The 72,089-nt window shown below is 36.4% G+C and overlaps 1 protein-coding gene across 1 annotated transcript; it reads right to left on the bottom strand.

Moving 5' to 3' along the window:
• Positions 1-13,320: 13,320 nt before the first annotated feature.
• On the bottom strand, positions 13,321-69,937 carry TNKS2 (tankyrase 2). Its single transcript, XM_072971599.1, has 27 exons — positions 69,366-69,937; positions 55,810-56,034; positions 53,227-53,322; positions 51,651-51,687; positions 51,396-51,471; positions 50,939-51,033; positions 48,885-48,951; positions 46,558-46,744; positions 45,380-45,501; positions 42,966-43,057; positions 42,804-42,882; positions 39,911-40,082; positions 39,134-39,213; positions 35,904-36,049; positions 35,160-35,325; positions 34,387-34,606; positions 31,901-32,010; positions 31,041-31,229; positions 29,504-29,756; positions 28,576-28,658; positions 27,389-27,509; positions 24,565-24,662; positions 23,679-23,753; positions 21,211-21,316; positions 19,199-19,385; positions 16,541-16,697; positions 13,321-15,692 (listed from the first exon to the last, which is right to left on the bottom strand). Exons 1-27 carry the CDS (start codon positions 69,562-69,564, stop codon positions 15,630-15,632), a joined length of 3,501 nt encoding a protein of 1,166 aa, XP_072827700.1. The 5' UTR covers positions 69,565-69,937; the 3' UTR covers positions 13,321-15,629.
• Between the last annotated feature and the right edge of the window lie 2,152 nt (positions 69,938-72,089).

Here is a 72,089-nt window from a genome sequence, read left to right as displayed (position 1 = left end):
GGCACATGTTTGAAACCTTGTCAGTACCCATCAGTAGGAGAAGGGTAAAACAGATTGTGGCACATCCACAAAATGAAATACCACGCATTGTGAAGAAGCCGAGGATGCTCTCGATGTGCTTATAATCCGGAGAGATCCATAAGATACATTGTTGAGTGAAAAACAGAAGATGCAGTATTGTGTGTATGATATGAATTTTAAAGGTAGGGTCAAAAATATATATCCATATATACATTCATATTTGCATTAAAATCTCTGGTAGGGTACTCGAGAGACAAATAATAGCATTTATCCAATGTGGGAGAATTGGATGACTGGGGATAGAAGAGACTTTCTTTATTGAATATCTTTTTTTGCATTTTAGTGTTTTTGAATCATGTAAATATAATACTGACTCAAAAATTAAATAATTAATATTTTAAAACATATATAGATATAAATTACACTTTGGCCTCCCATCCCTCTTTCTTTATACCAGGCATGGCCAATATGGTTTTGTTTCAGGGCCAGAAAAAAACAAATCACTGTTTTAAAGAAGCCAGCCCATGGACCTCCCTTCATCCTTTCAAACAGTGACTTACAGAAAATCCAAAGCAGCATCTCGTCCCTCTAGCTCCCTAGCCTTCGGAACGGCTCCATGCTGGCTGTTTATTCCCCCTTTCTTCTATGTACCCCCCTTAATCAATTCTCATCACTCTTCCTTGGGCCGCCCCTCTGAACATGACTGTAGCCTCCAGAGCTCTGATTTATAGCACAACTTCGTGCTTGGAATTATAGACAAGCAGAAGCATGGCTCTGAACATGAGCATCCCAACAGCTCCCTAGGCCTGGCCAACTCCCGTCTCTATGGCAAGCTCGTAACTGGCCCATATCTCACTTTCCTCAAATGATTGACATCCCTGGGCCCTTCAAGGGGTGAGTAATTGCCTTTTACACTGAATCAGTCTTCTCACACTCAAGGCCAGCTGAGCCTGCCTCCAACGCTTTCTAAACCCTCTGCTACCCTGGTCACCCATCACGTGCTTATCCTCACCTGCTTCCTCCAGTTACCTCCCACCTGGCCTCAAACTGGTTCTCAGAGCCTTCAGCACCCTCCATGGAAGCCAGTGATGGGGTCTAAATAGGCTGTCACTCAGGTCTTGAATCAATGAACTCCCAAGGATATCACTGCATTCATTTAAAACATACGTCCATGTCCTTGGGCGGGTTGCTGGAAGACAGTCATGAACAAGACTGACGTGGTCCCTGTCTACGTGCAGCCAGCAGCCCAGCTGGAAAGGCAATTGAACAAGGGATCAAATATTGCGGCTCTCAACTCTGGCTGCACATTAGAATTTCTTGGGATTAAAAAAAAAAAAAAGCCAATACTCTAAGTCCCCTCTTGACCCATTGAATCAGAATCTCTGGAAGTAAGGCCCATGCAGCAGTTTTTAGAATCCTCAGGTGATTCTACTGGCAACCAGCGCTGAGAACCCCTCTCTAACACAAGGGAGTTACATAACCTCCTACTTTATAAGACAATCTAAATGATTCCTAGATGACAGTCCTTAATTGAATCCTAAAATTTGAATTTATTTTCTATAGATATAAGGTTAGGAATGAGGGCACTGTTTTGAAAACCCATTTTTATATCACCAATAACACAAACAACAACTTAATCCTGAAAATAAATGACAAAAAGCCCAAATACATGCTTTAAAAAATAGCCAGTGGCAGTCATACAATAGTATAACATGCCACAGAGTGATCAGGGCTTACGCATGAGACAGGGTGGAGTACCTCGATGGTAAGAGTCCTGGGGAATCAAGAAAGTTATTTTCCAACCTTAACTTACAGGGTTTTCTCATAACATCTCTTGGCTCCACTCCATTCCTTAGAGGGTTCCAGTGGGATTTCGACTACAGAGGTAAACTTCTATCACTCAGTTATCCCTAACCTCTATGATTGGGGGCCTGAGTATGTGCTGCTGTGATGATGGAACCCTTCAGTCAGCAGGCCTCAGAGGACAGAGCTTACTCCTTCCACACCCTCTCTGGCGGGCAGCTCTGAAGACTTCAGAAGGCAGCTGAAGAACTGTGAATGAGGATTTTCCTTTAAACTTTACTTGGGGCAATGGGGGCTAATGCTTTTAATTTATTATTTCTGTTAGGACCAAAAGAAAAAATAACAACACATGGGAAATAGTGTCAGAACAATGAAATACACACAGCTTACAAATATTTAACCCCTACTTTCCTGGTCTATAAAATGGGCATCATTATAGACAAAGTAACATGTTTGCTATGACAACTAATGCTTATTTAGGTAAAAGGTCTGATATATACCACCACACAATGGATGATATTTATTATTATTTCTTTTACTCTCTGAAAAGGAGGGCTAGGAAATGCTGTTTTATGATTTACAGATTTACAAATTAATCTCCAGATGGGTCCCACCAATATGCACTCCCACCAACAGTACATGAGAGTACCCATTTTTAGCACCTCTATCACAGAGCATCATTCTTTTTTTTTAATTCTAATTTTTTGGGGGTTGAGGGGAGGTAATTAGGTTTATTTCATTTATTTTTAATGGAGGTACTGGGATTGAACCCAGGATGTCGTGTATGCTAACCTATATCCTCTACCACTGAGCTATCCCCTCCCCACCATTCTTTAAAAAAAAAAAAGCCAATTTGATAGATAAAATTGAAATTAAGTTTTAGCTTTTGTTCATTTTATTAATTCTAATGTTGAAATTTTTCCACTATATTTCTGATCTATGTTGTTTTTCTTTTTTTTTAATTTCTCTATTTTTATGTATCAGAATTTAAAACCACACCTCAATCTTTTGATGTATAAATCTTTCTTTTGCTTTTATGCTTCCTCATCTTCAGTTCATAAAAATATTCACCTTTGTCATCTTCTAGCTCTATTAAACTTTTTTTTGACTTAGATCCATATGGAATTTTTTTCAAAATATGATTTCAAAATGAAGGATTTACCTTAATTTTAATTTTTCCTTCAACAGTTAATCACTTCCATTAGGACCTCTTTTATAATTCATTCTTTCCCTATTGATTTGAAATACTATTTTTATTGTTTCAATAATTTTCATTCTTCTTACAATAATCACACATATTTTAATTATTATATATAGTCTTATGTTTTAGCATCAGTTGGTGCAAATTCAGGGGAAGAGTCTAAACACTGCCTCTTGTTTGTGTGTCACACACTTGTTCATGCACATTGTCCCCTGAAGTAAAACACGTTACTTTGGGTAATGCAACCTAAGTTGAAACACTTTATATGATAGAACACTATGCAGTCATTTAAAAGATTTTCCAAAAAGAGCTATTTAGTAACATGGGGAAATGCTTTGTATATAATATGAAAAGATTATAATTCAGGTTAACCAATATGATCTGGCTTTGTTAAAACAAAACCAACAAATTACCTGTCAATATGCGGAGAAAACAGATTGTAAATAAATACACTAAAATGTTAACAGTAAGCTATTTGTAAGTAATGGGATGATGGATGAGTTTTACTTAGATGTATTTTTCAGTCTTTCCCAAATTTTCTACAATGATTGTGCTTTACTGTTACAATCAGAACAATCAGTAATTACTACTACTTAAATGAATGTTTTAAGGCCCGTCTCCAGTGCTTGTCAGGGCGGTTGGAGGAGTCAATCCCACCCCAGAGAAAAGACTGGCTCTTTCTCTCCAGAGGCAGTCATGGGCGGGTATCCAGCCCTGAAAGGGTGTGCATTTACTAGTTCAGTTCAGTCCCTTTGATTGAGGGATGCTGCCATCAGAGCATGTTAAAAGCCAAATAATATCATCTGGAATCTCACGGTGACCCTTTGTGTTGCCAGCTGGGAGAGGGCTGTGGGTGTCACCTCCTACTCACCCTCTCCAAACCCCACCCAGGAGGGCTGGGAAGACACAAAGATGGTGTGCTACACCAGGGCGGTATGCAAATACCAGCATGTCTCCGACCTGCTAATCCTATCAGGAATGCTTAGGGTGTTAATTTGACCATCTTTCACAGCTCATAAATCTACTTAGGGGCAAAGCTGAGCTGCCAGACGCCATCAAGCAAAACTCCTTCTGAGGTTGGCAGTTTGAGTAAAGCAGCCGGGATCATGCCTCAATAAAGTCCAAAAAAGAGCTTTGTATGTGGGGGACTGGAAAGCAGCTTCTCACATTTGGATACAATGGAACCAAACAGTGGATGTCTGATTATCTGGACTGGTGGTCTCCCCTATGCCCTGCCTGCCCATTGAGCCATGGATCCTTATTCATTCACAATTCTTTGCACGCAGATGGATCTATCCTGTTCCCAAACAACTGCCTGCACAGACTCCTGTCAGATTAGCTTGTTTAATCCCTGTCTATAAATACAAATGGACTATATTCCCTTCCACTGGAATCTGCATCTTTTTATATTAAAATCTACTAAACTTCAGCCAGGTTATTTCTGCCTAGATTCATCCTTCCTTTATTCAGTGGTCAGAACAGAAACATTCTTCTCTTTCTGGTACAGAACACTCCCCTGGAAGAGTTCCCATTATTCTCTCTTGACAAAAATGTGGGGTGGAAACTATCAAAAGAAATCAGTTTCAACCTCTAAATTACAGCTTCATCCAGAATCCATCTGTTCTTCCAGCCAGTCAGTTTAAAATTCAGCTGATTAGAAAGTCTAAGTAAAAACATCCTTTCCAGCATCTATTTCAAGAGGGGAGGCACTGAGGCAGGCACAGTTAGATTTTTAACTTCCTTCTCGGTCCAAGTCTATCCAAGGGCATGGAGGCAGTTTTCTGCCATTAGGGTCAGAAAGCTCCTCTGACTGATTCTGCATGCCGACAGGGGTGGGAAGGAGTGCTGGCTCCGGGAAAGGCACATGGCAGTGACCACCCATCATGAGACAGAACCTATCAGGAAAGTCGGAGAGACCTACCCATCCTGCATCTCCAAAAGGTACAGGCAACCAGTGACATTCCCACAGAGCCTTGATGAAAGACTACTGTCTCCCCGGGGCTGATTTACTGCTCGCCAAGAGCACAGCACACTCAGGAGGGTTGAGGAACACAGGTGAAAGGGAATGGGAAAAAGACTTACCAGCCTTGGTTTTTGGCAAGTTTCTTTAGCTCTGGAGCTCCAGTTCCCTTCATGTGGGATTATCTGGTTTATGAATTTATATATGACTATTGTGACTACTGATGTAACTGACAGTGAATTGATAACTAATTGTGGTTAAGACGCTATTACTGATGGTGAGTTTTAAAAGTGATGATTATTGGTATTACTGTTATTGCTGGTAGCGGATTTGATACATAACTATGTTCTTGTTGCTGTTGCTGTTGCTGCTGGTAATGGCACTACTAGCCATTTCTCCATACATGGTGAGGAGACTAAAAGAACAAAGATCATATAAGTCTATTCATTCACTCAACAATTGCTTATGGAGCACTATCTATATGCCAGGCACTGTTCTAGGCACTGGGGCTACATCAGTGGAATCTATCCTTGTGAAATTTACCTTTTAGTGCAGGGAGACTGAGAATAAATACGTTAAGCAAATTATAGGAATTGAGAATTTTAGTTTAATAGGGAAAAATAGAAGATTGGGAGTGAGTTGTGGGAGTTGGGGTAGGATTCAATGGAATATAAAGTAAGGTGGTTCTGGAGAACCTCCCTGAGAAGGTGACATCTGAATAACCAGGAAGGAAGGTGAGGAGTAAGTCATGGGGAATGCTGGGAAAAGCATTCTGGCTGCAGGAGCAGCCCCTGCAAAGGCCCTGAAGGTCGGGGCATGGCCGTGTTACAAGGCTGGAGTGGCCAGGGGGAGAGGGGCAAGTGTTATCACAGGAGAGCTGAGGCAGGTCACCTAGGGTCAAGCCGGGCATTTTACGAATTTCAGCTTTTTACTCTAAGTGAAACGTGGAGTCCTGCAGGGTTTGGAGCAAAAGATGTGACATAGGTGACTTATGCTTCAACACGATCACTGGCTCCTGAGTTGAAAGTAGACTAAGGGATCTGGGGGTGGGATTGGGGAGCGGGTGGTAGTGGACCAGGGTGGCCAAGTGGGTTGATGTAGGCTGTGAGGGAAACAGGATGCTGACTTCCAAGGTTTTTGTCTTGAACATCTGAAAACATAGAGAGGCCTTCCACTACGAAGAGGAAGACTGAAGGCAGAGCAGATCTGGGGGACTTCTCAGTTCAGCTTTGGTCACACTTTTGCAGACTTACAGATTAAAAGAACTTTTTGATATTATCTAACTCAAATCTTGTCATTTAACAAATTATATTTTTAAGTGAGTGCACAGAGCACAAGAGATTAAATATAATAAATACAGAATGGAAAGTTAGCTTTCATTCCACCCCTATGTCTCGTACCACCCAGATCTCATCGTTACCACTTCCTTGAATCCACCTCGCCAAGATAACCTGTGCGCAAATGAGCCTGTATGTTGGTGTTTCCTCTCTATTTTTTTACAATGTATAGTTGTTACTACTATACACACAGTTCTGAATCTTTTTTTTTTTCTAGTCAATAATCCATCTTGATCAGTACCTGTAGGACTCGCTCATTCTCTTCCTGACTCCAGACTAACTGGTGTATAATTTAACCCATCCCCAACTGGAGAGATGCGCTATTTATAACTCTGTTTTCCCAAATAGTGCTGTAATGTATTTCCTTATCACAAGTCCTTTTACTCTAAGGGTATACCCATTTAAAATTTGGACAAGTATTGCTCAGTTTTCCTTCTAGAGGGTGTTTCTCAATGATGTGAGAGGTATCTCTTCCACAAGGGCTAAGTAGCTGTTGCACCAGTGGGACTGTCCTGGGTGTTAAGTATCAGCACTTCCGTACCCACTGTTAACTAGCTGCTGCCCCAAATCTGCTGAGTGCTCTTCTCTGATACCTCAGAGTTTGAGTTCCCCCACAACCTCCCACAATCCAGCCTCTAAAGTATTAACACCAGGCACAATACGGAGGCTTCAGAATCTGATCTCACTGACCAGTTCTTGGGTGTTAAATATTTTGAGTATCACTCTTTCACCTTTACTAACAGGAGAGATGGAAAATGGTATCACAGTATATAGTTAAGTGGCATTTTTCTTCTTTAAGTGCCATTTTAATTTATTTTCTGTATATTGCTCATTTTCTTTGGGTTGTTGGTATTTCTTGATTTTTGAGGAGCTTTTAATATTAAAAAAATTCCTTGTTCATGGGTTGCAAATATTTGTTAGTTTGCCATTTATCTTTTAATTTTATTTGCAGACACAAAATTTTTGTGAAGTTGGATTTATCAATCTCTCTGTTCATAGCTTTTGGGTTTTGTTTATAATTAGAGAGGCCTTTGCTATAGCATTAATTGGTAACATCACTATGCTTTTCTTCTTGTAATTTTGTAGGTTTTTTTTTAACATTTTTTATTGATTTATAATCATTTTACAATGTTGTGTCAAATTCCAGTGTTCAGCACAATTTTTCAGTCATTCATGGACATATACACACTCATTGTCACATTTTTTTTCTCTGTGATTTATCATAACATTTTGTGTATATTTCCCTGTGCTATACAGTGTAATCTTGTTTATCTATTCTACAATTTTGAAATCCCAGTCTATGTAATTTTGTAGTTTTATTTTCTATCATTACATGACTCAACTGAAATATTTTTGATGTGTGAAACAAGGGTTCAACTTTATTTTGTCCAGATGTCTCTTCAGTTGTTGCAAGACCATTATCTCTCCCCCAGTTTCCTAGTATCCTACCTTTACCATACACTGTGGATTTGAGACCATTTCTGGACTATTTCATTCCAGTGATTAGCTTATTGCCAGTATTACTGTTTTAGTAATAGCTTAAAACATATTTTTAATATGTGATATGGCTAGCAGCCCTTCAGTATCCTTCTTTCCCAGATACTTTTTATAAGAATCCTTGTACATCTGTTTTTCCACAGTAGCTTTAGAATAAGTTTAGTTTCCCACCCCTTCCCTCAAAGGGCAAATTCATATACTTAATTAGGGAGAACTGAAATCACTATAAGAGTGAACTTTTCTGTCCAAGAATAGCATATGACATTTGATTTGTGCCACTTATTTTGTATCTATGTAACATTAAATATTTATTGTTTACTCAGATTATATTGTTGTTATAAATAGGATCATTTCTTTCATTACATCTTACAACTACTTTTTATGCGTAAATAGGAAGTCTATTTTTAAAATTAATTTTGTACCTATTCAACTTACTGAACTTTTTTGAGTTTTTCAGTTGAGTTTGAGTTTTTCAGATAATATAAATTGTAAGCAAAAATAAGTTTACATTCTCCTTTAACATTGTAACTTTTTTTTTTTTCCTTCTTGACTAACAGCATTAGCTAGTACTTCTGGAAAAATGTTGAACAGTGATAATGGACAATCTTATCTGACTCTTGATTTAAATGCTTCTAGTGTTTCTACATGAGTCTAGCTTCTGGCTATATTAAAACTGATTTATATAATACATATTAGGAGGTATAATACTTCTATTTTTATTTGCCAAATGCTTTTTCATCATCTAGGGGGATTATTATCTAATTTTTGCCCTGTGAGCTATTGATAGGGTGAATTACAGTATTTTCTAATGGTGAACCATCCTTGCTTTTTTGGTATGAACTCTTAACTGGTCATTATGTATTATTTTTACCACTCTATTGAGGTGTAGTTTACATACCTTATAATTCACTCATTTTATGTATATAGTTAACTTTCATAAATCTGTAACATACATGTTCAAAATCCACTTTAGTTTGTTTCTGTCACCTGAAGTTCCCTCACATGCAGATTTACAGTTAATCCCTATTTCCCATGGGTAGTATTCTGCTGGATTTTGTTTGCAATTATTTTAAAGGTGTGTGCATTAATATCCTTTTTTTGTACTACCTTGTTGAAATTTGGTATTAATTCTATGCTCTACCTTTCTTTCTTCTTTTGCATTTGGTTTTAGATTTCTTTCTTCCTGGGGCTAGTTTTGGTCATTTATGTTTTACTAGAATATCACCCTAGGTCTCATATACATTTCTTATTTGCATGGAGTTGAGCAAAAATGTCTTCAAAATTTTTAAAAATATTCTCTGTATTTGTGGTTAACCCCTCCAATAAAAATTATATACTGTGGATTTATGATTTCCTTGAATCCACTTCATTCCCTTGAAGAATTAGTTTTTGCATTTATTTCTTCTATTCAATTGTTTTCTTGAGTATTCATTAGTTCCTGCTTTTATTTTTACTAAGCCCTTCCCTTGATTTACTTTCAGTTCTATTAGTGACCTCTTATTTAATTTTTATTTTGTTGTTTCTTATTCTAAGTATTTAAGGTATCAAAATATTTTAAACACTGCTTTCAGTGTCACATATTTTGATAGTGTTCTTTTTATCCTATTTAGTTAACTATTCTGCAATTTCAGCTTTACTTTCCTAGTTGAACCAAGGAAACGTCTGAAGCACCCAGATATTTATGGTTTTTTGTTTGCTACCTTTGTTGCTAATTTCCAGTTTTGATGAATTGTTATCAGAGGATGTTGTCTGTGTTATTTCTAGTTTTTGGAATTTATTAAAGTTTTCTTTATGATCAAGTGCATGGACAATTTTTGTGACTGTCCCACAAGCACTTGGGGAATAAGGTGATATACATGTATGAGTCCTTCTTTCTGCATAATCTGTAATGCTACCTCTGGTGTATATAAAAATCCCATTTACACTCTATTCATCAGTTGGTCAGGTGAACCTATCCCTGAACCAATAATAGTACACTTAGTTCCTGGAGTATTGATGCTATTCTTGACGTCTGGTCCTCCTGCCTTTTTTTTTCCGTTCAGCAATGTCGAGCCTATTCTTAGCCCTTACAGATATTTCCTAGTCACTCTAGATTCTTTCACCTCTTTTAGGAGAAAAAAGTACGTGAGTCACCTATTATTCCCGTTTCTGCTGAAGTGTTGTTATTCATTTTTATACCTTTTTTCCACCTTTACAGTTCTATTTCTATTCATTTAGTGATTATTCCTAAAATTTTAGTGTGCATAGTTAACAAGCTCTGAAGTTTATCAACATGTTAGTTTCTATCTTCTATATTGTCAAGCAGTACTTTAAATTCCACCTTGCTTTTAAAATCTCAAATCTATTACTTCTACAGTATTTTTATAGACAATGGTTAATTACAGTTTTATTTAACTTGATAACATAGTCCTGCTAAAAAATTCAAAAAGAATAAAAGAACGTACAGTAAAAAGTCTCTTTAACACCTCTGTCCCCCTGGCACCCAGATGTCCTCCCGAGTTTGTGTATCCTGGAGTTATTTTACGTATAAAGGAGCAAATGTGTATTGTACTTTTTGCTATTTTATACAAACAGTAGCAAATTATACGTATCGGTCAACTCCCTGCTTTTTTTCACTTATTGTATCTTGAAGATAATTCCTTATCAGTTAATACTTACTTACTCTCTTTTTATACATGAGTATGATTTCAGTCTGTTCACCAATTTCTTTGTTCACCATGCTTCTTTGCAGTCCACACCTTCCTTCTGGATTTAACTGCTTCTTTCCTGAAGAACAATCCTATATGGGTTCTTCCAGCAAAATCTGAAAGTGTTTTTCATCCTCTCTTGAATGCTAATTTCTCTCTATAGAATTCAAGGCTAACAACAAGTTTTTTTTTTCAAGCACTTGACAAGTGATTTTACTGTCTTCTGACCTATACTGCTGGCACTGAAAAGCCTGCTACCAGTGTAATTATTCCTTTGCAGGCAATGTCTTTTTTTAGTTGCTTTTAACTTTTTCTCTTGTCTTTTGCAATTGTACTGTATGTGTAGAAGCAGACTTGTTATTACTCTCTCTCCTAGATATCTGTTATGCTTCTTCAATGTGAGGATTCATGTCTCCTTTATAATTCTGGAAAAATCTTCAAAGCTCTTATGTCCCCTATTCTCTGTGTTGGATCTTCTTCCTTCTATTCTCTGTCTCTTAGCCCTTTCCTGTTTTCCATTCCTTCCTGTTATAATCTGGGTATTTTTCTAATTAATGTTCTAGTTCATCAAGTCTCTCTTCAAATATGCCAAATCTGTGGTTTAATCTGTCCACTGACCTTTAAATTTCATTAATTATACATTTTTTAGTTCCAAAACATTTAGCTTTTCAGATCTACTTTGCCTTTTTCACACTGTCATCTTTTCTAATGGTTTTTATGTTTTCCTCTCCCACAATCATTTTAAACATTCTTATTCCATAGTTATTCTACATTAAATTTGTAGTGGGGGGGCAGTCCTCCAAGGCTGTGTCTGCTGACTTGTGCTTACAATGGATTGCTCTGGACTTTTGATCACGAGTCCATTTGAGAGGTGCTTGTTTCTTCTGTCCTGTGGAAATGATGCAGCTTGGGTTGTGGGTATGTCTTCCTCCCCCAACCAGGCTGTTGTAATGTCTGTGTGCTTTCTCAGTCATTCCCAAACAGATCCTCAGGCACCTAGGGACTTATATACTTCACATTTTGAGCTTCTTAAGATTTCATCTGAACAAAGGGATCAGCGGCTAATAAATTTTGCTGCTTTAAAATTCTATGTTCTGTATCTCCATGACAAGCAAGAAAACCCAACCCCTGGTCCTGGGGATTCAGAGAAATAATATAGTTACAATAAGCAGTTTCTGGCAAGTATAGCACTTAGTGGCACATACAGAAAATCATTTAGCTCAATAACCCTATGAAATAAGTACTGTAAGGCTTATAAAGGTTATGTAATTTGTTCAAGGTTGTAAAGTTGCTGAGGGGTAGGGTAAAATTCAAATCCAGATCCAAGTGACCCTAGAGCCCAATCACTTAATCACTATTCACTCCACAAAAATTTACTGAGCAAATTATTATGTGTCAGTATGTGCGAAGTGACGGGTCTAGTGGTAAACAAACACATGGTTTTCTTCTACCTTTCCAAATTATCTGTGAGGCACTAATTTAAAAAAAATTTCTCTTTATTTCCAATTTGTTGCAGACCAATATTTTAAAGAAATTAAAAACTTTGCATTGATGTCAAACTGCTATAACAGTTCCCTCTCAATTTTTGTTTTCCTCTCTCCATGGGCTGGTAACAGTTTGTAGACCAACCCCACCTGCAGGCCACTTTTGTGCAGCACTGGTCTAGAGCGTATTACTGGCAGACCATCTGGGGGCAGATTTGTGTGATGGTGATGACAAGTGTGAGTGGATTAACAAAGTGGAGAAGACACCTCTGATAATGGTGGCCTGTATGTGGAGAGCAAGAACCTTCTAAGAGGGCAAAATTTAAGTATTTTAGGTCACAGTCTTCCTCAGCTGGTAAGCATGAAAAGGAGGAGGTGGGTGGAGATTCAGGAGATGGTGAAAAGGCCACATTACAGTCTAACTTCATAAAAAGCTGACAGTTCTCCCTGTGAAGGATGTATACTACTACTTGCTTCCTCTGTTACTCTAGTTCTCTAATAGGATAGGGCAGTAGGTAAAGGGCCAATCAGGAATACTAATCACAAAAACTTAGGCACATTTATTTGCAAGTGTTCTTTCCTCATCACCCTGCAAACAACTGGATCACATCATACAATGGCATGCATGCTTAGGAACTAGCAAGTGAACACTCTAATGTTATCCCAACTGAAACAGTAAGATAAAGCTGCTGAAAAATATTTCAAAGTCAAATGACTTATGGGTTATTTGCACCAATATTCTCCTCTTATGGAAAGCAGGGAACTGATCATAGACACTTAGCATATTGAAATCTAAAGGGGGGAGGGTATAGCTCAGTGGTAGACCCAGGTTCAATCCCCAGTACCTCCACCAAAATTAATAAATAAATAGATGGACCCAATTACCTCCCCCCAAGACAAAAAAAAAAAAAAAAGAAATCTAAAATACATACCTTACTGTATTTTCTTTTAAGAGTATTAATACCACTAAATTTAAGATTTGTAAACTTCTAAAGAGATTTCCTATATGACACAAAAGACAAAAAGTATATTCTTCTTTGTAAGTTAAAAAGATAGATTTCCCAGGAATGCGCTTTAAGGTTTGCCAAAACTTGTGTTGGATGGACAAAATACCTAAAAGCATCTTATAGCTACTTTTACCTTAAAGCATCCGAGCAGGTATGGTCAATGACATTCAGTATTTCGAATTTTAAACTGCAGTCTCTATCACTATTAGACTCAGAACTACATTGTTTTCCTACAATTGTGGTTTATTGTAATCTTAATCCATTTTCTCAAGGACCATTCAACACATTTATATTATTCCAGTAATTACCATGCTACCCAGAAAAACAAGTGAACAGTTTATTAAGAAGTAAATGAGGGTATGGAATGTGATACAGTACAAGTAAGACACTCAAGATGGATATAATAGTACTACTCACACAAAAAGTTAAATCTCTTCAAAAAAAGTTACAAGACAAAAGAAAAAGCAATTCCATCATTATAAAGTAAGATATTTCATGCAAAAACTTCAAAGAAATCCCCAGCCCCCCAACCCCCCAAGCTCCTAACAAACAAAAAGCTATCCGAAATATTGTCATGCTAACGTATTACCCACAATATAATCATTCATAGAAAAACAACACACTAATTAAGCAATGGATTAGATGAAACAACACAGGCTGCAATATTGTAAACTCATAGACCATGACGACTTTACATGACAAGCAATTCCAGATTCACTCATAGGGTGAGAAATATGGGCTAAATGTTGAGAGATAAGGTATGCAAATATAAACTCCATTAATTCATTTCATTATCTTCTAATTAAAAAATCTGGAAGCTTCCAGAACCTGAAAAATTATATAAAATTTGGCATTCTCCATTTATGTTCCAATAAATGACTTTAGGATCACATTTGCAATTATTAGAGAGCTATATAAAAAGCACTTCATGGTCAGGAATTGACCTCTTAAATAATGATCACAATTTATATCATAGAAACAACTGCAGATATGCATTTGCTGTGATTAACTCTTACTCAAGACAAGAAACATGATTTTCTAGCACTTTATGTACAAGTTACTGCAAAGGCCCAGTTAATTTAGAGACCAAATAAAATGTAAAACAAACCTGAACTGGTACAGAGAGTGAAAGGGAACATCCTCATTAACAAAGACTTAAGAGGGTAATAACAATCTTGGACAGCCTTCTGAGGGAACCAGAGTCAATAAATAGACTGCCAAGCTGCAATTCATGTCTCTGTACCAAGATGCTTTAGCATGCTTCATAGAAAAGATAGCTTTACGCTAAAAAATAGGAATGGCATTTTATGGGATAGCATTCCCCTCCAACAGCTGCCAAACAAGCCCGGTCACCAGGTGGTGCATAAACAAAGTGTATTTCCAATTGGGAGTAACATTATGATGAGGCAACCCAGGAGCAGAAGCACCCATCTCACTGCACCTGCCCATTCAGGAGGTCAGGAGAGAACTGGGACACCTGCATCACACGGTTGTGGGCTAAGCTTATCTATGGTGTATAGACTGGCTGCCAGTATAACAGTAAGACCAGAGGAAAAGAACAGGGAGAAAATACTTAGGAGAAAAAACTACCTACTCCCATTTGCTACTTTTATTTCCCCTTTAGATTTCAGGTAATTAGAACATACTGGAAAAATTTCAAGATTACCCTTTCCATCTCTGAAATTCAACTTCCTATTTAAATTTCATGAAAAGAACATTTTAATTGTTCAGTGGCAGAAGTTAGCCTCTCTAAAATATAGAAGTACTTGCTCTAATTTTCACAAAAGGACATGAGAAAATTTTCCAATGTGAAAACTTGAGTTTGAGGCCAATAAAGAAGTGTCTTTAATAATCCGGACCATCATAGTTAATTAGAGCTCTTTGGAATGTGCGTTATACGTACAAAGTTATCACAAATTATAAATTCCCAGAGTATTCAGGAACCAAGTTCTTAAATGGGAAAGATGTCTTATGAGAGATAAATGCTTTCATCAGCAAATAAAATCTGATAAATCAATCTTTCCCAACTGACAAAGTCTCTGCTAACAACTCAACATAGCCTCTGGAATCAAATGTAAAAGATCACTCAATCATGATGATGCAACAAGATGAAGTACAGATGAGCAGTCCATATGAAAAACATCTGTAAACCGCTGCAGTTCTAAAACAGTAGATTTATATTACAAAGCAATGTAAATAAATATTGGGCTAGTACAAAAGCTCTTATTTACAGTTTTACAAATGAAACTGTATTCAGTGTAAATGCTGTGTTTTAAAGAACACAGTACTATATTAGTAAAATGAGTTCTGTTGAGGGGAATTACAGTTTCTGTTAGAATCAATGCATAATGTATAAAAGATTCAAGTTAACTCTGTTTATAATTTAGTACAGACAAACCCAGTTTAACCTGGAATGGTATCTGTTAAAGTGCTGAAAAACAGGAAATATTTAGAAAACACTGTACATTATTAAAGCTTTATCAAGTCAGAATGTTAAAACTCTTTCACATTTTTTTGTCCTTTTGCCACAAGCTTGTGGACCAGATGATTTTTCTCAGGAGTAAAACTTACAAGGCCACCAGCTGCTTAGATGATTTTAGGTTCGGTGGTGTTAGTTTCCTAAAACAACTATTTATCCATCAACCATACCTTCAGGTCTTACAATCTGGTAAGTAATTAAATATTCAGGATAAGCCTGGAAGAGAAAGATTAATTCAAATACTGGTAAACAAATTTTTTTGAAAGGAGATCTCTTACAAGGATTCCTAATCTTCTAAATTAGTGCTGTGGCTCAGTATTGTCAAAGGGCATTTTCTGCAAACAACCTTACCTTGACTCCAATCCTTTAGATTCTGAACAGCAGGTCAAGGATGAGTACTAAGCACGTGTTTGTCTGCTTTTAGTAAATGAGCTGAGTCTGATACATATCCCCAGTTCAGAAACTGCTCTAGAGATGCTTCTGACTGGATCTGTCACTAACAGCAGGAGGGAATTACATATTTCTTTGCTACAGAGAGGTTAGCTATTAAGTTATATAGGATTCTGATTAATTATACTTTACAGAAGCTAAAAAAAAAAAGATCCAGTATAACTGACAAAATCTGAATAAAGTCTGTAGGTTAGATATAATATTATATTAACAGTATTTTCCTGATTTTGACAATTTTAAGAGAATGCCCTTATTTTTAAGAAATACACATTGACGTATTTAAAGGTAGAGAAACATGCCTATAACTTACTTCCAAGCAGTTCAGAATAAAAAATATGTGTACACATACACATATGCACGGGGCGGGGGGGGAGAATGATAAAGGAGACCAAGAGAGAGAATGCTTAAATGTTAACATTTGCAAGACATCGGTAAAGTGTATAAGGGAATTCTCTTCACAATTTTTGCAACTTTTCTGTAAGTCTGAAATAATTTCCAAATAAAAGCTAAAAACAAATCCAGTTTTTAAGGTCATATGCATTGCCAGTTTAAAAGACTAGTAAGAGGTATGGCTCTAAAGCATTTTTGAAGATGAACAAGTAAAACTGAATTACCTGTTCTCCTCTGTAGATAACATATTCCGCTAATGCTAGGCCATTTACACTGGGTCTACCAGTGACTGAGTGATGTCCTGGAGGAGAATGTGCCATTTTCATTGCACTGAACTGCAGGAAAGACTTTCCTAAGGTTACCCGGCAAAAGAGCAGCTGCCTGTAACATGTAAAAAGGAAGACAAAGCAGTACATGACAATCTTCTTCATGTACATACAATGTATAAGATTTTTAAATGCATTTCTACATAAATGCTTATAATTGTTTTTATCATTTCACCCTTAAAAAACTTTGTAAGAATGTCTTCTACTATTCTCACTAATGAAAGAATTTGTCACTTTAATTAATCCCTATTTTAACTATAAAATAATATCTTACAGAGATGTAATAATCTCACAGAGATGCAGGCTCTGCCATCCTGTTTGTATCCCAGCAAAAGCACAAATCACAGCCCAAGTGGGAGGGAGGAGGAAGTTTAAGGGGCTTCCATGAAGTGCCTTACAAAGATGGACATTTATCCAAGTAAGTCCTGTTAATTCCACTGTCAAAATATGTCTGAAATCCATTCTCTTAATTCTACTGTCATCATTAAGTCCACATCACCAAAATTTTCACCTGGACTAGAACAATGGCTTTTAAACTTGTCTTTCTGTTTCTATTCTAACTCCTGTTAAACTATTTTCCATCCAAGCAACCAGCGATTTAGGGAAAAACAACAAAACTCAAAAACCATAAATGAGATCACGTTACTTTTCTGTTTAAAACCTTTTAGAGGCTGCTCACTGTGCCTAGAAGAAAATCCAAATTCCTTACAATGGCTCCAAATCCCTGAATTGTACTTTGTGTTCATTATGCCCAGGCATATTAGTTTTTTCCTTCTCAAAGGCCAAACTTTCTTACCCCATGGCCACCATACGTACTATTTCCTCTACCATCCGGAATGGTATGTATTCTACCACTCTTCAACCGATTAACATTCATTTTTCAGGTTTCAGCTAAAAGGTTACTTCTTCAAATAGGTCTTCCCTCACCAGAGGTTTAAGTATTACTCCCCCATTCCCCACAGGCTTATGATTGGTCAATGAATTTTTTACAAAAATTACCTGATTGTTTCTATAGGTAACAGGAGATCTGGTGGACTGATGATTCTGTCTCCAAAGACAGGCTATATAATTTTTATTCTAAATATGTCTTCCAGAAACTTTCTTTGCATGGCTAATAGACTCTCCATTATAGTCACAATCAGTCCCATGATAACCCAGCATAGAGAAATCTTAAGTTAATAAAACTTATTTCCAGATAACCAAGCATTATGTTCCAATGACAGTGCGAAGTGGTACTAGAACACTACTTACTACTAATAATCAGAACAATTTAACCTCCAAAGAATATATGACAAGTGAAAACAGCAGTGTTCAATTTACAGAATCTTAAAAACTTACAAGCCCCCTAACCAGCCCAACTTATGATCTAAAATAGAAGTGGGCAGGAGGTCACACCTAGCAAGGCTGACTTTATAGACACCTATGTGAGTCTAAATTAAGGGGGAAAACAATAAGCACAAAATATAAACAGTCTGTTTCCCTTCAGGACTACAGTCCTTCACCTTGGCAACCTTTCAAATTCAGCTGGGAAGCTTTTAAAAATCCCAGTGCCCACACTACACCCCAGACCGATTAAATGAGTATCTCTGAGGGTGGGACACAGGCATGAATAGTTTTTAAAGCTTCCCAGGTAATTCCAATGTGCTGCCCAAACTGAGAACTACTGCCCTAGGGCTTCTAGGTAAGTGATTAGAAGCTTCAGCAGGACCTGGGAACTCAGTAGAAATTCAAGTTCTAGGGCCCCAGCCCAGACCTACCAAAGTCAACAACTCATGGGGCATGGCCTAGGAATTTGTTTTAACAAGCTCTACAGGTGGTTGTGAGCTTGCTAATGTTAGACAGCTACTGTTCTAGGTCTTTATAAGTAGTGCTCTAACTACAAAATAAATCTCAGTAATTGATCTTGCTTATTTTTCCAATGGCAAAAGGTAATTTATTTGCCTAGGAGCATTTTATCAATTAGGGCCAAGTTATCTGAATGATTTTAACAACTGAGTTAGACCAGGGTAACTAAAAGTAGGGGCAAAAAGTATAAAGTAGTTCTTTGATAATATGGTGCCTTCTGAAGGGACTGATGTATTTTATTGTAACTTTTCAAGTAATGATATGACAAACTGAGGATTAAGATCATACCACGGTGGGAGAGAGACTCCCTCGTGCATTGCCATGAAATGATTAGGTGTAGCAAGTAATACCATCTTAGTATCTGAATATTAGACTTTCAGAGGCCAGAGTCCTATAATATTCAAGAGCCACAATAAAATCTCTTTCATGCTCACTGATATTTTCTACTTCATATTCTTTAAAGCACCATGTGCTCTAATGATTAAATGAGTTGAATAGATCGAGTGCTTCTAACTGTTCTTGGCCCATACAGATCATTAAATAAATATTAGATATTATTATAACTGGTGAGAGGGCCAAAAGCAACATGAAACATGCCTAGCTTGGATTCGTAAAGTTGTCCGAGATAATGCCTTGCCTTGAAAATGTCAAGTATAAAGCCAGTTCTTATCTGATTCTTATAAAAGTAAATGAGAATAAGTGATTTCTTACCTGTGGCAAATGTAACAAGACCTGTCTTTGTGAACTGGACACCCAGTGCCTCCTCCAATTCCATATACATACTGATTGCTTTTGGAAGAGTTTTCAGCAAAATAGATCCCAGCTCCAAACATGCCACCTATGTAGGCATGCCTTTCATCAAAGCCTTTGTGGATAATTGCATTCACAAAGGGAGACCCTAAAATACATATAAAATTTTATCTTAGGAGAAAAACAACAAAAACTAAAGTCTCTTAAAGTGAAATTATTCAACATACATACACCACCACCACAATAAAGCAGAATCAAAACAGAAGGATATAACAAGTTAACTGTCAGCCGGCTCACTACTTGAGAATAAATTAGTTATTTTAGAAGAGTTCCTAGAATCAATGAATTTTCTAATAGGGTGGTGGTGCAGATGCCAAAATAAGAACACATACAGATTCAACTAGAAAAATGAACAGAACACCTAAAATATCAATGCTAGCTTTATCAAATTCCAGGTTCCAAATTCATACAAATCCAGAACCAAGACTCTCATAATTCACCTTGTATGGCAAAGCTGAATGCAATTAGGCCACGCAGTGACATCCACACCTGTGTGCTTTCTCTAGATGTCAAAAGTGGCCAAGTGATCTTTCCATGTTCATTCTTTTCTTTATACCTCTTCTCTCCTATCCGTCCACTTCTCTGCCTTTTATCACTTGCTAATACCAGATTCCGTCTGTAAATGTAGTGTGTCCTTTCATTTTTTACATATTAACTTCTTTCTCCTCCTTCCTCACATGTGTGCCAAGATGGAGCTTAGCCAAAGAGGAAGAGGTACTGAGCACAGGAACCAGGCCAGGGAATGGGGTGAGAGTGGGGGCTGGGAAAAGCAAATATAACACAGCTAACTGATTCATCAAGATCAGTCAGTGTCCCTGTTCATAAAGGGACAAGAAAATACACTGAATTCCACTTTACAGAAATACTGAAGAACAGAATAACTTATTTGAATTAATTTGGAAAAACCAAGTCCATTTCTATTTTAAACTAGAAAAAAGTCATTCATTACGACCATCAAGTCGATACATAAATATGCTCTGTGCCAAGAGAATACCATGATGATTTTAGGGTTTTGGAAGAAGTACCATTTAGATATTACATACCAGTTCAGTCTGCTATAGCCATTCTTCCAGGGGACTGTGAAATTTAAATGCTGTGTTTTATAGAACTTTACCAGTCTCTAAAAGTTTTCTGCAATCTAAGCCAAATGAAGAAACAGGCTGAAGCTATAACAGATAATGTTTTTGAAGACTTGATAAACACTATTAATATCTACACTCATTTTTGCTATAAACTTAAAAGATCAATCAACCCTGCCAAACTGCAACATAAACAGGAAATTTCAAGAATGACAAGTAATGGTGCTCTCAGTTCAACAGAAGTTCTCAGAAAACTCCATAGATTCAATGACAGTGGCTTTTAACTGAAGTTAAATGTAGCCTTGACATTTAGAATCAAAGTCAGAACAGGATGTATATATTCTTCTGAGGTGAATTTCAGATCTTATTTTTAATTTTAATTCAATCAACCAGTTAAAAATAAAACACCATTTTTCAGAATGATCATAATAAAATCTAGTCTATAAGGGAAAATATTAATAGTCAATAGTCTCATTTCTATACTCTTCCCATTAAGATAATTCTACTTATAAACTGTCCATTGTAAAATATGCGATTTCGAAAGTGGTTGGGGGGGAGGGTACAGTTCAGTGGCAGAGTGCATGCCTAGCATGTGTAAGGTCCTGGGTTCAATTCCCAGTACCTCCATTAAAAATAAATAAGTAAATCTAAATTACTTCCCCCCTGTTGAAAAAAGAGGTTGAAAATATAAATGTAAATGTAAAAATTTACAGAAATAATGTTTATTTTTTTAAAATGACATGAGGAACATACAAATACATTATTATCTCATACCTGACCAAAAACTCGAATGTGGAGGAGGATGGTGGTAGGGGAGGGAGAGAGGAATCTTACCGTGAAATAGCATTCTTTCGTTTGCGTGGTTGTGGTTTTCTTCAGAAACTTCTTTTCTCCTGTGAGTATATCTTTCCCACAGTTTCTTGTTACAAACTTTCTGAATCTAAGAAATCAGAAAAATAAAATCTTTAGGTCATAATAATTACTTAGCTACTTGTTAATCTTCACCAAGAATGGGCTACACATATGGCCAGAAGAGAGGCAAAACTTTTCTCTGAAATATAAATTATATGTTATTTTTAGTCAACTAAAAAACTGTGTCCTAACCATAAAGATGAAAATATAATTACATTTTGGAAATAAAAAGCTACAAAGGGGAAAAAAGCTACATATGGCCATATATAAAGGTCAAGAGCACTGTTTTGTTTTTAATTGAAGTACAGCTGATTTACATGTTGTGTTAGTTTCTGGTGTAGAGTACAGTGATTCAGTTATACGTATATATTCTTTTTCATTTTAGGTTATTACATGTTACTGAATATAGTTCCCTGTGCTCTAAGAGTACTGACAGAATAGGATGTTATTGCTTATCTAAGAGTACTGTTAATTGATTAAAACATTTCTCACTGTTTTAGAATTATTACTAAAACATCTCCAAATCAGACATGCTGAGTTCTGTAGAGAAGTATTAGACAGACAATGGTATCTTTCCCACCCTTCTGCTTTATCTGGCTCAAAGTACCATCGTTATCTGTTTTTAATTAAAAATATCTGAAATAACCACCCCCTCACCCCCACCATTCCCACCTACTACTAACTTCCTCGACCCTTTCCTATCCTTCCATTCCTAAGATTTTTGTCTGGAGGAGAGTTAAAGATGGATTTGGTTTCATTAGGAGTATTTCCAGGATCAAAACTCACAATCCTACTGTTGTTTCTTAGCTGTATGTAAAGTGCTTCAGCCCCCTCCTGGTCCTACAACACATCTGGGAGCTGGTGGTTTCAGTCTTGGTTCAAATTAACTCAGAATACTACCACAGACACAACCAAGGAACATAACTAGCATAAAGAGCTCTCATGAGTGTTAAAAAAAAAAAGTTTTATCATTGAAAAAATTTTCATTAAATACTGCATTAAAACATTTTATAAAGGAAGAAAACAGCGTTATCTTTCCCAAATTCAATACTGTGGATATCAAATACATTTCCTCTCTCCTGCCCTCACCCTTAACAAACCTCTACACATTGTTTGTTACTGCCTACAAAGTTGCTTGACTGAAATTTGCCTGTAGTAGGCATAATTATTTATCTTATTAAAAATTATTACATATATGTCCATGAATAGAAATCTCAAGATGTCCTCTTATATCATACTATGATATGACCTAATAAAATACAACTCCCAGAAGAATGACCCTATACCTGAATAATGTGTGCTTGTTTTACCTCTTATTTCTGGGGGGAGGGTACATAGCTCAAGCGGTAAAGCACATGCTTAGCATGCATTGAGGTCCTGGGTTCAATCCCTAGTACCTCCTCTATACACAAATAAATATAAATATATAAACCTAATTACCTCCCCCTTCTCCACCAAACAAAACAAAACAAAACAAAGTAAATCTTATTTCTAATAGTATGAACATAGCAATCTTGACAAACAGATTTAGAATTCAATAACTCTAAAATATGACATCTATTATTATAATCATAACAGTGTATTATTGTGAAAGAGTAATACAACATGGCTGAAAGATTTGACATTGTTAACTTTTGAGTTTAAAATTTAGGTATTAGAAAGGTATTTGCCACATTATAATTCTAACTGTAAGTCTTATATTTACAATTATTAAGAGTTTATCAATGTAGTTAATACAAAATCATTATACATCTCAAGTAGAATATGCAGTTTTGTTTGCTATATAGCTCAGAAAAACAAGCAAAGCTGGAAAAATTCCTGAGAAGAGTAACTGATACCAATAAGAGACAGGACTTCCTTTAAAACATTTTTAAAGACTGCTTTTGGAAAAGATAGAAGGTATAGAGGGAGCAATAAAATTACAAAAAATGGTATATATGGGGAATCACAGACACCTGGAGTAACCACAATTAGGAAAAATTAAAAAAACAAGCAAACCATAAATAGTTACAGTGTAACTATAAAGACCGAAGTCCTCCCATGAGCCACAAAAAAATTCAACTTGGTTACAATAGCAGTTTATATATTAATAATAGTGTATATATATTTAAAGCCCTAAACCTACAGGATTTTTCTTTACCCCAAGATAAAGCATAATCCTTAAACTTAAATATGCTCAACAGAAGATGAATTAGTGGTTATGAAAACAGTACAGGGATCTGAGGATCTTAACCTTCCAAAGACATATTCTTTCCCAAAATATCCCCTGGGGCCACATGAAAGACTTATTGGGATGGGCAGATCATTATATTCTTATGAAAGAATATAATCATGGCTTTAGGCTTTGAAAACTATGTTCTCAGCAAACTTTATTTTCATCAGCTTATTACCTTGAGAATATTGTATCTGTTGAAGATTCCACCTGCATGACCTCCGTCTCTGTGCTCTCGGACTGTACTTTGCATCTGATGAGAAAATATTTCAAATATATGTACATTAGCTTTTATATCTTTTCTGATTATTGTTCTTGATGCATATGATTCTACTTTTGAGAATACAAAATGGGTTTCTAATATTTCTGCTGTTTAAGGAATGAGTTTTGTAAGTTCACAAGTACTATTTTCTAAAGATAGCTATTAGCTAGTACAATCTGAAAATGTATATAGGTGAAAATTATATAATGCAAACTAAAGGAAGAAAAAGAAACAAACAGATGCATGGGTGAGCCAAACATACTAAAAAAACCCTAATGACTTATTTGTTCCCATTTGTTTTGTTCTAATAAAGCACAATTTGTATTTCACTGAGTTGGAGTTTCTTGAGCTTTAGAACTAAATCTCACTCCCCTTTGTATCTCTGTGCTCAACTCACAAACATAGGGTATAGCGTTCTTCAGAGTGTAAGGCACTATTCAAAGATTTTAGTGAATCCAAGAGTTTCGTGAAAAGAAAGCTAGAAAAAAATTTCCTAGATAAGTAGCACCACATATTCTGGGTTTTATCTAAGATACTGGGCTTTGCTATTGCCTTCCTGAAGAGGAGAATATTAGCCATCTTTTCTCCAACAGAATTTTGTGTTAGTATTAATTGTAGTGCTGAACCAAATTATTAGAATTAAAGTTTACAAAGATAGTGTACCTAAAATGCTGATTTCAGAAGTTTTCCAGGTGGTAAAGAGTTAGGAACAATTAAAAACTGCTACATGTTCTAGTAGATCTGGAAACTTTCTAGAAATTTGGTTATTGAACCAACATTTATTTAAGGTATATGAACATACCTCTTCCTCCACAGACTGAAATTCTTTATCATCAGGAGACAGATCTATGAGAATAGTTCCACTTCCAGAGGTGTTCAAAGTTAAGTATGGGTTAAGACCTATCAAATGAAATTTGAAGGTAAATAAATTTTTTTTTGCCAAAAAAAACCAATTGACATTAGCCCAAAATAAACACCTGATTTATTGGATGCTTACTACCATTTAAAAAAACTTTTTATTTTGGAATAATTCAGATTTACAGGAAGGCTGAGAGCACAGAGGGTTCCTGTGTACCCTTCACTCAACTTCCTAATGTTACTATCAGGAACATTAATGTTCCTTTAATGTTCCCATTTTATACACCCATAGTACACCTGTCAAAATTAATTATAGACTTTATTTGGATTTCACCAGTTTTCCCCATTAATGTCCTTTTTCTTTTCCAGGATGCAAACAAGAATACCACACTGTATTCAGATTACTAATTTTTGACCTAAGTCCTAAGGTTTTTGTGAGAATAGTTCACAAAATCTTCCTGGTCTTTATCTTTTATTTGTCAATGTTTTCTTCTTCAAATTATTTCCTTTACTAACTAGGCAGCCCTTTCAAGCATTTAGTTTCTTTACTTTTTGTAAAAATGAGGAAGAATCATGACAGAAACCTGCATGGTCTCAGGTAATTTTAAATCATCCTAGAATGAGAAGGCATAAAGTTTACTAACTATGGAATGCTTATTATAACCCATTAATAGAGTTTTTAATTTAGCAATAAATTTGTCATGTCTTCTGAATGTCAACAGTCATGGAAATCATACTTATTTTTGTATCTTTACTCTCATAAAAGCTTTTAAAATGGAATCTTATACAGAATTTTCTAATTTCTTTGTTCTGTCTGTAACACAACTCTCCTTTAATCTCTGTAAAATCTCCAAAGTGCCACCGTTTTCCCAGGTAGGGCTCAAGTCCTTTACTACTGGGTAAATGCATGGTGTTTTGCCTATGGAGATTAAAAGCACTGCTCTGGTCTGAATAATACGACTACCACCAATATGCCAAACTCTCATAAAACCTTTTAGGTTTGGCTGAATTACAAAATCTATAGGAAGTATGGAGACCATACAGAAGAGAATATTTTACAGAATAAAGACTGTGACAAATGTCTGACTAAGGCATCTTTGGGCAGCCCCAAGAAGACATCAGTGCTGAAAGATCAGGACAAGTAACCTACTGACTTGATACACAGAATGACAGCTAAGGCTGTTAAGTCAGCTAGATGAGAGACTGTCAGAAGCTTGCCACTGGTTCCAGTTTACATACTGAGTACAATATAGGTATAGAATACTGGCTTCAAACGGAGATGAGGAATGTGGTAACTTTATGGAGGAAAGTGACCCTGATGTGTTAGGTCAGACACAGTCATTCCGTGTTGTAACATTTCTCTTCCATGTAAGAATGAAAGTTACTACCCAATCGTAGCTGGATGTTACCAGCATGACCAGAGGACCAGAGGTGGTATGGAGATATGTACCTCTGACACTTGGAGGCAGTGTATCAGTCTCCCTCACTGTTTCCTGAGCCTTTCAACACAGACTTAACTGCTATCCTACCAGATCTGCAGTGTTTCCTAGTAGTCATGATGGCAGTCCACAACAGAGGAATTTAGTTCCACTTTATACTAACATTCCAGGGAGCCATAAGGTGTCCCTCCTCTTCACCTTATAAAATTTTGTCTTCTATACTGAAATTTTGTCTTCTATACTAGAAATATCCAAGACTATCTCCCATGTTAAACATTTTTCCCTGGTTCCTACCAGGCAAAGAAAGAGCATTTACTTTTAATCAGTTCTATTCCAGAGTTCTAGTTTAAAGCATTCCTTAGCTTCAATCACCTAATTTACAAAGCTCTCTCTTTTTTTTCTTCAAGGGATGGACCTTATCCCGGCTAGCATACACTCTTCCCTAAAACTTCCCTCATTTTTGCTAATGGAGGTTTATTTTTAACCCCAGTTGTATGGCCAGGTCTTCAAATTATAGGATGCTTCTGACCCCAGGATACATCATTCCCTCAGTTTAACAATGAACTTAAAGTAGTTTTGAAACCTAAAACAATTCATCTTTTATAACAAGGACCTGATATACAGGAAGTGTTAACATCTGCTGAACAAACGCAATTTGTATTTTCCTTAAGTATCAACATTCAGGACAAATGAAAATACTATTCAACTTTATTTCACTGTTTCCTCAGTTACAACATTATTGTTTCCCAATATTTTAACTGCAAGTGTTTAGAATGTAACTATGTACAACCAAAGAGATTCACAATATTATTATATGGAAGGCCTGACCACCTAGTCATTACCCATTGTATTACCACATGAGATACCCAAATTCCAGACCTCTCAGAACAACACAATTTTAGAACTGTAACTTCAGAATGGAAATAACAGAAAAAACTTCAGATTTAAAGCAACACTCAGATTTCTGAATGGCCCAGAAACTTCACTTAGGTCCACAGAGTTTAACAGTAGCAGATTTAAGATCTGATCTCAGGTTTCCCAAATCCCAGTTAATACTCTTGGTGGGGAGGGTATAGCTCAGTGATAGACTATGTGCTTAGAATGCACAATGTCCTGGGTTCAATCCCCAGTACCTCCATTTAAAAATAAACAAATAAACCTAACTACCTTCCCCACAAGACAAAAACAAATAAATAAATGGCTCCCCAGTTAGTGTGCTTCTTATTAAGTGGACTCTCTTACAGATTTTAAAATTATCATTTAGTAAGTTGAGGGCTGCCTTTATACAAACTGTTAAAATGATGACAGGAATGATTTAAAATGAAATACCTTGTTGTCCAGAAATAAGTCTCTCAACTCCTTTAATTAGTTTGTGTCTATGTCCATAAGCATTGATTCCAATCTCCTTCAGTTCCTTGTGCCCCATCTCAACTAATACATCCAAAGTGATCTTACAAAAGAGGATGAAACTGTTTAGAAGACTTGTTTGGAAGACATTCACATATTGGTGTTCTCACAATGTATTAGATCTATACATTTATTGCAAATTATTTTGAACAGATTAGAAACAAAAGCACATCAGTTGTTAAACTGAAACTGAAAAGTTGCAGCTAATTAAACAAAGCTGAGTCACGAACTACCAAAAATATCGTTATTTTCATTTAGCATAAGGACCCAAGAAAAACTAAACTGCAAGACAAAAATGCATCCTCAAATTAACCACATTTAGGCACACTATTTTATCTCTTCCACCATCACTCTGCATTCAACCTATTTGTACGTCTTAATGTAATGCTCCTACAGACTCTGGACTATGCTGACTGATACTTCAGCATCATTGTTCAAACTAACCCTTTTACGTCCCACTGTGTGAAACTGAAGACACTTTTAAAAAATCTGTTTTATTTACAAGTCTTCCATGAAGCTTTCCCTGAATAGTCCACCTTGTAGTAACCCTTCCTTTCTTTGAATTTTTACTGTCTATGCCAAAAACTTAACTCTTCACATGTTCCTATCGTATCTCCATAACTAGACCCAAAGTTTCTTAGGGGTAAAAGTCTAGAGTAATTATATTTTCTGAACTCAAAATATCAGTAACTATATTCTGACAGAACGCTTTAAATTCGGACTGGTCTAGAAAAGCTCAAATATATAGTTGGTGTATACCTCTCCATAATGGCTGGAGAAGTGTCAGGCTTAGAATGGGTCGTGATTGACACAATAGAACTGAACAAGCTGAGTTCAAGGTTAACTTACTTTTAAGAACTGGATAGGCTAAACTTATTCAAGAAAGCTATTTTACTGTTACTATATGAGAATCAATTTTTATGTGCTAATAAACTGAATGGATACTCCAAGATTAAACCAAATCAGAAGAGAGATTGATTTCCAATCTCAAAAAAAATCCTTCTCACCTGACAACAGGTTGAATGGTTCAGAGTATTTCAAGCATGTCCCACTTATTCCCTTGAGGTTCTAAAAAATATCAAACCAAGCAAAACAATTCATGTATTTACCTGTTCTCTCTCAAATATATCCATTAAGTGTTCAAGCCCAAGATTCCTTACAAATTGAGTTATGCTAAAATCTACTCCTGGAACTGGAAAATAAAAAAATCAGAACATATAAAATTTCATGTCAGAATAATGTACATCAACATTATAATAGCAAAGTTTTATGATATTGCTATGTGCATGAAGATTGTAAAGATGAAGCAAAATATTAATAGCCATTGGGTTACAATATTAAGTATAACATTAAAAATTGTAAAGAGAAAGCTATAAAATTTCCACATCATTAGAAGAAAGGGTTAAACAATGGGGCACTCTCATGTTACAAAGAAATCTTTTTTTTAATTTTATTTTTAACTGTATCTTTAAAATAAGTTCCCATTCAGCTTAAACTAATACAGTTCTGTCAATTATATCTAATTGAAAAAAAAAGTTTCCCTACCTTTGAGGATATAAACTACTTTACAAAAAAACTATGAAAACAAGGTCCACATGTTGCATAGAGTGAGATGGATTTTGACAGGTAAAAGGTAAAGAAAACAGTTCTATAGACTGTAGGTATGTGTGTCTTTTTCTTTTTTAAAGTGATATTCAAAATTAGGTATTTTGATGTAGGGTTGAAAGTATTTCATAATTCCGTAATAATACACTGGAAGAGGTAAACAAAGGCATAATTACTCAAGTAAAAGCACTTCTATACCTTCCAAAAAGCATATTTATATCTAAAAAGTAGGTTAGCAGCAGAACACTCATGAAGTCTCAACTTGGAGAAAGTTTCATTAGGAATTCTAATAATAATGTAAAGAAAACAATAAAAGGTATGTTAACTAATCTGATACTAACAGTTGTAGTTAAGGTCAAAAAAAAAAAAAAAAGACCTTAGCAATCCAAACGACAAGTGGCTACGTTAAGTTATTTTGGCTGAATGTCTCACCTTCCTTTTTCTCCAAACTGGATGCACCCTCTGATCCACTTGAACTAACAACTGAGGACAGTTCAGAAAAACTGGCAGATAAGTTGTCAAGACTGCTGGCTGCAGAAAGGCTTGATGGGCTGGATGGACCTGAAGACAGAGCATCTGTGGTGGGTCCTGGGCTTCTCACACCATTGAGCACTTGAGGTTTATAACACGAAGGCAGAGCAGAAGGGGGCATGGCTGCTGTCAGGAGAGCGCTGACATCATCTGCCTACGGCACAAGTCAGAGAGAGAGAAAACCTGCAGTAAGCAAGTTTTAAAATTCTGCTAAACTCCATAGAACACATTTAAAAATATGACAAAAACCCAGCAGATATGAACTAGAATTAGACACTCACAGTTGGTATATAACATTTTAAAATAATATTAGCATAATTTATTGGGCACTATTTATGTATCTGATACCATGCCAAGGACTTTAAGTACATCACCTCATTTAATTCTCATATCAACCCAGATCTTTTTTATCCCCATTTATAGATTAGGTAGTTGAAGCTTAGAGGTTACGCAATTTGCAAGACTGTACAATTATAAGTGGTAGAGCTGGAATTCTAAGGCAAGTCTGTTTGATTCTAAAGCCCACGCATGTTCTCTAGAGCACTGTTTCAATGCCACTTAATTATAGCTAGTGGACTAACATATGGGCAGATTAAATTAGAAAATTTCACTTCTAAGTTAGTTTGGAACTGGAAGGACATTTCCCTGAAGAAATGTTACAAATATGGTGGGGTTGTCAGCCTGCTAAGAAAATTCTATTCAACTCTCAATGCAGCTGAACTGAATCAGGTTCTCAATGTAACCTGCAACACTGGAATCTCTCTCGGTAGAAAGCAGTCTGCAGGACAGACTCCTTTTCCTTCCCACCTTGAGAAGAACCTCTTCTCCCTTTCCCTCCACTGCTCTGGGTCACCGTCCTTAGTGGCAGAGGCAAGAGAGGCACCTGTGTCACAGGTGGAGAGAAGGAGGCCACAATGGAGACAACTACAGGAGTTTCCTTGAGAGAGGAAGGAAAAAAGGACTTCCCAGGGAAAACTGGAGGAACAAACTTGTTCCGAGAATAGTTTTGGTGGGGTAAGCAATAACATTTTGGGGATGAGGCAGTGTTGGGAGGGAAGAAAATCTCTATAGCAGAAGACTTTGTAGCTGCACCCTGAGGGTAATGTTCCCAGCTCAGTAAGTTCATAAGGCCCATGGACCTGTACCATCTTCTGTTCTGTGTGCTGTAACAGCATTCATTGAAGGCCTTGCCTGTTTTGTTTCCCAAATAATGTAAGTAGCTATACCTTATACTTCTTTTTCCCATTTTTAAAGCACTCAGCATACAATAACTGATTGATAATTCTATTTACTTTTTATATTACCTAAGTGGTCCTAAATTTAAATTGGGCTAAAAATCAGATTTTGCCACATTCACCATGAAGACATTTTATATATACCAAGTAAATTTTACAAAGTAAAGAAAGCAGTGAGATTTTTCAAAGAGCCCATCACTTACTGAAACTAAATCTAAAGGTGTTTGTCCTTCCTGATTTTTAAGAGTAGGATCAGCTCCATGGGCCAACAATAAAGCACAAAGCTGTGTCCGTCCCTTTTGGGCTGCTTCGTGCAAAGGAGTGAAAGCCCATTTGTCCGTAGCATTGACACATGCATTATACTTTATTAGCAAAGCTGCTACATCTACGTGCTGTGAAAGAAAAAACTCCTGTTACAGTCTGAAATATTACTTCATCACACTTTAGTTCTTAAAAAGAAAATAGCTATATACCTCTTTTTCCATAGTTTTAAATTTACTCTAGAAATGAAAAACTTTCTTCCCACCATCACAATTTGTGGGTGGTTGATTAAAAATTACAGTTGATGTTTTAATAATTTGAGAAACTAGAAAATAGTTAAGAATTCTACACAGGAGGGAACTAAAACTAAAATGCTAAACAGTTTCTCATTTATTTAAGTGTTATAACTGCTAAACATCAATTTATAAACCAGCAATCGTCCTCAATTACTCAACTGAAGATGGTCAGTACTGATGTTACTATTCAAGGATATTGTAAGTCAAGAACAATGCATCTGATCTTTACCAATTCGTATGAATCCCAGTGGGTTTTCTGGGATTCAAACAAATAAATCATCATCTCACAAAAAATAAAAGATATGTACAAGGAAAGACAAAATGTGCTGCATGTTGCACAACAAGCTACAACAGATTTAGATTTGAAAATCTGAAGTAACCTCTTTGGTTCTCAAATTTACTTCTCTGTAAAATGAGAAAGTCAAACTAAATTCTCTTTGAATTTCAATAGTGATTCTCACTTTGAAAATTTCAGAGATTTTTAAAGGTAACATGGAAGAACTTACCCCATAAGATGCTGCATTGTGTAAAGGAATAAGTCCTCCTTTGTCTTGAGCATTCACATCAGCTCCATGTTGCAGCAGATACTCTGCAACTTCTAAATTATTATAACCAGCTGGTTAAGAAAAGAAGTAAAATTACTTTCACTTTTTCATATAAAAAATAGCTACACATATGTATATATCTATATATAAAGAACAGACATGATTTTAAAAATAAGAGATTTTATATAAATCTGAAATTCTCCAAAGGAGTCTATTAAAGATTTATCTTATGGGAAAAAATTGCCCACTGGCCTCAGGTTGGAAGCTTTCAGTAATGATACCCACTTGTTTTAGAGACTCTGAAGTTATACTGATTGATTTACTTAAATCTTTCCTCTTAAAACTTTCCCACCAAAGTCCCTGCCTTCATGGTTGTTGTATACACAGTTTCTTGAACTCAGATACATGGTCTCAAAGCTGCAAGCAAAAGGCATCCAATCTATATAAAAGCCAAGTTAGGAACACAAGTGGCTGGCAGAGCAGAAAACACACCAGTGTGGGTCTCAGGGCCTCATATCCCCAGAAGGCCACGAAGACATGCTTTTTGCTAGAGAGAATGTAGAGGTACACAACTCTACAAGTCTGGCAGCAGAACCAATTGCTGCTAAAGCCATGAAGTAAAACTTAGCATTTTATAAATGTACCATAACTCCCCAGCTGTCACCCTGAGAACTCAGCTATCTTAGTACATGCTCATGGTAAAGTAAGTATATTTTGTTTGACAACCATAGTTTGAAAGTAAATCTGGAACTTAACTTTGCCAATGTAAAACCAGGTTATCACCTGAAACTTTAAAATAGTTCAAAATACTTTTTTCACATTCATTTTCACTGTAGTTTTTTAGCCTTTTGCTGAATGATCTAAAGCAAAAAAACTTTAGTAAGGTCAAGTAAAGAAAAACAAAACTACGAAACTAACATAAACTAAGTACTACACCAAATTCAAAAGTCCTTCCAGGTCTCGAGGTGTAATACCACATAAATGAGGAGAAATATTTTGTGTATACAACATATTTGCCACTTACAAGTACAACACAGACAAACAATAATGTTAAATGTTCTAGATAAGCTATCATTAAAATACAAAAAGCTTATATAAATAAATATGCACAGCACAATTCAAATCAGAGGTCAGGCTACATCTTGTCTTACAGGGACTAGAAACTCCTGATTGCCAGGAGAAGGAGGAGAGCTTTCTCTCACCTTGTTAGCATTTGTGGCTTACCACTTCAAAATGTGTCTAAAAGACACACAGATGGAGTAATTCTTTTCCACTGACAGTGGGGTCCTAACTTACATGGGGTCATAATTTAAAGGTAAAAACCACATACACTAAAATTATCTCTTAAAAACTAGGAACATAGCTGCTCACACTGTAAGACCAAAAGGAACTGAGAGAAGAGTGTGGACTTTCATCTCCCACATTACACAAAGTGGCAGAAACACCTGCATTCCTTTTTTCTCTTTTTAAACCACATGTATTCAGATAAACTTGTATGAATCAAATGTGCCTATGATGCAGCTCCACTGAAGTATTAGCTGTAGCTCAGTGTTTTAATGGCCCATTCCTTAGCATCTTTAATGCAGCTGAAAAAGATATACTGTGCCACTTTCATGAATGGAATCTTAGAACAAATGCCACGTACTGAATTGTAGTCCCCAAGTTTCCTATGTTGAGCCCTAACCACTAGTATCTTAGAAAGTGACTGTATTTGGAGATAAGGCCTTTAAAGAGGTAATTAAGTTAAAATGAAGTTGTTAGGGTTAGCCCTAAGTGAATCTGACTGTTCTCCGTATAAGCGAAGATTAGAACATAGACACACCAGGGATATACACAGAGAAAGGGACACGTGAGGACACAGAGAAGGTGGTCATCTGCAAGCCAAGGAGCGAGGCCTCAGAAGAAACCAGTCCTGCCAACATCTCCAGAAGTGTGAGGAAATACATTTCTGTTGTTTAAGCCCCTTAGCCTGTGGTAAATCAAGGCAGGCCTAACAAACTAACACAATGAATAACTTGAGCAAGAGGTTTATGTAACTCCTGAAAGACTCTAAAGATTGTTTTCTGCTTGTGCTTAACAGCTATCATCAGAAGAATGGAAAGCTTTAGCTTCCCACGAGGAAGGATGGCTCAACAGGCATATTTTTGAAATTTCTGTAGTCAAAACACACACGTCATAGATGATTCACACAGTATGACCTGGAATAAAGGTTCCAAAGCACATGGTGACTGACAGAGCCCATTTCAATGGTTCTTACTGAATATAACATGCTGGTACTAAAGCGGATGTGAAGTACAGTTGCCCTATACAAATACCCTAGAGTATGATGGAAGTATTAGAAGATACTTGATTTTAATCTTTCAAGATTACTTATAGGAAATATTTTACTCAGGTAAAATGAATCTTACATGTCACCAGCCTAAATCTGAGACACTTCATCCACTTACCTGCTAAATGTAAAGGTGTTGAATGCCGGCCTTGGGTATCACGACAATTTACATTATCTGGAGAAGATAACTTCTTTACTCTGGCCAAACAACCCTTCTTGGCAGCATCCAACAAAGCTGCATCTCCCCTAAGTAGATCTTGGATATCTGTATCCCCATCTTTAACAAGATCCAAAGGAGTATTTCCATCTCTGTTTTTCTTTGTAGGGTCTGCACCATGCTGGCCATGTGAAAAACAGAAAGCGAGGAAATGGCTTAAGTTTGCCCTTGGTCAATGAGAAAATAGTACATTTAATGATACTAAGAGACTATACCTTAAAGATTAACATGATTGTTATTAATGCTTAATTAATATACAAAAACTTAAAAAATAGAGGCAGTTAAATATTGGGCTTCTATAATGCAATAATATAGTTAAAAATTTAAACTTTCAAAATAAGGTAGTATCTCATTAAAAATTACCTTTCACATATGCTATTTTTAGTTTTCATGAAACTTCAATGTTTGTATAAAGTATAAATGTAACTATACTCTTGTTTTTACTGTAAAGTATCTATATCAGTACCAGTATAGAAAAACCAGTAATGTCAATTTCATCAGTGCTAAATAAAACTGGCTTATAGTGTTCATGACATCTATTCTGAAATCCAGGTTCAGAATTAGACAACTTTGCTTCCTACCTCCTTACTAGTTTAACTTTATATTAGTTGTTAGAAATATCATAAACATATTTTGTATAATACACTCTGTCCACAGTAAGTACTTAAATATACCTGGAGCAGAAGTTTACAAATTTCATATTTTCCTTTTGCTGCTGCTTCATGTAAAGGTGTAAATTTCCATAAGTCAGCTACATTAACTACTGCTCCATGCTTAACAAGAAGTTCTGCAACTTCATAGTGTCCATAAGAACATGCATTGTGCAAAGGTACAAGGCCTCTGAAATGGAAAGTTAAATGAGCAACACAACACAAAGATACACTTTAATTTAAATTATTACATATAGCAGCTAAATTTCTTGAACTGCATGTGGGATTTTACTGATTGTATTTTACAGAACCTAAAATCTGAAAGCAGAAATGAAATTACTTTGTGAGGGGGAGGAAGGGAGGAAATTTCAAAAATATTTAAAATTGCAGAGAATGTAACAAACATCTATATATTCAATATCCAGAACTGAGAAATATATATTTTTAAAGAAAAATAATTTTAAGATAAACTGGAATAATTCAAGTGTCCTCAATGCAAACTAAAAAATTTACATTAAAAATCAGTATCACACTAATGCTGTAATCTCCTTGGTCATTACAGAATAATAAAAAGGCATTATGCAGCTTTTTACATAAACGCTAACCATAAAGTCTTGACTGAAATTAAGAAGCTATATTTAAGCCAATGTTAGCAAACAGACTTCTCTGAAAATAAAAGAGCTACCAACTATCTTAAAAATATTTTCAGATTTTCCTACAAAGGTCAGATGAAGGAACAGAGAGGCCCCGGTGAGTGCTGGTACTTGCCCTTTATCTTTAGCGTGCACGTCAGCTCCGTGTTGCAGTAGGTATTCCACCACAGACACCCGGTTATAGCCCGCCGCAAAGTGGAGCGGTGTAGACTGACGTCCTTCAATGTCTCTGCAGTTGACACTCTGAACAGTACATAATTTCTGTAGGATGGAACACAGTGTACACATGATGTTACATATTCTAACTTCTTGCTTTCATTTATCTAATAGAAATTTCCAATGTCTCATCATTATCAGTATTCTCAGAAACTCTTTGCTATTTATTCTTCTTACTTCATCTTGTCATTTACTGGGAATCTCTCTGGTCCTCTTATCTATAATCATCTTCTTTTGCTAAAGCTCGTAGGTCCATTTTGTTATTACCATTACTACAATTTACATAAAGGTAACATTTAAGTACCAATTATCAGCAGTTGTAATTTCCATTTTGTGGTAAATATATGTATAGGTATCCTGGATCATAGGAGCACTGGCATCACCTGGGAACTTGTTAAAAACTCTGATTCTCAGACTTTTACCCACTGAATCAGAATCTGCATTCTGACAGGATCTCTACATAACCTGTAAACACATTAAAGTACTGTTCTAGAACAGTGGTTCTCAAATTTTCATGTGCACTGGGTCCTACCTCCAGATTTCCTAATTTGTTATGTTTGGGATGGGGCCTGAGGAATTACACTTAGAGAATTATATTGTACTACGTGGAATGAATAAACTAATAGAATGCTATTGGTTGTATATAATCCTTGGGAGGATTAAGAAAAGTAATTTTTTGTCTTTTTTGGTTCAGGTGAGGAAGTCTAGCTGAGAAAGGCTTGTAAGAGTAACACTCAAAATACTCAAAGAGTATGTGAACATTTGGGGAAGGAAAGCAACACAGATAATAAATCATGGTGCTCAAAAAAAGATCAAAAGAATATTTTAGGTAAGAATATTACTAAAAACACTTTCCCTTTTTTTTTTTTACTCCCCTACCCTACAAGCAGGCATAACTTAAGCCTAATAAACCAAAGGAGCCAGCTATCAGTAGGTTTACCTCAAGGGGGTTAATAACAGGTCTGATAGAACTCTTTAGTGCATTCCCAACCAGAGCCTGTTGGATATATACATTCAGGGTCCCACCATTGAGAGATGGTGTTCTGTGGCTCTGAAATCGGGCTCCAGGAAGGAGGAATTAACCCGTATGTCAAGTCCTGCTAGGTTTGGTCGTTATCAATGGCCATTCTAACTCCCTAGCTCTCAGTTTAATTTTGTCCACTGAGACAACTTTACTAACAGTAGGTGTCCAAGAAAGTATCTAGCCTGAGAGCTCACCACTAAACAAACATTACTGAGCACATAAATGAAGTACTCACTGGGCAATGTGCAGATGTTACTGTCCTAGCAATTCATACCAAGCCATTGGTGTAGAGATATACAAGGAATAGAAAAGTTGATGGAGATAAATTTCCATTAAGTGATTTTAAAAGCAGAGTTGAGGAAAGGCAGCCTAATGTCTATCACAGGGAGAGGGGAAGGTCTTCCTCAATCCAATGGCATTATTTTATTCTCTAAGTCCAATTGCTGCCCCCAATCTTTTCTCTTGATCTATTTCTTCCTTCTAGCCTTCTTCTATCTTTATGAAAACAAAGTCTGGTCTTTAATATTAGTGTACTGAATATAGTTTTATGTTCCTTAATATATGTAAGTGGATGACCATTACAATTTTTTACCAGTAATCCCCCTTCCCTGCCAACAGCTAGTTGACTCTAACTCCATCTGCCCATCTAACGTAATTTATCATTCTTCAAAAAAACAAAAACAAAATCTCAGCTCACTATCCTTAACTCAAGTGATTCGTTTTTCCACAAATAATGACTTGTGGAAGATGACTTGTCAATAAGAGAAACAAAATCCACCCTTTCAAAATCATGTTAACCTCCTAATTAAGGGCATGAGAATGAACTACAAAATAAGTCAAACAATAAACTGCATAATAGCATTTTTCTTTGAAAAGTTAAATTATTAAAAAAAATAAAATCTTAAGTTATTTGGAAATGACTGCACTATCTACACAGATAAAGCAGTAGGAAAGGATCACAAAGACTTTTAAATCAACTTGGAGAAATCTCTTTATTTAAAACGACAGTGAATAAATTTCCTCAGAGCTGAAGGTTAGATGAGACCAATATTTGTATTTTGTTCTCAGAAAATCTAAAATTGATTTTGTGGGGTTAGTCTATTCAGGATTAAGAACCCCATAGAGAAATATAGTGAAACTGTTTCAAATAGTGACCTCTGCCACGAATCAAATCAGTAAATTAAGCTTTTTATAAAACTTATTTCCTATCAGTGCCACCTCAAATAGGACCAGCACTGCTTTGAAAAAGTTTGTGTGTGGTGAGGAGAGAGGACGCAACAGGGCTCTTTTCTCCCTTACTAGCTCTGGAAATGAAAATAACATCATTGCATTACTGAAGAATTATCTAATTCATGAAACATGCTGAGTTAATTTTAATTTATATTAGTTGAACTGAAAAGTAGTCTTGCTCTTCCAAAATGTTAGTCTTCCGAGTTAGTTATTCAGATACACAGTTTCTATAGGTAATAGAAGTATCTGGTATAGGCAATAAGACATTACATATGATTCTATAGTAAAAGCAAAGTTTGAGGAAAGATTGACCATTATAGGAGATGGGTCCTAGAAGGGCTAGTTGGCTCTTCTGAGAAAGAAAAAAAGTATTTCAGTGTCGAGATAAACTGAACATTATTAGGAGACAATGGCTCTGAAAAGTGGTGACACTCTATTATTACTATAAACACTGGATCCTCACAAAGGTAGAGCGGGCAAAGAAATGAAGAAACCAGAAGAAATGTGTAGACAGAGTGATACACTGTTCAGTTTTCTTCCCTTCCTGTTTCAGGTGTCATATGTAAACAATAATGGACAATTATTTGATATGTGTTATTCTTTTAAAGGGACAAATGAATAGGTTCTTTAAACAAAATGCATTTCTATAAACATGAAGTTTATTTAAATTTGTGACATGATGTATTTATTGAGATGTGAAATCAAAGTTTCTTTCATTAATGATCCTTATTTGCAGAGCAGAACTAGATTAGCATTATTTACCTTTTAAAACAATGCACATATAAATAACTTGATTTTTCATATTAACAGTACGGATTCATTAAATAGTTAAAATAAAAACCCAAAGTTAACAAAACCATAAGATCGTATCTTACTTTTACAGTTTCTACATCTCCAGCTTTTGCAGCTTCCAGCAATTGTCTGTCGGCTTCTGAATTACCTAATGGGATACCCTCTAAAAAGAAAGGGAAGAAAAGAGTGATTAATTCCTGTTTGGAAAGGGGCTGGGGGGCTTTGGAAGGGGGCTAGGGGGGCGAAGCTTTAAGGGAGGCATCGTATCTGAAAGTAAAGCTCTTTTTACAGTTTGGTGGTAATTATGTAGGAAATCTCCAAGGTAGTAGGGGAAAAGCAGTAAAAACTTTTTGAAACATTTTACAACACACACACACACACACACACACACACACACACACACACACACACGCATATGTGAAATGTACGTAAATGTGAATTATAAAATGAGATTTAAGTAATATAAAGGAACATAAATAAAGTAGATAATGAAAGATGGCCTGACCTATAATCAGGTTTAACAGTATTTGTGCATTGAGTACAATGAGCTGTAAGAAGAAATAACAGCTTACAAGGACCTACTGTACAGCACAGCAACTATATCTAATTTCTTGTAATGAGCTGTAATGGAAAAGAATCTAAATATATGTATGTATACATATAACTGAATCACTTAGTTGTACACCTGAAAATAACAGTCATCGACCACACTTCAATAAAAAGTAAGAATTTTAGAAAAAGAAACAGCCAACAAATCTAAAAAAACTTTCTTTTTACTACCAACTCTTACATGATATGTAAAAAATAAATAAATAAAGGTTAATTTAAAAAAATAATAATTTCATGGAAGCATTCAATACCTTGAAGAAGTTGCTGCACATTTTCATTTCCCATCTGTAAGGCAGTAAAGCCCTGAAGGGATATGATGTTAGGATCACACCCATAACTCAGGAGTAGGCGGCAGGTTTGCAGATGACCACAATGTGCAGCTCTGTGCAGAGAAGTCTGACCGAGATTATCCAGAGCATTAACCTTAACAATGCAGAAAAGCTAAAATTAGCTTGCAGTGCAAAATTTTAAACTGTCCATTTGTGTATTCAGCACTTGTTACCAATTTAAAATTTCAACTATTCTTTTATGAAGCCTATTATCCAGTGCCAATGCAAGTATTTTTGCTCAAATCAAAGTATAAATTCACCAATTCATGAAGGCAGACATCAGAAGACCCAATTTTGGATTAAAAGTGTTAAGATGTTGAAAAACAGTTGTGTTTATTAGCATTACAGCATTCACAGATTTACTGCATTTAGAGCTAGACATTGCCTAAGAAAGTCTAATGCATGTATTTTTATGGATCTCTGAGGTGTAGAAATGTTGAGACTAACTCCAAGATAATAGTAACAAAGCCAGAGACTAAATTATCATTAAAATACTTATTTCTATTGGCTTATTCTTCTACCTTATTTATCATGTAAAATATAATCTGTATGGATCAAGACACTATGGTATATTCACACAACAGAATATTTCTTAGCAATAAAAAGGAACAAATTATTGATACGTGGCTTAATCTCCAAAACATTATTCTGAGTGGAAAAAGTCTTACACCAAAGAGTATATATTGCATGATTCCATGGACATGAAGGCCCAGAACAGCTGCATCTAATCTATGTTAGAAAAAATCAAAATGGTTGTTGCCTTTAGGTGTGGAGACTGCCTTGGATGGGACACTGCCTTTGCTATAAGATAATGTTCTCTACTGTCATGATTTTAGTTGCACAGGTATATGCATTAGGCAAAGTTCAGTAAATGTACATTTAAGATTTGTACATTTCATTGCACATAAATTTCACATCCAAATAAAACCTGAAAACAAATATTAATGTCTAGCTGAATCCTACTAAGAGAATTTAGGGAGAAGTGTACAGTAATTAGCAAATTTTTTAAAAAAAGTTTGCCAAAAAAAGAGATATTGATGGATAGAGGGAGAAATTGGTGGATATAAAAGAAAACAATATGGTAAAATGCTAGTGACAGAATTTAGATGGTGAGTATATAACTACTCTCTTTAAAATTCTTCCAACTTGGTTGTATTTTTTGAAATTTTCCATTAAAAAAAAGTCACCTGTAAGACTCCTCCTATCTCATCCCCATTCCCCCAACCAACCAGGAAAATAATTCTTCAAATCATAACTGAGAAATCAAATTCCTCAGTAATCAATCACATGACCACTAGTGTGTTTTGAGACATTGTCTAATTCATATTCTTAGAATCAGAGAACATCTGAACAGAAGTATATAATAAGACTTTCTCAATGAATCTAAAAGTAGCCTATAAAACTAGTCTCCATGCTTATTGAATCTGAAAAATCAATTTAAAATGGTCAGGGCAATTAATTTATTTATTCACATAAAAAACTCACTGAAATGTGAACTACATTTACTTGAAAACTTTATCTGGGTACCACTCTGTGTCAAGATCAGGTGACCAACTTGTCCTGGTTTGTCTGGGACTTTTCCAGTTTAAGCACTGAAAAGTCCTGTGTTCCCAGAAATCCCTCAGTCCTGGGACAAACCTGGATGGTTGGTCACCTTAGTTGAGACTGTTACACAAATCAAATTTAATTTGCATCCAGACAGTCTTCACATAATGCACCACACGTAAGAAAAGAGCAATCAACGAAAAGTTACAGAACAGACAGACAAATGAGGTATGCCAAGCAGTCAAGCAGAAATAAACTTTATTTTTTCAATACTTTACAATAAGAAAGATTGAGATTATACATTATCAAGAATTCCCCCAAATCAAAGAGAAATTAGGACACTGAGAGGCAACAGAAGAAGAAACTGTAGAATCAAAGTAGTTCCTTGGGTGGAAACCCAAGGAAGGACAGATCAGAAAACAAGTCTACAAAGTTCATTTGGAGAAGAGCCTCAGGGGGCCCCAAGGGTAAAGGGATCTCTGTTTCTTTCTTCTCCCTTCATCAGAGCAGCTCAATTCTGTTCTACAACAACTACCTACCAAAGATTTTGTTTGAAGAAAACAAGGATTTGTGGCTAAAAACTGTGAAAACTGTTGAATTAGGTGACTGTTATCTCTTCCAATCTGGGATGCTATCTATGTGTATCGTTTACTGAGTAACTTTTTATAAGTTCCTAGGTAAGACATTGTGATTTTTAGCCTTGATGAAAACATAATTATTCCATGAATAAAATGCTTTGTGTACAAATGCTAACTACAGAACAGTAACTTCACAATATGAGAAGCTACATTTTAAGTCAAGTCATTTAAACAGTTTAACTATTTCCTTCTGTTCCATGTTCTTTGGCTTAGTCATGAAATAACAGAGGGTAAGAGAGACTGTGCCTGGGGTAATAGCAGGAATTATCGTGGTAACCATGGAACAGAAGATACCAGAAGAGAATCCTGGAAAAGATGATAGGTCAGAATATGGATGTCTCTGGCTAGGGATATTCTCAAGAGTGTACTGTTAGAAAAAGACCTGAAGGATATTTACCCAGTGTGGTGTGGTTAAAAGGAAGGGAGAAGGAAGGATATGTAGGAATAACACATCTTTGAGTAAATCCATAGACTTTTTAGCAAAAAGATAGAGAAAAAAGTATCTGCAGGACTATTTCGAGGAAAAAAATAATACTTAGGAGAGAGTAAATAGTTTAGGAAGTCAGGCATTTCATCTGCTAAAAAGAAAGTAACTCACTGGATTACCAAAGATTACCAAAAGTGAAGTATACCTTTGCTTCATGTTTCACCACTACTTCAACAACATCGTTATGAGCTTTCTCAGAGGCCACGTGTAGAGGAGTCAAGAATCTTAAAGAGAAAAAGCCAGACAATGAAGTATTTTCCAACAGATAAAAATGTCAATAATTTTTAATTATTAAAAGCATACTTACTCTTTAGTCTTCTCATTGATGTTTGCTCCTTTTCTTAGCAACAGTTCACATATTTGCTTTCTTTTGGGATATGGAGACGCGGCAGCACAATGCTAAATAATTTAAATTGCAGCATTAATCAAGGACTATACAGAACTGGTTTTTATTTAAGAACATTTGTGCTTCCAATCAAGAACAATCAAGGAGTTACTTCACACCTTTGTTTCATTTCTGACCTAACTTTGCTCTTCATAGAATGTGCAATGATCCCTAAATTCTGACAGGGCTGGAAAATCCTATCTACCAAGGGATATGTTACTAAATATTCTGATCAAGCTTTATACTTATTCTACATCTCTGAAAAAGCTACTACTGCTATGATGAAAAACTTAAATTGTGACCAATAGTCCTTTCAAAACTGTTCCCATATAGCACGATGCTTATGTTATTTTTTAAAGGTTAATAAAACACTCCAATGGCTGGGATTTCATTACATGAGGAAACAACAAAGTATTCATCAGCGCTGGATTCTGCCTGGTAAAACACCGACAGAATAGCTGACAAATTGGGTAGTATTTATTTCTCTCTCAGTGAGTTGTCTTAGCAGAATAAGAAGCCTGGATTACCTGTTTGATAAAATCAGTGGCAGAAAATGATACACGCTCAGTTGGAGGCTGCAGGATCTATGTTTATGATGTATCAAAGAGGAAAGGAGACACGAGGTAGGGATTTGCCTATGAACCTAATTAGCATCTCATGGTCATGTTCCAGATCTTTGTACCCCCAACATCCAGGATTATACTCATAAACAACAGGTGTTCAATAAATGTCAGAATGAGTGAATAACCAAATCAATGTATGAATGTTAAAACTGAAAACTGACAATTCATGGAATAGAAGTTCTGGATAATTATCAAGCTAAATTGCACCATACATCTAAACTCAGTACATATCAAATTTGTTCTCTGATTTTAATCTGTTGTTCATCATAAAGCTTATCTGATCCTTATATCTCTGTTTCAGATTCATTCTTTGATGTTGTTGCTGCCACCAGAATCATTTATTTGACTTCAATAAAACCATTTCTAACCGGTGAACATAGCTCCTTTGGTGTGTTTTCAGTAATCATCCCAGGACATCTATCAGGATGGCACAGAGAATGGAAATAGTTCATACCCAAGAATTCTTGAGCTCATCCATCTCAAGTTAAACCCTTACTCATCTGCCCCATCCTGTTACAGGCAGGACCTGTGATTGCTGGAAACTTGGAAGACACTGTCTCTGCAGCACAACTATCTACCAACAGTTAACTCCTTGTCTGTGTTAAAGTTAGTAACAAAAGATGAGTGGTTTAACAGTAGAGAACTTAGGAGAAAATAATGTAGAATTAACTTTTCAGACCAGAAAACTTTCCCCATCAGTTTTTTCCAAGTTTCTCTGTACCACCTTGATACTGTTATGATTTTAATTTTGCACCGGCACTTACCAGTCTGCAACTTTGCTTTTTTTTTTAACATGGATTTTTTTTTTACAAGTAGCAAAAAAGATCTAAAATGCCTTATAGATAGGTTTCTACATAAGCTTCAGAGTTTATATCATGGCATAAGGAAGAAAATTTACCATAAAGATATCAGATAAGTAAGGCTACTAGGAGTTAAATCTGCCCCAACACATTAACTTACTTAGTGTCATCTTCCCTCACCCGAAGCACATTCTGAAACTCATACAGCTTTGTTCCTTTTAAATTTCTACTGTTAAGGTGGCCAATGATGACATCATTCCCTTTCTTAGCTTCCACCCCTTACCTATGCTCACTTCCGTTCTGTCCAGACTGCTTCTCCACAGGCCGCTGCACCCTTGCCTACTTTGTTAGAGCTCCACAGAGCCGGTATGACCTCTCAGGGACGTGATGTTACCTTACCATTCACACAGATACCTTATTCACACAGTACAGAGGGGCTATATGCAAACTTCAGATCTGATTTTGAAAAAAAATTACAATACTGAAAGGAAAATTAACTGGTTTTTATCTTGATGGCAGGATTATCTTATTTTTCAGTGGGTTCCAAATTTTCAATCATAAACATCTATACTCTTCATAGTAAGAAAAAAGTAAATGATACGTACAATTTGTGACAATAAAAGTTACATATATGGCAGTATGTGAGCAAAATTTTTCTCTGGAAGGCTGCCCAAATGAACAACAGTACTGCCTTTTGAGGGGATAAGGTGGTTTATTTTTCTGTATTCAAAATTTTTTCTTTCTATATCTGTAGGCATTAATTCTTAAAAAGCACATATTTTAAGAACAATGCTATTATTAAAAGTAGGATATTATGTTAGGTATCCTGTATCATCAAAAGAAGTAGGACATTATGATCAGTTTAGCATGGTTTTGGATATTTTATTTTAACAACTTAAACCTGAATTATTACCAATGCTGTTTCATGTGTCTGAGGATGCTTAAAATTCACCATTTCCAGAGAGAGATGTTTTTTGATTCGTGTAACATCAGCTTCCCGTGCAGCTTGAAGCAATGAGTGGCCTTTAAATTCATCTAGATAAAGAAAAAGCATTTAAATCTGCATGAGAATTATCAAATTTATGGGACTTACCTTGTGAAAGATTATTTTCAAAATTATCTACCAAAGTAGTCAGGCTCTAAAGATATGCTCCAAATATAACCCCTGAAAGGGGAGACAGTGGTACTCCAGTTCCCCTCGGTTATGATCCAATTCATCCCTACGTGTATACAACATGCCAACTCATGTATACTCATGGCCAACTCAAGGTCTATTTTGGTCTGGTATCTGGATTACTGCAGTATATTTCCAGACCAGAGACTTCTGAGAATTTTCCAAAGCAAAAAACTTCTCTAAGTAAAGAAATAAAAAGTGATTATAGTCCCTATATTAACATTATGGCAGTAGCAGATGGTTTTGTAAATAAATCAGAGACCTGGGGACTAGACTAGTTGGATATTTCCAAGAGCCACCTACTGATGAACAAATGAAAGAGAGTATTTTCTCAAGATTCCTCTCTTTTATTCACTGGACTTGTGAAACCACCCATTACCCTTTACTATTTCAGAGTAATAAGCTTAACACAAGTGTTCTATTTGTGTACAATGATACTGTATTCGAATTAGGTGGCTATTTCTCACTACATCATCTATTTCAGTTACAGACAGAAAAGCACAGAAGTGCCCAGATACCAAAGAATATTAGATGACAAGATCTAGAGACTATGTTTGTAAAACAGCAATCTTACAAATAACACTTGAACTTCATGGCAGATAAAAAGTCACATCAAAGACAGGAACAAAACCCAAGTTCTTTCTTTTCAAAAGCATACCATCTATAAGACTAACACATATAAAAAGCATTTAACCTGACCTGAGAAAAGCAAATACAAATATATTTTCTTTTCATAGCATCTTAAGAGCAAAATGAGTTGAAACTTTCAAATGATTTAATATGCTAGTCTGAACAACAATAGATATCCATGGGTAAGGAAAATATTCTATTATTTTACTATTTCTAAAAAAAAAACCAAGAAAAGATTTTAGTTTACTGATATGAGTCTAGCTGAGCATTCATCATTTTATACTTACATGCTAGTCTTTCTTTTAGCTGTGGTGTGGGAGCCAAGTCTATAGCACTTTTATTGTGACAGTTCAGCAGTGTTGGATCTGCACCGTAACTCAGGAGAAGAGAACACACTTCAATCCTGTTCTTGGAAGCTGCCTCATGAAGAGGAGTGAACTGCCACAAGTCCATTGCATTGACGCAGGCACCATGCTGAGGGGTTGGGGTAGGTAAAGTATATATTTAGAGTTCAATTTTTAAGAGACTTTAGAATTACTAGTACTGTGTAATTTAACATCACGCAAACTTAAAAAGATAATGTTCCCAAAGGTCACTTTCAAACCAATTATTTCAGAAAGAGAATACATCTTCCCCATAGAAAAATGGTTGCCTAGGCCTACCCATTATTATTTACTACCCAAGTGCCTCTTTTAACTCTTATTGTTAAAACAGTTAAAACGAAGCTTTAGATATAACCTTCGTCTTTTCCAAGAACTATTTTTTTTCTTTGATATAATTTACATATGGTAAAATGTACAGTTCTTAAGTGTACAGTTTGATGAGTTTTGACAAATGTATATATCCATGAGATCATCACTCAATTCAAGATACAGGATGTTTTCATTACCCGAGAATGGCCCCTGATACTCCTTTTACAGTCAATTCCCGCCCTCTTTCTTACCGTTGGTACTACATACTAGAATTACTCATTCTTGAATTTTACTAAAATGGAGTAACACAATATGTACTTGTGTCTAGATTCTTTCACACAATGCTTCTGAGAATCATTCATGCTGTTGTATCAAGTTTTTATTGCTGAGTTGCATTCCATTGTGCAGCATCCCATAATCCATCATCCTGTTGATGGGCATTTGAACTGTTTCTAGTTTTTGACTATTATACATAGGTTGTCATGAGCATCCATGTACAAGTCTCTTTATGAATACACACTATCATTTCTCTTGGATGTATCCCTAGGGGCGGAATTGCTGGGTCATATGGAAGTTGTATGTTTACTTTTATTAGAAACTGCTGAACAGTTTTCTAAAGTGCTTGTATTATTTTTGCATTGCCATCAGCAATGTCTGAGTTCCAGTGGTCCACATCCTTGCTAACACTGTCAGTCTTTTCAATTTTAGACATTTCCATGTACTAGAGTTCGATGGACCACAGAAGTCATTCTAGTTCAGCCTCTCATCAAACACAAAATCCCTGCCATAGCATTCTGGCAGAAGGCAAACCAGCTACTTACTCTTTAGTACTTTCAATGATGGGAAACTAATTCTCAACTAATTTGGCTTTTTATAATTACTAGATAACTCCTGATTCTCTTGAACCTGACTACTCTAGTAACTACACCCTCACCTCAGTTAACTTCATCTATATACACAACCTCTAACCAGCCTCCCATTCTTATTTAGCTAATACTAAGTCTTAGGAAAACATCATTCAGTTGTCTGTAGTCCCAGTGCAATCTGTGATGTCTCACTCTCAACCACAATAACATTCCAAATATTCTGTTGAGTTCAAGATTCAGTTTTACAATAAGCAAAAGCACTACTGTTAAAATGTATAATATTATGGCCACATTATAAATTTTATAAGGCTTATGGACTATTTAGAATATCTAATCATTATAATTAAGTTGTTTCTGTGGGAAAATGTATTCTGTGGTAGCACATGCCCCAAAGGAAGCAAAGAGGCATTGGAAACAAATGTCCTCTTTCCCTTCCCACGACAGCTGATGACAGAATGAGTCAAAGTTTTAGAGGCAGAATGGGTGTAGAGTGAAAGAAGTCTAAAGAATGTGGTCAAATACATATGTAGAGTCTGGGGGACAAAAAGAAATGAGTGTAAGTAACATTTTTGGATCCACTCTCAAAGAGAATACATAGCTTCTATTCTCATCTAACAGGGGTAAACAAGGAGTTGCTTGCCAGTCCTGGGAACTTGCTTGTTAAACAGTAGTCACCCAGCATACTGGAAGAAGCGAAGCTTACCAAGTGAGCCTGCTCTAACCCAAAGTACAACTGGGAAGGTCTTGCAAATGTAACTAGTGGTTTTAATATTATATGGTTCACTACAAATTGCTTTCTGTTATTTTCAAGAGTTTTGAAACTTCAACCTTTAGCCAAAAATTTTAGATTCACTTAATCCAATATTTGGAAAATGGCAGTTATTTTATGTATAAAATCTTAGGTATCTCAAAAATCTCAAAAAAGTCAGATAGATGCTAACACTTTATAATGATTATAAATACTCCTATATGCACCAACACTAAAAACACAAAACACATACACTATGTATTTCAAGTAATTTTATATAACTATAAGAAAAGTACACAAGAACTAACCTTGACCAGAAGTTCAGTTACTTCATAATGACCATAGGAACAGGCATTGTGTAGGGGCACCAGATCACTACAATATGACAGGAAGGGAAAAGCCTGTGTTATTAGGTTTCCTAGGCTTAGTTTATTTGATTTTAATTAAATTTATGCTTAAATTTAAATAAAGTTAAATGGTTTATGAGACCTTCTAATAAAAATGTATGAAATTTAACAGTATCTAGTCGAACCCTACTAGTTCTAACAATTTCAACTCCCAAGTCTCTTTCAACTTCATCTTTTTTTCCCTCAACCCACTGCTACCGCCATTGCCTCAGTCTGGGCCTGTATTATTTCTTCCTAGTCTATTGAAACAGTCCGCACTTCAATTTATCCTCCAAGTTATAGCCAGATTTTTCTAAAAAGTGAATCTGATGTGGTTACTCCTTGTTTTAATATCCTTCTTGGTTCTCCCATGCTTTCAAAAGATGGTTCCAATCGTTAAGCTTGGCATACGATGATCTGACCCTCTCTGGCCTTACCCTTCAATAATGGAATGCTAAACTACCTGAGGTTCCCTGAACGCCATACTACTCCCCAGGTGAAACAGGAAAGATTTTCCCTCCCTTCTGACTTACTTCTGCACATTTTTCCAAACTCAGAGCGCCAAAACTGGCTCTTGTTTGAAACATTTTTTTTTGAGATTCTATAAGATAAATTGCTATATTCCTTCATATAAATCCCAATTCCTTCATGATGGCAATGGAGGAAGAACTTTCTATACAGGAAGGTACAGAGGAATCTTGAAATCCTGACCCAAGGTGTTCCTCCTTGGGAATCACTCACTAATTACCAAAGACATCACAATGGCCTCTGCTGAGTGATGGTCATCCATGGCTTAGTCTTTGGTTCTATCAGCTCCCTCTTTAAAGGCTTATGGTTTTCCTCATTGTTTTGATTATACGATTTCTTACTTCCTGAGCACTAATTTCATTCCCAACTATCTACTAGCTACCTCCACCTGAATTCCCATCATCAGCTCATAAAATCAAGACTTCTAAAAGTGAACTCAATGTTCTCCCCACAAAACAGTTTTTCCCTCTTAGATTTCTGAATGTGTATCACTGGGTTTCACTTATTCATCTTCAGAATCTGAAATGTAGTCATCTCTTTATTCTTTTCTATCTCATCATATCTAAATATTCAACAAATCTTATCCATTCTTACACTGTAGTATCTCTCACATCTGCATCTTCTTTTCATTTCCTCTGCCACTACTATTATAAAACTTAAAATGCTTGAACCCATAAATGCTCACTCTCCTCACTGCTTTTTCCTCTAGTCTTCTTCAAGCTACCAGACACATTGCTGCCAGAATGCATTTTGTAAAACTTTTCTTTTTGAAGAATGATTCTCTTTGCTTAAGATCCTTCAATGGCTAATGCGGCTCACAGAATCAAGTTTGCATTCCTTAGGCTGGAATGCCAAGTCCTTTAAAAGTTGGTTCTTACCTGTTTTCCTAACTCTAACCTTTATTTCTCCCCTATGTGAATCACTGCTTTAGCCAAGCTGGTCTAGTCACTGTGTCTTTGATATGCTGTAATGTCTGCTGTAGCACCTTCTCTCACACCAGTTCTCCTGCACAGAGTGATGTTTCCTAAACTGTCTGCTTTCCTGAACTGAGTCCAGGGCAAATATCACCTTCCCCAAGGATCTCCCAACCACTACCCTGAGTATCTGCTCCTAAGAAACCCTGCAGTACTATGCCTTTCTATTTACCACCTCACACTTAGTAGAGAACTTACATTGTTAGGCATCTTTTCATGCCTTCTAAAGTGTAGTGTAAGCCCTATGGATGGTGACCTTAAGGTTTTATAATTTCCTGTGCTCTCAGAGGAACCTGCATATTCTAAAAGCTCGATAAAAATGTTTACAATATTTAGTAAAAAATATGATTTTTACAAGATTACAGAGATTATCATAAGCACAGTAACACTTAAGAAATCCTCATTTTGATTATAAATCAATAAAAAATGTTAAAAAAAAAAGAAATTCTCATTTTTGTTCAAATGCTTATTTACCCTTTATCTTTAGCATGGACATCAGCTCCATGTTGCAACAACAGTTGTACAATCTTCACTCTGTTGTATCCTGCTGCCAAATGCAATGGAGTTGACTGAAATATTAATGAGACAAATTAATGAAATACAAATAATAGCTTCAAAATTGCACGAAAAGGTAAAAATTCAGAGAAAATTTTTTATCTTCATTGTCTAAATAATAGTAATAATTGGGTTTTACAAAATCTAACATATATACCAGAGGGATAGTATAAAAGTTTGTTTAGAAGCTCACTATTGCAAATAGGAAGCAAACTAAATGCTTATTATTAACAAAGTTTTACTAAGGTTAAGAATTAATCCAAATTATCGCTTAAAACATCTGATAAGAATGTTGACATCTTCTTTTAAGTAAAAAGACAAACACAATTTCATGTTACGAGGAGACACACACAAACTTAGTTGCAAAAGGAAGTACCTTTCTGCCATCACTTGCATGGCAGTTGACATTTAATGGTGTAAGCAGAGCCATCATTTTCTCCTCGTTGCCACTCCTAGCACACAAAAAAATGTATTAGCAATTTGTATTCTTTGTCAGATCCTATCTGGAGACATTATGTGACCATTAAAAAAAAATTCATTCTCTTTTAGAGTTTGCTTATTGCTAAAAAGTTAAAATTAAAGGTGAAGTATTTACGGTACATATTTATAACAACAGTACATATTTACACACCTGGCACTTTCCAAGAGTTCATCTTTCTTATATTCACCTGTGAATTAGGGGGAAAAAATAGCAGAAATTAAGAAAATTTAATTACAAAAGTAATGTCAGTTTTATACATAAAGTTGCTCACTGAACTATATTTATAATAGAAAAAATTTGGAAATAAATTTCCAATAAATGGAAAATGGTTAATCAACAGAATATTGTGCAGTTTAAAAATATTTTCATGTAAAACAAGAAATGTCTGTTATGAAAGTGAAAAGGAACGATTCAATATCATATAATGAAATATGACTACAACTATATGAAAATAATATGCACAGAAAAGGAAAGCCAAGAAAGAAGTACACCAAAATTTTAACAAAGTTTGTCTTCAGTGGTAGGTTATAGGTCACCTTTTTTCTTTTTCCTCCTCAAATTTCCTAAAACTAGTGTTATTTGTTTAATAGAGAAAATGCACCTACTTCATTCAAAATTAAAACAAATAAAATCAAATACACCAATATTACAGAAATTATAAAGGATATTCTACAAAATCACAAATTGAACATAATCATTAACATTTTTATGAATCGAGAAGATTTTTTAACACTAAAATTGTTTTATTATAATGCTACTTTAAATATATACAAATAAATACAGGACTAAATATAAACTCTTTACGCCTATAGTTTTTACTTACAATAGAAGCAAAAACTTAAAAATGAATACAATTTAAATTAACATAATAAACAGTATTTATTGATCTGCTTAAACAAAATCTTAACTGGTGTCCACAAAACAAATTGTGTACTGATTACTGTGCAAAGCTTCTTTTAAGCCCCAAGACTTTTTTAAAAGATAAAAGTAGGGAAGACCATGGAATAGCGAAGGAGGAAAAGAACACTGAATTGTCAGTTACAATAATAGATCACTTTGCTAAAAACCATGCAGGGAACTAATTTACATTTTCTCAGTAATATCAGAAGAAATATCACAAAGTCCAAGCACAAAAGCTCACAGCAGAGCTCTTCAGGCTTGTGACTCAGGCTCTTGACTATTAGACATGATTCTAATGGTGATCACGCAATAGGTAAGAATCCAGAAAATAATACAGCAGAGAGCTGCTTATGAAGAAACCCTCTGATAAGGGAGAAAACATGTGAAGCAGATACTAGCACTCAAAAAAGCTTGACATCTAAAATCAACCTAAACCTAGAGACCACAGTCTTCTAATCTTAATAGGTTCCAAGGGCATGAATTAGTTCCACCAGAGCACAGTAACTAGCATTCCTCATGGTACTGAAACTGATCTGCCCAGACTCTTCTGTTTAGAAAAGCGACAGAATGGTTATAACACACAATTATCTACCACCTCTGCCCCTAATAAGGCAGGAATCACAAATTTAAATACTAATTAAAAAAAAAGTCACCTTTCTTAGACAAGAATCAAATGTTAACTGTCCAGACACAGAAAAGAATAGCAACTGAACTGACACTATTTAAAAAATCTAGCTGAGGTCATGAACTGCAGGAAACTGACTATCTACTTAGCAGGCTCATCCTTTATATTCTTCCCGGAATACTCAACAGTGTGCAGACTTACCAGTCAGCACTGCTTTGGCAGATGGGTCTGCTAAATCCAATGCTGTCCTTCCATCTGTATTTCGGATAGTCGGCTCAGCTCCATGCTGTAAGAGCACTGCAAAAGAGCAACACTACCTTTCAAAATAGTAATTGTGACAATTTGATTTTAGTAAATCACTTTCACAAAAATTCTGGTCCAGAAGTCTCAAAGTTATTTAAAAAACTTTTCATATCCTGACAGTATGGTAAATGTTATATTTTAAAGATACAAATATATAAAATATTCCATTATTTACTGTATTTGACCCATTAAATAAATATCCCCTAAGCACAATGTCAGATTTTCCTTTGCTAGACAAGTAACTAAGGACAGATAGAGTGTACAAGGAACTAAAAGACAAGTTTGCCTGAAAGCTTGTTTTCTGTTTTCACATTCCAAATGAACACTGCCTATGCTAGAAAGATTATTCTGTTATAACAGAAATGAAATTTCTAAAGGTATGAATAGCCCAGTAATAGAGATCTGGGATTTAAAAAATAAAAAGTAAAAAACACCACAGGTAAATTCTTAAAAGAAAAAAAAAAAGAGAGAAACAGAAAAAAATAATTTTCTCTTCAGGGTTTACAAACCCCAAATCAAAACTGCTACATTAGGGTGGGGGGTGGGAAAAGACAGACTGGGATTTCAAAATTTGTAGATACTGACAGATATATACAGAGTAGATAAACAAAATTATACTATATAGCACAGGGAAATATATACAAGATCTTACGGAAGCTCACAGCAAAAAAAAAATTTGACAATGAATATATGTATGTTCATGTACAACTGAAAAACTGTGCTCTACACTAGAATTAGACACAACATTGTAAAATGACTATAGCTCAATAGAAAAATGTTAAAAAAAACTGCTACATTATATCTCAAAGCACATAAAAAGAGAAGACTTATGCTCTACTCTGTACATACTATTATTTATTATATAAAGCTATTCCAGCACATTATAAATAAGGAGCTGGGGAAAGACAAGCAAATAAATACATGCAAAAAGGGAAGCCCAGCCCCTGTTCTTTGATAGGGTTAAGGTTCATTCTACTCTACTATCTGTAACAATGATACCCAAGAGAAATAAAACATGAGTCATAAACGTGAGCTACATATGTAATTTAAAATTTTCTAGCAGCCACATTATAAAGAGGTTAAATTAATTTTAACAAATTTTATTTAAACCAAAATACTCAAAATATTTTTATTTCAATATTTACATTTATATTGTAATCAATATAAAATTGAGGTATTCTGCACTCCTTTTTTTTTTTTTTTGTACTGTCTTTGAAATCTATGTATTTTTCCCTTACAGTATATCTCAACTAGCCACATTACACATCCTCAACTACCATACTGGACAGTGCAGATCTTTAACTGTATTTGGAAAACTCTACATTACAGCTAATTATTTATATGTCTGAAATTGAGGTACCAGAAAAGGATTCTGAGCAGAGGCAGTAGCAATTTAAGATAACACACAAGAAAGAAGAATTGGGCAGAGGTTACTAGGTAATCCTTTTCTTATTTTTATAAATTGCCTAATTTAAACTAAACTGGTCACTTTGGCATAAAGTGATTTGGGGTTTTGGGGGAAAGAAAGAACAATTTAAATCTAGCATAGAGCCCTTGGACTTTCCCTAGTGCACAGAATTGGCTTTCTATCTGTCTTAAAGATTTCAACTGCCCCCGTTTTACATCAGAAAATAGAGATAAGGTAGCAGAGCCCAAAATCCCTGACTGTTAGACTCAGAAAAGTCAATCCCCGTTACTGAAAATTCTCAAATAAGCAGCCTTCTCACATATAATTTTCTGTCAGTGATCAGCCTGTCAGGCAAATCCTATTTCATCTGTTAATTTAAAGTATTCTAAATAACTGATAATTTTTCCTTCAAATGCTTCTTTCTTTATTCTGTCATTTCTATTCTATAACCATCCTAGTTGCATGCCTGCTTCATTTCTCATCTGCCTTATTCTACAGCTTCCTAGCCAGCCTCCCTAATGCCATCCGTTCTTTTCAGCCCTCTACCACATCACTCTTTCTAAAATATACTACTCTCAGCACACAGTACCCTCCTTAAAATCTTTAATGATTCCACACTATCTACATAACAATATCATGCTACTTAACCTGGAGTCTGAAACTCCTTATAAGGAAGTCCCTACCTATCTTTTCAACCTGTCTCCCCAAGACTTCCTGGGAAGACTCAGGAAGGAGTGACTCAACTCCAGCCTGGTCACTGCACTCACTGTCCTCTAACACTCTCTGTTCACTTCCACCACGCCTCCCTCTGGTTCTTTGTGTGTATTATTTCCAAGAGAATTCACATTTCTAGAGAAGAAGAATTTTGTACTATTCTGGTCTCTAAAAAATTTAAGCCCAGTATCACCTACAAAATAACATTCAGTAAACAGTGGTTGGATTAAATCATGAAGTGTTCTCAAAGATTTAAATTTAGCCTGGCAGAATTTGATCACATTAACAAATAAATTCAATCTAGATTCAGAATAGTTACAAACTACTTTAAAAAAATTCTGGAATGTAAACAGTCTTACCGATGCAAACATCAATCTTTCCTTTAATTGCAGCTTCATGGAGAGGAGTGTAATTCCAATTATCACGAGCATTTGGGTCTGCACCATGTCGCAAAAGGAGATTGACTACTTCAGCATGACCAAAAGAGCATGCGTTATGAAGAGGAATAAGGCCCCCATCATCACGTGCCTGGACATTTGCACCATTCTGAAGCAAATATTCAACCACATCTTTCCGCCCAAAGCCTAGAAGAAAACAAATTATTCACATTTAAGTTCTCCAAAGAAAATAAATTAAAATAGAATCAGTAAAGTAGAAGCCATGCTAAAATACTTTAAGATGGAAAATAGTAATAGATCCAACAATCCAGGAATTCACTGATAAGGTGAAATACATTGCTAACTAATCTTTATGAGAAAGCCAAAGGGTCTCTCCAATACCTTAGGTCATACTACTAACTTCAGAGAAAGGTTAAAAGTGACTGAAGCCCAAAGTTCAGAAGTTTCCCACTCTACAACAGCATTTCTAATCGCAAATGCAGCGTTCTGCGTACTTAGTATGCATACATTATCAGGTATTTAAAATACATGTATCGAACCAACTTGGTAGAATCCCTTTCCCACATCTATCTCCTAAAATGTTTCTACTAAACTGGCGGACTCTGGGATAGCAACAACAGTTTGTATCTGTCGATGGAGTGAAGACAGAGGTGATACTAGGCAAAAGTGTGAAATCAGCTGTTTTTACAGGAGCCCCTACTTTGCCACTTGTACAACACAAGCAACTTCTTTCTAGTAGGAGGCCTCCTTTAGAAACCCATGTCCCACAGTTCTGCTGTAATGGCCCCCATAAAAAACAAAACAAAAAAAGGCTGATAACTCATTTACACTGGTTTATGGATTTAGTACCAATGAGTTTCAATCTCTTACCATTCCCATATAATAGCACCTAAAATCTTTTTAGAGTTAATTGTGAAAAGAAAAGGACATGATAAAGCAGATGGGGAAGTATTTGTGTATGTTGGGAGAGAGAGAAAAGACCTTCTCATTCACCCAAAAATTTATCAGAATATTCTTAAAACTACCAATCTTGAATGTAGTCCTTCTAAGAAGACCAGAGTGAAGCTGAAAAAGCAATGATACACAATCTTTCCAAGGTCTGTGTCTGGGGCTGGCCTAGCTGCAGCTAAGGTAAGCGTCAGCAGATGATTGAAGAGATTAACTGGATTCTTTATTAGTTTGTTTTGTTTCAATATTGCTAAGCTCTATGTCACAGAAGTGGGTATCTTTGATTCTCTCTATTTTTAGAGAGCTTACAATTTAAGATGTGGAGAAACAGTAAGAACCAGTAATTTCAATATACACTAACTCATTATAGAGGTATATATAAAGTGCTACTACAGCTCAAAGAAGGGAACACCTACATTGGGGGAAAGCAGAGAATAGGAAGGACTACCCCAGAGGAGACTCTAGTGATGATATTGGAGCTGAAAACTTACAGAAAAATTAATGGATCAGTAGGAGAATGAGGAGAGGAGAGAAGAGGTAAAGGATGGGAAAAAGCTAAGCAAGGAAAGAGCACTGCAGTCCAAGCGGAAGAAAGAAAATGTACAGAGCAAGTCATTCATAATAGCCAGGGCACACAGAATACCCAAAGCCAGATGATGAAGAACCTGAGATGTCCCCCCTAAGGTGGTGTCTAGACTGTGTCTTGTAGACTAATTTTGTTTGTTTGTTTGTTTTAGACTAGTGTTTTTCAAGCTACTTTCAGGCAACAGATTTTCATGAAGTATTTTTTGGTCTTTTAAAAAAATTGATATAACTTATATATATGGTTGTATTAATTCTAGGTGTACAACGTAATGATTTAATATTTGTATATACTGCACAATGAACACAATAAATCTAGTTAACATTAAGATCTACTCTCTTAGCAACTTTCAAATATATAATGCAGTATTATTATTAACTATAGTCACCATGTTGTACACTACATCCCAAGGACTTATTTATTTTATAGGAAGGAATTTTATCTAAAGGAAATTTATATCTTTTGACCACCTTTACCCATTTCACCCGTCCCCGCACCTCTGGCAAACACCAATTTGTTCCCTGTATCTATGGGTTTGAGTTTTCTGTTTTAAGATTCCACATGTATGGAGAAGGATATAGCTCAAGCGGTAGAACGCACGCTTAGCATGCACGGGGTCCTGGGTTCAATCCCCAGTACCTCCTCCAATAAATAAACCTAATCTCCACGGCCCCCCGGCCAAGGATTCCACATGTAAGTGAAATCATAGTTGGTCTATTTCTGTCTGACTTAAATCACATAGCATAATGCCCTTAAAGTCCACCTATGCTGTTGCAAATGGCAAGATTTCATTCTTTTTTACGGCCAAATTATATTCCACTGTGTATATATGCCACATTTTCTTTATCCATTCATCCCTGGATAGTCACTTAGGTTCTTTCCTTGTCTTGGCTATTGTAAATAATGCTGCAATGAACATAGGGGTGTGTAAATCTTTTTGAGTTAACATTTCCTAATAAAATCTTGCATAAAATACCAATATGTGTCTTGTTTGTTGCAAAATATCCAATGCCTGGTACACAGCTGGCTCTCACAGAGTTGCAAATTAACTGAATTCAATTTAAAATAATACTATTCAGGTTGAATCCTACTTCTCCTTCACAAAGGTCCAAAGGAAATTATCCCTATATTCCAGAGGCATCTCTTAGAAACAGTCTGAAAAATACTGCTACATCAATGGTCACTACAGGACAAACAAATACCTATCTATATCTACACCTACATATGTATATCTACCTATCTCTATATCTGTATCTCCTATTCTGTACCTTCCTTTAAAAAAAATCTAGAAATAAACTATTATCAGCATCTATTTTATGGATTTCAAGTATCAAAACTTAACTAGTTCTTTTCTCATGAGTAGTTAGTAGTTGTTTCTAATCTTTTGCTACTGCATACAATGTTGACAGGAGTAACTAAAGAGAGAAGAGAAAACTGACAGCATCTGGTGACTTCTTTAATTTGGGTAAAGGAGAGAAGGAATGGAGATGATTATCAGATACCTGAGAAACAAGGTAAAACAAGAGGTTTTGTGAGATAAAGTAATTTGCTTTTGGAAATGGTGAGCTTGAAAAACAAATGCCCAGAAAGTAGAAGGTTCTGTGCATCTTGAATTAAGGAAATTAGTCTGAGCTAGAGACTGACATTTTGGAGTCATGACCATAAAGATGGTGTTTGAAGCCATGCACAAAAATAAATGAAGTCGGAGTAGGGAGTACTAATTTTCTACCTGTTTTGTTGAAAGAAGTGTACTTTTATCTAAGATCTATGTGTTCTCACCTTGCACTGTGGTCCTTTCTTACCTTTCAAGGTCGTCATTCTCTCCTCACCCACATCAATCTCTCCCTTTCCACCAGATCATTCCTAACATCCATTTTATTATTATTTTATTCACATTTCCATTTCTCTGCTCCCCTGCATTTTCAAACCATTAAGGACTGTCACCAATTCTTTATCTTCCATTTACATTTCTCCCAAATATAGTCTGGGTTCTTCTTTACAACTGCTTTCATCAAGGCCAGTAACAATCTCCATGTCTCCAAGCCCAAAGAACACGTATGTCCTCATCTGACTAGACCTCTCAGCGATATTTAATGACTACTCCCTCCTCCTTGAAACATCCTCCCCAGAGTTTCCATGACATCAGACATTCCTGGTTTTCCATGTCTATTCATTTAACAAACGATCAGGGAATATCAACTATGTAATGAACATTTTTCTGGGACATACCAGTGAACAAAACAGATGAAATCTCTGCCTTTGAGGAGTTTCTATTCTATGGAGGTGAGCGAGATGAAAAATAAATGCATAAAACAAGTATGTTAGAAAGTAACTAGAAAAAGAGCAGAATAAGGAGTGATCAGGGTGTATGTAGGGGGAGGGGGTCATAAAGTTGAGATCGTGACATTTGATTAAAGATTTCAAAGAAAGAGAGCTAACCTTACTGAGCAACAGTAAGAAGGGCAGAGTGACTGGAGCTGACTGAGGAAAGGGTAGCATAGAGGGAAATGAGATTAAAAGTAATGACAGCCAGCCAGGTAGAGAGACTTGAAGACCACTGTAAGAACCTTGGCTTTTTTACTGTGAGGAAAATGGAGAGTCACTGCAGGGTTTTAAGCCGGTAAATTAAATGATATGACTTACATTTGAAAAATACCCTCTGGTTGTTGTGCTGAGACTAGATTTAAGGGGGTTTAGATTAGAAGTAAATCAGACTATGGTGGTTTGGACCATAATGTAATGGCACTTGTCAGAATAATAAGTGGCAGATTCTGGGTACTCTGAAGGTAGAGCTAGCACAGTTTGCTCATAGATTGGATGCAGAGTGAGGGTAAGGGTGAGGAGGTAACAGAGGCTGGGGGCAAGAGAGGAGTCATGGGTGACTCCAAGGTTTCTGGGCTGAGAAACAGAGGGGTGAAGTTTGCATCAACTCAGATTAGGAAGGCTACAGACAAAACAGGTTTGTGGCAGAAGATGAAGAATTCAAATTTTGGACATGTTCTATCTCTCTGGGGGCTTCTTGGTTACTCCACCCAATTTTTAAATGCTGGGATTCCTCAAGACTTCGTTCTCTACCCATTTTCCCCTCTTGAATGATGTCATCTACTCCTATGGCTTTAAGTACCACCTAGATATACACAACTCTCAAATTTAAATCTCTAGGCTAGACTTTTCACCTGAATTCCAGACTGTTTACTGGACATATCTCTACCTGGATCTTTCAAAGGCATCTCAGATTCAACATGTTCCCTAACTTCTCTTCATTTCCACCGACACTGCCCCAACCCAACCACCACTGCCTCCAGCCTGAACTATTGCAAAAGTCTCCAACTGGGCCTCTCATTTCTACCTCTGTCCCCAGTGGTCTTTAAAAACAATCATCATAGCATATCCCTGTTCAAAATAATTCATTGGCTTCCCACTGATGCTCTTAGAATAAAATCCAATCACTCTACTGTGGCCTACAAGGCCTGCTGCATGAACTGGCAGTTACCTACTTCCCTAAGTTACAGAACTTCATTACATACCACTCTCCCCTTTCTGAACTATGATCCAGCTTGCTTTCAGTTCATCGAATATGCCAACCTTACTTCAGTGGTACATGCTGCTCATTAGCTTGGACTGTTCCTCCCTTGCTCTCTGCATCCCTCACTTCTACTTACTGTCTAATTTTAATGTCTCCACCTTAGGGAGGCCATCCCTGATCATCCTATCTAAAGCAGTCCATTCTGCACAACCATACATCCAATTCAGTTGGTTTTCCCCTCTCCTCCACTAGAATGCAAGATCTGGAGGAGAAGGAGGATGACAACGACGACTCAGAAACTTTTGTTCATTGTTCACAACAATATCTTCTGGCACTTATTAAAATTTGTAATTACTGTTCTGTACTTATCTCCTAGGCTCTTCAAATCCATAAAGGGCAGGAGACATGTCTATCTTAGCTCATCATTACTTCCCCAGGGTCCTTCACACTGCAGGGCACATAGCAATGTATTGTTATTTGCTGAATTAATATATCACAGCATGAGAAAAGGAGACTAACAATTAAAACTTAGAAACAATGGCACTGTAGAAGCCAAATAGAAAATTTCACAGAGGAAAAGACAAAATTTGCTGCCACTATGCTCTGACCTGAATCTTCCTTATCACAGCCTTGGCACTGTTGAACACACTGTCCTCCTCATGTAAGCCACTCACAGCTGCCCCAATCAATGGTTCTGCTATCCCAGCCATTTAGCATCCATTCAGAAGAAACACTTTTAGAAGAAACTTCTTAAGTTAGAGAGTAAGAAAAAAGGAATCAAAATAAGAAAAATTAGTAAAGGTATCTCTTCCTTCGGAAAGTTACTTAATGTAACCAAGCACTTAGAGAAGGATCACTATTTCTTCAGCGGTAATCAACACATCTGAAGAAATCAAAGTGGTGACTCACAGAGTAACTTCCAAAAAAAGGAGTGTGAGGTGGGCACTATCTCTAGTTGTTACAAGAGATGGAGTCAATTAATAAGATAACTGTTTCAAAGGATTGGTGACCTGAAGAAAGGCCAAGTCTGAAGAAAGGTCAAGTGTAGCCTTTTGTAAAAATATCATTGGGAACAGAAGAAGGTTGCTTCATTTTGCACAGCAAAGGAAACCATAAGCAAAACAAAAGGACAACATTAGGAATGAGAGAAAATATTTGCAAATGATGTGACTGACAAAGGCTTAATTTCCAGAATATATAAACAGCTCATACAACTTAATAATAATAATAAAAAAAGCCAATCCAAGAATGGGAAGATCTAAACAAGCAATTCTTCAATGCAGACATACCAATGGCCAATACATGAAAAAAATGCTCAGTACTGCTAATTATCAGAGAAATGCAAATCAAAACTACAATGAAGTATCATCTCACACCAGTCAGAATGGCCATCATTCAAAAGGCCACAAATGACAAATGCTGGAGAGGCTGTGGAGAAAAGAGAACCCTCCTACACTGCTGGTGGGAATGCAGTTTGGTACAGCCACTGTGGAAAACAGTATGGAGATTCCTCAAAAGACTAGGAATAGACTTAACCTATGACCCAGGAATCCTGCTTCAAAATGACACCTGCACCCCAATGTTCATAGCAGCACTATTTACAATAGCCAAGACATGGAAACAGCCTAAATGTCCATCAACAGATGACTGGATAAAGATGATGTGATATATTTATACAATGGAATACTATTCAGCCATAAAAACTGACAACATAATGCCATTTGCAGCAACATGGATGTTCCTGGAGAATGTCACTCTAAGTGAAGTAAGCCAGAAAGAGAAAGAAAAATACCATGAGATCGCTCATATGTGGAATCTTAAAAAAAAAAACAAAAACATAAATACAAAACAGAAACAGACTCATAGACATAGAATACAAACTTGTGGTTGCCAAGAGGGCAGGGGGTGGGAAGGGACAGACTGGGATTTCAAAATGTAGAACAGATAAACAAGATTATACTGTATAACACAGGGAAATATATACAAGATCTTAATGGTAGCTCAGAGAAAAAAATGTGGCAATGAATTATATATACGTTCATGTATAACTGAAAAGTTGTGCTGAACACTGAAATTGGACACAACATTGTAAAATGATTATAAATCAACAAAAAATGTTTAAAAAAGTTGCAGTGTATTTATACAATGGAATGCTACTCAGCCATAAAAAATAATGCCATTTGCAGCAACATGGATGGACCTGGAGCTTGTCATTCTAAGTGAAGTAAGCCAGAAAAGGAAAGAAAAATAGCATATGATATCACTCATATGTGGAATCTAGAAAAAGAAAGAAGACACTAATGAACTTATCTTCAAAACAGAAACAAACTCATAGACATAAAAAAAAAATTACAGTTACCAGTGGGGAAAGGGGGTGGGAAGGGATACATTGGGAGTTCGAGATTTGCAAATATTAACTACTACTATATAAAATAAATAAACAAGTTTCTTCTGTATAGCACAGGGAACTATGTTCATTATCTTGTAGTAACCTATAATGAAAAAGAATAGGAAAAGGAATATATCTATGTGTATCTATGACTGAAACATTACACTGTACATCAGAAATCAACACACTGTAACTGACTATACTTCCATTCAAAAAAAAAAAAAAGAGAGTTGCCTCAAACCAGAGTTAAAGAGAGACAGAACCAATACCGATGTGTACGACTAAATACTGAAACTGAAATTTTAGCTAAGGAGGAGATATGGGTAAATAGGTTAAGGTGATTTTATCTACATAGTTACCAACAGTCCAAAACGCAGATAACTTCTACTTCAATAACTGTAGCAACATGACTCCCTAGCCTTTAAGATGTCTGAAACCGGTCTAGAGACTGACAGAAATCAGCATGTTTTCAAGCCACATTGTAAGGACTATAACATGTGTGCAGAAGTCATCCTGAAAGAGTAGACAGTTTGAAATTTTGAATGTTTGAAGCCATTTCTCGACATGAAAGGACATTATTTCAGTACATAGCTTTTTCAAATTTTAAAATATACTTTGGAAGTTTGGTAAAACCTTTAAATTTAAGTGGCTTCCCAAACTTTGAGGGCTAATTCCTGATGAAATCCACATTCTTACGGTCTCGAGTTTCAAAGCACTTTTGTTAAGTACTCATTTCTCGAAGAATAAATAGCTTTGCAAGGTACATTCTGATTATGCTCTCACTGGCCAGGTACAACATGAATAGGCATATCTTTAGAGTCAATGCCAATCTCCATATACTGAGGATCTCTTTACAAAGGAATCAGAAGGCTACAGTTAGCAGTCATGGCTGCTCAGGATACCTTGTGGTTGATTTTCTAATTATGGAACAGCAGTCATCTTCAAATATGTAAATTCTGATGAAATCATACATTGAGTTTGAATCTACTATAAAGTCCTGACAACAAAACAAGACAGGTTTATCTGGAAAGTAAATTTGCAGATCAATAAACTGTGCTACTTAAAGGCAGGTATTGGGTTCTGTTCATTTCTGTTCACTGGCCAAGGCCATTATCTGGCATGTAGGAGGAAATGATAAACATCTGTGTAGTGCACGTCTAATACTTTGTTGGAACAGTAAGCAAATGACCGACAGACAAAATGGAATTAATGATTTCTGGCCACTAAGAAAAGCAGTCTATTCTATTTCTCTTGTCAAGTTTCTTTATCTTTGAAATGCCATTCGTTTCAGCAGCCCCAGGAACTGTCCTGCCAAACATGACTATTGTTAACAGTATCATGTTTTGCTGCTATACAGGGAAACATGCTTTCATCTGAAAGGCTTCCAAAAAGCTGTGAAGCACTGGAAGTCACTACAGAGAAATCGACTTACACTCTTAGGAACTACTACCTCCCCTTTTTTATAGTCCAAAGGTGGAATGGGCCATTGATGATGCAGCTGGTCCAATATGAAAAGAGTGATGTCTTACCAATCTAAAGGCAGGCTGGTGTCACACAGGGCATTGTCAGAAGGAAACGTTCAAAAACAGAAAATGTCAATAAATGCCATGAAACAGAGAAGGCTCCTGTCGTCTAGTGGACGAGAATGTATAATCAAGAAGCCTTTAGCTTGACTTACACCATCAGGACTCTTGTCAGATTTACGTAAGGGATGTCATTTTAAACTTCTCTTTTACTATTAACTTTAGTTTACTAAGAACCAGAAAAAATACTTCCTGTATATATTTCTTGAGCATGAGGAATACATAGGAAGTTTTGCCTAGCTCAATTTGGGACAGTCTAGTCAGACCAGGAGAAACTTGGAAAACGATTTCATGGCCTCTGGGGAGATGAAATTCTGACAATCTAAATGTGGAAGTACTGAAACAAGTACTCCAAACTAGTTGTTACTGAAATCGAGTGCCTACTTCTAAATCCAGCAAGACCTGAGGAAAAAGGTATAGCTCAAGTCTTGATAACATACTGGGAGATCTGATAAATAAACTAAAAAAAAAAATCTGAAATCATAAATAGACTGTTTTTATTTGATAGTGGGGTTTTCTACTCTTGCAGAATTCTCCCCCACAGCAAAAACCAATCCTGGACCCAACAGTCCATAATTTTAGTCCTACGTAAGAAATGTGGTTACATTTTGTGCATCTCTCAAACTTATGATGTTGGCCTACAGCCAAAAGAAGGAAATGCTTTGGAAACAGTATTGAAGGTCTTCAAATAGCACCATTTTGGTAAAAGTTATCAATGGCAATCACAAAAACTAAATCTTTGGTAGCTGAGTTGTCAAACCCTTAAAGGAATCATTCCACTTTCTTACATAACTCAGATTCTGACCTATTGGTCCAACTGCCTACCCTATACAGAAGTCCTTTCACACTATCTCTGAGAGGTGCCAATCCAGCCACTGTTTGGAGACTTCCAGTCAAGCCCTCAGTTGAGTAGATTGTTAAAGGCAGTCTGACTCCTTGTAATCTTTCACCTACTGGCCCTAGTTTTGACTGCCACAGCCACCCAGTCATACTTATTTTTCTACTTGACTATCTTCAACATACATGAAGACAACAACATTGATTGACCTTGGTTTTCTTTCATCTCTAGAATAAATAACTCTAGTTTTGATATCATTTGTTTGTATAATAAATTCCAGATGCTCTAATTCTACTTCCTTCTTTCAAAAAAAAAAAGCCCTCTTATATGCAATTCACACAGTTGAATATAATAATCGAAGTTAAGCCTGACAGGCCAATGTACATGGCTGAGTAGCACGCCACAAATATAGGACAGTAACATAATACAAATACAAAACAAGCATTACCTTTTTAGCTAGAACAATGCAAGCCTTTTCAACTTGTCATTCTCCAACTACATACACACATCCACCATCTCTATACCTGAATTTCTTGAACCTAGTAAATTATTTTACATACTTTTCTACTGAATGATATCTCTCTGCATACTCCAAAGAGTATTTAAGATTCTCAAGCCAGGGAATTCTATTCTCCCCACCTCTGTCCCCTGAGTTCTAAGATTCTAGAGAATGCTATTTCTGTCTTTCTTTGACTATACTGGATGATAAGATGACTCTCCCAAAGTTTCTGACCCTCTTCATCTTTCAGAAATAAATTCAGAGAAACAATCTCTTCTACTGAAATCTGCTGTTTTCTAGCGGATTACAAGGTCAAGAATTTCAGGTGCTACTGCTTTTAGCAAAATTAGGGCTGTAGCCTCCCTACCACCAACTTGCCTCTACAAGTTTTGTGATGTGTCACAAAAAAATCATTCAGATCCTGTGTGTGGTGAGGAGGGTAAGTAAGGAGTTGGTGGCAGGGGGATTGAAGAGGAAAAAATTTTTCTCGTAAGAATTGACTTCTTAGAAGCATACTTATCTAAGAAGTGTAATCTAGTTCAAAACAAAAAGCACCTAATATGAAAAAAGCTCCTGTTTATGTTGATTACGAGGGCTGGCAAGAGATTATTCTTTTAATTGAATTAAATATTTTAGATAAAAAGACAGACCAAGTTTTTTCTAAACTGTTATACCCTGGTTAATTTTCCTTGGTCTGCACAGACCTCACATTCCTCCTGTTCCTTCGAAGTCAAAACAAAAAGGCAAAACCATGTCTATCCCCCACCAATAAAACCTCCAAACTAACTGGTTAAAGGGGAAAAAAAAGATTTTTCTCCCGTAGCTTACAAGGTACAAACACAAGAAACTGCTTGGACAGGCAGTCACACAATCCCACCACCTCCACTGAGCTTCCAATGACATGCCTATTTGCACATCAACATGACTGATAACTTACCACCAACAGAGTTTATAAAATGTATTCACACATTAAGAGAAAATGCAGTTGGATGTATTTGTTTAAAAATTAAAAACAGATTCTCTCATAAGTCTAATTAATAATTTAGGTTGAATTTACAAAGCAAATTTAAAAAAAAGTTTCTTATATATCTGGGCTTAAATATAGGGCTTTAAAGCTCCGGTTTAATGTAGACTATTAGTAATTTTTATTTTATTACTTCTTTTTATAGTTTAAATTCTTAATCTTATAACCTGTACCTGATAGTTTGGGTAAACTGTGAGGGGTGGTTCCTAAAGTAAGTTTTCCATTTCCGTCTGAACAAATCAAGTGAAATCTACGTAAAAAGTACTTTGAAATGTTGGGACAGAACTCAGGATGGGATGGTTGGGATGAACAATAAGAAGCTAATCTATAACCTTAAATCTGTAAATATTACTATTTTCAGATATGAACTCATTAATACAACAAATTCTTGAAAGGTAGCAACTAAGATCTCCCTTGGTTATTTTTACCCCACAGATCAAGTGAACAGAATCTAAGTAACACTATCCCTTGGATTATGTATCATTTAGTTATGACAGTTTGCCAAATCAGTTGTTTAAATATTGACTACATGGACATACGGAACAATCCAAATTAGCTCAGGAAGGGCAGCACTGATGAAAAAAATTTTCAGCAGGAAGACTAACAGGGAGAGCTGACTTTAGTATTTTTCTCCCTTCCCCTTCCGCTGCCCACAAGCTGTTTCTAGTTCTTCCACCAAAGGTCTCAAACCTTCTTGCTTAAAAGGCTCCCCAGTCAAATTTGTAATCGATCAAGAAAGGGGCGTATCTCCCAGTAGTGGTCACATTTCAAAACAGGTACAGGTTAAAAAACAAACAAACAAACAAACAAAAAAAAACTCCCGTTGGTACAAAGTGTAAAACCAATGTCTGTGAACAAGGATATTTTTCTTATGCTCCTTCTCTGCTCATCATTCCTACTCCAAAAACCCAGAATGCTTTAAAACACTGCTTTTTCTTTTCTTTTTTCTTTTTCCATAGATAATATATACTTCTTAAGCTTAAGTGTAGTCGCTTTACCCTGTTGTATTAGTTTCCGGTGTACAGCATGGTGGTTCAGATATACACATATATTCCTTTTCCTATTATTTTTCATCATAGGGTTATTACAAGATATTAAATATAGTTCCCTGTGCTATAGGGTAGGATCTTGTTTATTTTATATATAGTTAAAAAACTGCCTTTGCGAAAAATTATTTTAAACAATCAGTAACACACGAGATGAGAAAATAAGGATTATCGGAAATACAAGAATCTACTCCCACTTTCAATCGCGCATGGCTCACTTGAGGATAGCGACCGTCAGTCACTACCTTTCATCGAAGTAAAATGTACAAATGCTTTATAGAAATAACCTGTGTCTCATCTCTAGTTTTTAAATTCTTCAATTAAATCTAATATGCTTATATCATAAAGTGAATCTAGTAAATATTAAAAGAAAGTAATTCAAACGATCCGAATCTCAGAATGCGGCGAGGTTAGTCCCAATTTAATAGATCCAAGCTTGAGTACCTGCACCATTTTTCCTCTCATTTTACTACTTTCCACCCCACTAGTGTGTGCCTGGCAGAGACTACCTGCCCGCATCCAGTCTAAGTCAGATGTCAGTTCTCTCCAACTAGGCTAGTTACTGTTTTGGACTTTCCAGAAACTTTCTAATGACTGACTACCCTGATAAACCTGTTAACGTTAACGTGTCAGTGGTCAGCTAAACTCCTCCTCCTACATTATATCCTTGCATTTTACAAAAGACTTTAACCCAAAGGATTGATACGAGTTACGGAGAAAAGCGCAAGAACGATAGATTGCGGAGATAATGGCCTTTAAAATCACAAGGTCTACCACGTCCCCTACTCTTTCTTGTGTGTAGAGGCCTTTTAAGGTAGTAAGACCGGAAGTAGGTACAGGTATTGTTGATACAAAACAAAGAAGAAGGAAAAAAAAACTTCCAGTGAGTGTGGCACGCTCGCCCGCTAATCCCCTACCCCCAATCTCCCCAGTCCCCACTCGACGACCTCGAGATGGTTGGGACCGGAGTCCTAGCGGGGAAGGCCGGGGGCTGGGGGCTACCGTGCCTGGTTTCGGGCCTGCGAGCCCGGGTGCACAGGTAGGGTCTGGGACGAGGCGAGGAGGCGCTGGCCCCGGTTACCTGCGGCGAAGTGGAGCGGGGTGGACTTCCTGCCCGCCGTGTCGCGGCTGTTCACCTTCTCGGGTGTCACCAGCCTCTTGACTCGCTCCACGTCCCCGTTGCGGCACGCCTCGAACAGCTCGCGGGCCGCCGGCTCCACGGCCTCGGCCGCCGCGCCCGCGCAGGCCGCGCCCCCGCCCGCGCAGCGGCGGCCCGACATGATCCTGGCCGCCGCCGCCGCCGCCAGCAGCAGCGCCAGCAACGGCAGCAGGAGCCCCGGCCCCGCGAGCAGGAGGGCGAGGCCCCCCGGAGGAGACGCGCTCAGGGCCCGGGCCGCACGACTCCCCGCTGTCAGCAGGCTCGGCGCAGTCCCATGGCCGCGCCGCCGCGCGCCCCTCGCTCGGCCCCGCGACCCCCAGCTGCCCCGCGGCGGCGGAGGCACCGCAAACCCGCCGTTCGAGATCTGAAGCGACGCGGCGGCGGAAGCTGGCAAGGCCCCTCCTGCCAGCTCCGCTGATCCCTGGGAGCGCCCGTGACGTCCTGCCGCGCATGCGCAGTGGTCATAGACTGGCGGAGCCGGTTTCGGCGAGCGCAGCGCGGAGGGGTTTGTGGGAAATGTGAGGCGAGCACCTCTGGCCGCGGGAGGAGAAGGGGCTTTATTCCACCGCCATCTTTGTGGTGGGTTTGCCTGAGGTCGAAAGAGTTTGCTCATTGTCATTTTTAAAGAGTGGATTTCCTGATCTGAATTTCTTTATTGCTGTTAAACTGAAAAGAACCCTTGAAAAATTTCCCCCTATCTTGTATATTATTTTGGACTTCTTATGTGGAATTTACCCATTTTTTCAACTTCCACAATCCCTTTCTCTTCGGGAATTCCCCCCCCCCCACCCGTGTCTTCCCTTACCCCAGAACTGCTGCTTTGTTGTTTCTTGTGAGCTACGTTTTGGAAATGAATGAGTTGCTTGATGGGAAGGTTGGATGAGCTGCCCCAAGACCATTTAAAGATAACTAGGAAAGTGATGAAAGTTTGTTCCAATTCTAAGTAATTGAGAGACATGGCTCAGATTAATTACTCATTCCGTGGGTGTTAACTCAGGACTAACTGAAGGGCCCATCATAAATCAGTATTATGCTGACTTACCTGAAGTGTGGACATACTGGGTATACACATTGCTGACAAAGTTTAATGAGTTGAGGATTTTTACTTACCGTTAAAGCAAGAAAAGCACATAATTAATTATCGCTTAAGGTAGTAATGCAGCTGTTATTGATCATTCCCTACTGTATACCCTGGTCTTAAGAAACTGTTCAAAAGAAAGGTATGCTTACATAAAATTATACGTGTTGACCTTTGGCGTGTAGACAAGCTTCCCATCCCCCACTCCGCACCTCCTCCTCTCCAGCACCCCAGTCTTAACCTGTTTTTCAGCAAATTCAGTTTTTGTTCGGAATGTCTACTCACTGTTGTGCTAAAAGATAGAGGTTGTACACTTTGGAGAGCATTTTAATAAACATGCAAATTATGTAACTATATGTGTACATAATAATACATTAAGTATAGATTTGAATTATGTTGTATATTAATAAATGGATATCCATGAATGCACCCAAGAACTAGAACAAGACCAATACTATTGCATCTATCATTTTTCTTTCATATTTTATCCACTTGACAAATATATTTTCCAATTTTATTCCTTGTTTACTCATTTGTATTTATTAATCCTTTCCCATGTGTGTATTCCTCAACAACATATTGTTCAGTTTTGTTTTTGAGCTTTATAAAAATATGTCTGAACTCTTTTTTCACTTGGGATGTTTGTAAGACTCATGCATTCATTTTCATTGTTTTATAAAGTTGTCTTGTGTGAGTATACCACAAATTTACAATTCAACTGGCCTTTGGTTTGTTTCCAGTTTTTTGTTATAAACAATAGTGCTATGAACATTCTTATGCATTCTTCTGGTGCACATGTGCAAGTATTTAAAATGAGAGGCATTCAAACTTTTTGACCACTACTTATAAGAATATATGCACCTGGCATAAGAAATGCATTTGGTGTCTTCAACAGTAAATACACACACACACACACACACGTATGTATGTGTATTATATATATAAAACAAAGGTTTCACAAAATAATGAAACAATATTCACTTCTCCAGTATTTAGAACTATGACTCTCAGTTAATGGATTACAGAACTCACAAATGAGTGGTGACAGGTTTAAAAATCACTGCAGGAGTGGACTACCCAGTGGAGTCACTCAATCATAGGGAATGAACGTTCACTTTACAAGGTAAAGCCAAATCATTTTTCAGAGAGATTGTTTATAATGTACATGCACATCAGCAGAGTGCAGGAGTTTTTAAAATCTCTGCCCTCATCAACCCTTGGTATTGTCTAATTATTTTTTTCTAATACAGTGGGTATGAATAGTATCTCAAAGAGGCCTTAGTCTACATTTTAAAAAATACTAAATTTCTAAATTTCTCATTAAAGAAATACAAATCAAAACCACTATGAGATATTACTTCATACTCATAAGGATGACTACTATTAAAAAAATGAGAAAATAAGAAGTGTTGGTAAGTTTGTGGCAAAGTTGGAACCCTTGTGCGTTTCTGGTGGGACTGAAAAATGGTACAACTGCTGAGAAAAACTATGGCATTTACTGAAAAAATTTAAAATAGAACTGCCGTATGATCTAGTAATTCCACTTTTGGGCATATGTACAAAAGAAT

This window comes from Vicugna pacos, chromosome 11 (genome assembly GCF_048564905.1).
Source record: "Vicugna pacos chromosome 11, VicPac4, whole genome shotgun sequence".
Taxonomy (NCBI): Eukaryota; Metazoa; Chordata; class Mammalia; order Artiodactyla; family Camelidae; genus Vicugna; species Vicugna pacos.
Note: the sequence above shows the minus strand (reverse complement) of the source record. Positions and strands in the feature narration are given on the sequence as shown.

Excerpts from the sequence above, each read along its gene's own strand:
- TNKS2 (XM_072971599.1), bottom strand. The coding sequence starts at position 69,564 with ATGTCGGGCCGCCGCTGCGCGGGCGGGGGCGCGGCCTGCGCGGGCGCG. Across the intron at positions 53,323-55,809 it reads AAAGATTGATGTTTGCATCG|TGCTCTTACAGCATGGAGCT; the intron begins GTAAGACTGTTT and ends GCTCTTTTGCAG. Across the intron at positions 19,386-21,210 it reads CGAAAGAATGCTATTTCACG|GGTCTCCCTTTGTGAATGCA; the intron begins GTAAGATTCCTC and ends TATGTATTTTAG.